We start from the raw sequence: 70,375 nt of genomic DNA on the forward strand, positions 1-70,375 counted from the left end.
AACCACTGCTGTAGATGCCTGCGACGTATTCCAGCTCCTGCCCGGGTCTCTGGCGGATCCAGAGCATGTCAGAGCTGCCAAAGCTGAACCCGGACCCTCGGCAGAGGAGGCGCAGGGACCCCCTGGGGGGCTGGAGGTGCCCCCCTGCACTCCAGCAGGTTCACGGCCACCTGGAGCCCTGCGGGACAAATGGGAGATGGGGATGGGGCCAAAGCTCAACCCTACACCCAAATCCTGACTCTTGGCCCAAAACTGGGACCCTTGGAGTTCATCATCCTCCTCTAAGGTGGGTCCCACCACTTTTTGAAGCATGCCAGGCCAACTAGGGCTCTCTTCACCAATCAGGTTTCTCATCCCCATCTCCCCTTTGTCCCGCAGGGCTCCGGGCGGCCGTGACCCTGCTGGAGTGTGGGAGGGACCTCCAGTCCCCCGGGGGGTCCCTGCGCCTCCTCTGCCGAGGGTCTGAGTTCAATTTTGGGGGTTTTGAAATTGAATGGGCTTGACAGTGTCCCGGGCAGGGGCTGGAGTGGGTCGTGGGGGTCAGGTACGATGGTGCTGACACCTACTACGTGCCCTCAGTCAAGGGCTGGTTCACTATCTCCAGGGACAATGGGCAGAGCTCGGTGGCGCTGACCATGAACAACCTCAAGGACGAGGATTCCGCCACCTATTTCTGTGCCAAACGTGCTTATGGTGATAATTAGGCTTATGCTGAAACTTATAATTTTGTCCCAGTCTCCGTGCCCTTGCTCCCCTCCTGTCCCCATTCCCCAGGCCCTTCCCACAAACCCCAAGCCCTGACCCCGTTCCTGCCCCTTTGTCCCAACCCTGATAAGACCCAGATATCTGATTTGGGCTGATCCCCGTGCCATGCTGGCCGATCTGGATAACTCTGGGCGACAGAGTTCCCGAACAGCCAATCAGCTCAGAGATGCCACCATCTCAGCAAGCTCAGTGACTTCAGCTCTTTAGTGATTCTCAGCTCTCAGGATTACAGCTCTTTTATTGATTATCAGCTCTCTCAGGATTCCAGCTCTTTTATTGATTATCAGCTCTCAGGATTTCAGCTCGTTAGGGATTCTCAGCTCTCAGGATCTCAGCTCTTTGCTCACTCTCTGGGGCACCTTTGGCTGGGTCAGAAACAGACGGACAGAGAGGACAAGGAGAGGTCCTGGCGGCTCCACAGCCATGGTTCATTGAGGGATCTGTGAGGGGTTCCAGCGACAGCTCTTCTCCTGTCAGATGGGCTAAACCAGCCCCTTTTATAGGGTAGAGGGGGATCCAAACCTGTCCAACAGTGAGGGTCAGGGAGAAGACACAAATGGGGTTACAGAGAGAAGATGTGGGGCAGTGGGCAAAAGACAGGAGATTATTTTGCTGTTCCGTCATGACTGACCAGTTCCTGCTGTTACGTCTCAATCCTCCCTGGAGCTCGCGCAATCTCTGTGGATTCTGCTAAAGGACATGGGGTCAACACGATAGGCAACAGTCTCACAGCCACTACCATCATCAACAGATTTGGCACACAAATCACATCCGGAATCCTCGTCCCTGAGGTTGTTCATGGTCAGCGTCACTGAGTTCTGCCCGTTGTCCCTGGAGATCGTGACCCGGCCCTTGACAGCCGACGTGTAGGCGGTGGTGCCACCACTGGTGATCCCCGCCAGCCACTCCAGCCCATGCCGGGGTCTCTGGCGGATCCAGTACATGGTGGAACTGCCAAAACTCAACCCGGACCCTCGGCAGAGGAGGCGCAGGGACCCCCCGGGGGTGTGGAGTTTCCCCCCGCACTCCAGCAGGGTCAGGGCCGCGCCCCCATCCCCAAACCTTCAGTGGTTTTGCCACCAATTCCCTTTGTTTGTCCCCAGACATCCAACAGAGGTATCCTGAATGGTAAAGTGCCTTCACCCCTGCAATTAGCCCCAATCCATCCATTAATTATTCTGACAGCTCTTCTGACTTTTGCATCTACTCAGCCCCATCTCCCCTTTGTCCCGCAGGGCTCCGGGCGGCCGTGACCCTGCTGGAGTGCGGGGGGGGACCTCCAGCCCCCCGGGGGCTCCCTGCCCCTCCTCTGCCAAGGGTCCGGGTTCAGTTTCGGGGCTCACTCCATCACCTGGACCCGCCAGAGGCCCGGGCAGGAGCTGGAATTGCTGGCGCTGATCGACGCTAGCGGTGCCCACGCCTGGTACAAGACGTCGGTGCAGGGACGGTTCAGGATCTCCAGGAACAACGGGCAGAGCTCGGTGACGCTGACCTTGAACAACCTCAAGGACGAGGATTCCGAATCCTATTTCTGTGCCAGGGGTGCTGATGATGACGCCGATGATATTGAGGCCTGTGGGATTGGCACCACCACCATGGCTGTGTCCGCAAATGTCACCATTCCCCAGACCCTCCCCCAGATCCCAGCCCTCGTCTCCGCTCTAGGGGACTGAATTTGTGTCCCCAGCCCCGGGCCCAGCGCTGAACTTTGCGGCAGAGTTTGGGGGAAGATCAATGGCCAAGGGTTGGGGTTTTGGGTACGGAGAGGGGAAAGGAAAAGGCAGAAATGGTCACGGGCGGGGTCCGGGGCTGGGAGCTAGGGAAGAGTCTGACGAACGGGGAAAAGTTGGGGTGCTGTGTTTGGTGTGGGGCAATCACTGGGAAGGTCCCCATGAGCAACAGCAACAGGAGCACCAGTATTGACAGATTTCCCACAGAAATAGATGGCGGAATCTTCGACTTTGAGGTTGTTCACAGTCAGCACCACCGAGCTCTGCCCGTTGTCCCTGGAGATCCTGAACCGGCCCGTGACCGATGGTGCGTACCAGGTGCTGCCAACATTACTGTTATCTGCAATGTCCTCCATCCCCTGCCCGGGTCTCTGGCGATACCAGCCCATCCCAAAACTACCAAAACTGACCCCAGACCCTCGGCAGAGGAGGCGCAGGGACCCCCCCGGGGTGCTGGAGGTCCCCCCCGCACTCCAGGTGCGTCACGGCCGCCCGGAGCCCTGCGGGACAAAGGCCAGATGGGCATCAGGCCAAAGCTCAAACACTGACCCAAATCCTGACCCTTGGCCCCAAACTCGGACCCTGGAGGTTCATCATCCTCCTCCCAGGTTTGTCTCGATACTTTATCAAGCTTGACCCTCCAGTTTGCGGCCCTGAACGATCAGGTTTCTCATCCCCATCTCCTCTTTTTCCCGCAGGGCTCCGGGCGGCCGTGACCCTGTTGGAGTCCGGAGGAGACCTCCAGCCCCCCGGGTGGTCCCTGACGTTGCTGTGCCAAGGATCCCGGTTCAGTTTTGGTGGTTTTGCCCTACAATGGGTCTGCCAGAGACCCGGGCAGGGGCTGGAATGGGTCGCCTATATCAGCAACACTGGTGGCACCATCTACTACGCGCCGTCAGTCCAGAGTCGGTTCAAGATCTCCAGGGACAACGGGCAGAGCTCGGTGACGCTGACCACGAACAACCACAAGGACGAGGATTCCGCCACCTATATCTGTGCCAAAAGCTGGGATGGTTGTTGTGGTCCTGCTGCTGGTAAATTCATTGATAGTGATGTTGGTCACGGTGGTTTTTTCTGAGTCCTCAATTTTGAGTTCCCTCCTCTCCCAAAACCAGACCTTTCCCCCAAACCTCAGACCTTGACCCTTTGTCCCAAATCTCCCCAATTTGCCCCAAGGGTCAGCACTGACCCCAAACCCTCCTCTGCTCCTGCCCCAAAACTCAACCATTGGCCCCAAACCTTCACCCCTGGCCTCCAGGTCAGGCCTTTTCCGATCAGGGCCTGGGGAGCTTGGTGAGATTTTGGTGAAATGGGCAAAACTGGGGAGACAATCGAGACTAGGGGAAGGATGGGGCAAAGTTTGGGGGAAAATGGTGAAGATTTGACACAAACGGCTGGGATGCCGGGGAAGGATGGCTGGGCATTGGAGACATTTTTTGACCAACATGGGGGTGGCCCGCTGACAGAATTTTCGCCAATAAGACCAGGACCAGAAAAACCATAATCATTATTGCTACGTTTGGCGCAGAAATAAATGGCGCAATACTCGTCCTTGAGGTTGTTCATGATCAGCATCACCGAGCTCTGCCCGTTGTCCCTGGAGATCGTGAACCGACCATTGATTGATGGCGCGTGGTGGGTGGTGCCAACCCCATTGATACTTGCGAGGTATTCCAGGACCTTCCCAGATTTCTGGCGAATCCAGAACATTCCATAATTTCTGAAATCGAACCCGGCCCCTCGGCAGAGGAGGCGCAGGGACCCCCCGGGGGGCTGGAGTTCCCCCCCGCACTCCAGCAGGGTCACGGCCGCCCGGAGCCCTGCAGGAAAAAGGGGAAATGGGGATGAGGCCAAAGCTGAACATTGACCCAAATCCTGACTCTTGGCCCCAAACTGGGACCTTTGGACCACCCCATCCTAGTTGTCCTTCTCCTGCTGCCCCTCAGATGGGTCCCGCCCCATTTTCCAGTTTGACAAACCCACTTTGAGGCCTACAGCCAATCAGGTTTCTCATCCCCATCTCCCCTTTGTCCCGCAGGGCTCCGGGCAGCCGTGACCCAGCTGGAGTGCGGGGGGGACCTCCAGCCCCCCGGGGGTTCCCTGCGCCTCCTCTGCCTAGGGTCCGGGTTTGATTTTGGGAATTACGGAATGTACTGGATCCGCCAGAGACCCGGGCAGGCGCTGGAATTCGTTGCTGGGATCAATGCTGATGGTGTCAACACCTTCTACGCACCGTCGGTCAAGGGCCGGTTCAGGATCTCCAGGGACAACGGGCAGAGCTCGGTGACGCTGACCATGAACAACCTCAAGGACGAGGATTCCAGATCGTATTTCTGTGCCAAGCGAATTTCTGGTGGCAATGCTGGCACTGCCGGTGCTTTTGGCCCTGTCCTCATCACCGTGTCCTCAGCTGTCCCCAGACCTCTCCCCTGTGGTCACACATGGCCAGCGTCACCGAGGTCAGCCCGCTGTCCTTGGCCATGCTGACCCGACCCTTGACCGATGGAACGTTCCAGGTGACTCCACCCTTGCACCCATCTGCTGCTCACAGCATGGAGCCCTTGGCTCGAGATCACTTTCAACAATTTCATCTCTCCAAAATTTCAGGCGTATTTGGGAACAAAAACGGGTTTTTTCTCCATAGCTCCCAGAGAGGATTCCAGCCCAGCCCCAAGGAGCAGCCCCAGACACCGCGGCTGCTGAGGGAGAAGTGAAGCCCCAGGTGGGAGCGAGGGAGGGAGGGAGGGAGAAGAAGATGCCATGATTTTGGGGCTCCGCAGCCTCCCCCCACTTCCTCCCTGGCAGCTGCCGGGGCCCAGCCGGGGCAGGGAAGGAAACAGAAAGTTCCTGGTTTTGGTCATTGTGAACATCTGTGTTTGGCAGAGGGCAGCTCAGCCTCGGGGTGCTGCGGCAGAGCACCGGCTGCACAAAAAGCTTTGTGTGCAAAGGGGCCTGGAGCGATCCCCGTTCCGCACTAGGACGGAGGGGAACTAGGGGAGATTGGAGAGAAATGGGTAAATTGGGGGAAACCAAAAGCTGGGGCAGCAGGGGTGGAGTTTAGGGGGAAATGGTCAAGATTTGAAAAACAGGGGTGGGGATTTTAGGGAAGGATTAGAGAATTCTGAGATCTTTGGGAAGGGAGAGGAGAGGGTTTGGGACCACAACCACCATCAAGACCATAAGCAGCACCACCACTACCACAACCACTGCTGTAAAATTTGGCACAGAAATAAACGGCAGAATCGTCGTCCTTGAGGTTGTTCATGGTCAGCGTCACCGAGCTCTGCCCGTTGTCCCTGCAGATCGTGAACCGGCCCTTGACCGACGGCGTGTAGTCGGTGTAACCTCCAGTGTAGTAGATCCTTGCGACGTATTGCAACCCCTGCCCGGGTCTCTGGCGGATCCAGAACAGGTCAACACTCCCAAAATCAAACCCGGACCCTAGGCAGAGGAGGCGCAGGGACCCCCCGGGGAGTTGGATTTCCCCCCCGCACTCCAGCAGGGTCACGGCCACCCGGAGCCCTGCAGGACAAAGGGGAGATGGGGATGAAGGAAAACATCCACCCAAATGTTGATTCTTGCATGCACATTCTGATGTTGCCCAAAAATTGGGACCCTTGGACCTCACCATCTTCCTCCTGCAACTCCTGCTAGTCATCCCGGGTGGATCCCACACCCTTTTTCTGGAATGGCAGCGCCAACATTGACCGCAAAGCCAATCCATACCCTCATCCCCATCTCCCCTTTATCCCACAGGGCTCCAGCAGCCGTGACCCTGCTGGAGTGCGGGGGGGACCTCCAGCCCCCCGGGGGGTCCCTGCGCCTCCTCTGCCCCGGGTCCGGGTTCAGTTTCAGGAGTTTTGCCATGAACTGGGTGCGCCAGAGCCACGGGCAGGGGCTGGAATTTGTGGCATACATAAACATTGACGGAGCCACTTACTACGCGCCATCGGTCAAGGGCCGGTTCAGGATCTCCAGGGAAAACGGGCAGAGCTCGGTGACGTTAACCATGAACTACCTCATGGACGAGGGTTCCGGATCCCTTTTCTGTGCCAGGGCTGCTGATGGTTATGGTGCTGGTGGTAATGGTGACGATGCCCTTGATGGTCTCACGCTCCTGCCTTTCATCCCACTCCCATCATTGAGTCCCCAGAGTTCAGCTTTTCATCCCAAACCTCACCCATTGACCCAGCCCTTCACCCTTTGTCTCCATTTGCCACAATGGTCAGCACTGACCCAAAACCCTGCCCTGCTCCTGCCCCAAAACTCAACCATTGGCCCCAAACCTTCACCCCTGGGGTCCAGTTCAGGCCTGCTCCAACCAGGTCTTGAGAGCTGGGGGAGATTTGGGTGGAATGGGAAAAACTGGGAGAAATTCAGGGGCTGGGGCAGCAGGGGCGGAGTTTGGGGTTAAATGGCCGAGATTTGATGAAAAGGCCTGAGATTTGGTGGAGAGATCAGAGGAATATGGGATATTTGGGAACAAAGTGGAGGGATTTGGGACCAAGATCAGAACCAGCAATAAATGCCACACCAACAGTACCATCACTATAGGCACAACCACCAACAACGCATTTGGCACAGAAATAGGATCCGGAATCCTCGTCCTTGAGGTTGTTCATGGTCAGCATCACCGAGCTCTGCCCGTTGTCCCTGGAGATCCTGGACCGGCCCTTGACCGATGGCGCGTAGGCGATGCAGCCACCTTTGTCCTTGATCCCTGCCACGAATTCCAGCCCCTGCTAGGCTCTCTGGCGCACCCAGAACATGGAGAAACTCCCGAAATTTAACCCGGACCCTCGGCAGAGGAGGCACAGGGACCCCCCGGGGGGCTGGAGGTGCCCCCCGCACTCCAGCAGGGTCACGGCCGTCCGGAGCCCTGCGGGACAAAGGGGAGATGGCCACCAGGCCCAGCTGTGCCATTCTCATTCCCAGCACAGAGTCAGACACCATTCCCTCTGTCTCTCTGTCTCTCTCTCTCTCTCCCTCTCTCTCTCTGTCTCTCTCTTTCTGTCACAGGATTTTTCCTGGAGCAGCACAGAGAGAAGATGAAGAGGAAACAATTCCCATCTCTCCTCGCTGCTCCTGCTGTTTCTGCGTGTGTGGAAAGTGTCAGGGGGATTGTTCCCCTCCAGGGATTCATCATTTGGGTTCTGCTGCAGATTGTTTTGTTTCCTTGGCCAATGGGCTCCACGCCGTGACCTGGCTCTGTCAAACTCTCACGGGGATTCTTTAGGATTTTTCCGTCTCTTTTATACGGAATATTTTAGTATATCTTTAGTATAGATGTAATATAGCATTAATGAGATATAATATAGTATTAATGAGATATACTATAGTATTAATGAGATGAAATATTCCTTTAACGAGATGTAATATAGCATTAAAGAGATGTAATATAGTATTAATGAGATATAATATAGTATTAATAAGTTATAATATAGAATTAATGAGACATAATGTAGTATTAATGAGATATAATATATTATAAATGAGATGTAATATAGTAATAATGAGATATAATATTGTATCAATGTAATAAAATACAATATTAATGTAATATAGTAGAGATTTAATAGAGCAATTGTTCAACATTCTGCATAATGGAGTCAGATGCTGTGACCCAGCTGGAGTGCGGGGGGGACCTCCAGCCCCCTGGGGGGTCCCTGCGCCTCCTCTGCCGAGGGTCCGGGTTCAGTTTTGGGAGTTTTGGAATGTTCTGGATCCATCAGAGAGCCGGGCAGGGGCTGGAGTGGCTCGCAGGGATCAGCAGTGGTGGTTACACGGAGTACGCGGGTTTGGTCAAGGGCCGGTTTAGGGTCTCCAGGGACAACGGGCAGAGCTCGGTGACGCTGACCATGAACAACCTCAAGGACGAGGATTCCGGATCCTATTTCTGCGCCAAGGCTGCTGGTGCCAGTTGGGGTAATGATGTCTCTGCTCTTTGCCCCTTCCCCTTGACTGGGTCCCCTCCTGCCCCCAGGCCCCAGACCCTTCCACCAAATCTCAGCCCTTGACCCCATTCTTCACCCTTGGTCCCAGATCTCCCCCAGTTCCACCAACGCCAACCACGGAGGCAAAACCCCCAATCGGGTTCTGCCCCAAACCCAATAAAGTTTGCACGAAAATCACCCAATTCTGCCCAAAAACCCCACTTTGTTCTCCCAGCCACAGCTGCTGACACGAATCCCCAATTCTGACCAAAATCAGGACCCTGGGCCTCAAACCCCGACCTTCAGGGCAAAGTTTTAGGGCACAAAGGGGAGATTTGGGGTCGGGAGTTGTGGTTTGGGGTCAGCGGGTGAGAATTGGGACCGAGGCAGAGCAAGGTTGGGATCGATGGTCAAGGGCTGGGTGTGGGCTGGGGGTTTGGGGGAAGGGTCTGGGCAACGGGGACGGGGGGGACACGGGCATAGGGACAGCTTGGGCATTGTCAATAAAACCACCACCACCACCATCACCATCATCAGATTTGGCACAGAAATACGTGGCGGAATCCTCGAAATTGAGGTTGTTCATGGTCAGCGTCACCGAGCTCTGCCCATTGTCCCTGGAGATCGTGAACCGACCCTGGACTGACGGCGCGTACCCGGTGTAAGAACCACGGTGTCTGATGCCCGTGACCCATTCCAGCCCCTGCCCGGGTCTCTTGCGGACCCAGTTCATGGCAAAACTCCCAAAATCAAACCCGGACCCTCACCAGAGGGGGCGCAGGGACCCCCCGGGGGGCTGGAGGTCCCCCCCAGACTCCAGCAGGGTCACGGCCGCCCGGAGCCCTGCGGAACAAAGGGGAGATTATGGTAACAAGAAATCGGATTGGTCCAGAAGGGGAAAAGGGGCATGGCTTGCAGAAAAAGGGGCAGGACCCACTTGAGAGGGCAGCCAGGAAGAGGATATGGCGGCAGAAGTGTCAAAATTTTGGGCCAAAAGTCGGGGTTTGGGTCAAGGGTTTAGCTTTGGCCTCATCCCCATCTCCCCTTTGTCCCCCAGGGCTCCGGGCGGCCGTGACCCTGCTGGAGTGCGGGGGGGACCTCCAGCCCCCTGAGGGTTCCCTGCGCCTCCTCTGCCGAGGGTCCGGGTTCAATGACGGCAGTTTTGTCATGTGCTGGATCCGCCAGAGACCCGGGCAGGTGCTGGAATGGGTTGGAAGTATCAGCAGTGGTGGTCGCAGCACCTTCTATGCGCCATCCGTCAAGGGCCGGTTCAGGATCTCCAGGGACAACGGGCAGAGCTCGGTGACGCTGACCATGAACAACCTCAAGGACGAGGATTCCGGATCCTATTTCTGTGCCAGGGCTGCCTATAATAATTGGGTGCTGCTGCTGGTGTGGATGGTGTTAACCTCATCCCCATCCCCGTGTCCCCACCTGTCCCCATTCCCCAGCCCCTTCCCCACACCCCAGCCCCGGACCCCATTCCTTTCCCCGTGTCCCAGCTCTGAGCTGGCTCGGCCCCAAATCTCAGCTCTTCGCCCCAAACCTCAGCTCTTGGCTCCAACGCTCAGCCAAGGTTCCCAAACCTGGGTGCAAATGGTCGAGATTTGGGAAAATGGGCCAGATTTGGTCTGTGTCTGTGACTCAGATCCACCACTGAAATTCTGGGCCAAAACAGGTCCAGTGTGGGGCAATGTGGGATTTGAGGGCCGAGACTGAGCTCAGGGTGAAACCAGCTCTGATTTGGGGCCAGGAGCTGAGATTTGGGGCCAGAGCAGGGCAAGGTTGGGACAAAGGGTCAGGAGTGGAGGGAAGGGTTGCGGCACGGGGACAGGGAGAAAATCATAAACAATATTTGCAGCACCCCAACCAGCACCATAACCATCAGCACCCCTGGTGCAGAAATAGGATCCGAAATCCTCGTCCTTGAGGGTGTTCATGGTCAGCGTCACCGAGCTCTGCCCATTGTCCCTGGAGATTGTGAACCGAACCGTGACAGACGGCACATAGCGGGTGTCTCCACCATTGCCCCAGATCCCTGCGAGCCACTCCAGCCCCTGCCCGGGTCTCTGACGGACCCACTGCATGGCAACACTCCCAAAATCAAACCCGGACCCTCGGCAGAGGAGGCGCAGGGACCCCCCGGGGAGTTGGATTTCCCCCCCGCACTCCACCAGGGTCACGGCCGCCCGGAGTCCTGCGGGAAAAAAGGGAGATAGGGATGGGAAACCTGATTGGTTGAGGGCCTCAAAGCAGGTGTGGTCTGCTGGAAAACGGGACTGGACCAACCTGGGAGGAGGATGATGAACTCCAAGGGACCCAATGTGGGGCCAGGAGTCAGGATGTGGGTCAACGGTTGAGCTTTTCCATCCCCTTTGTCCCGCAGGGCTCTGGGCGGCGGTGACCCTGCTGGAGTGCGGGGGGGACCTCCAGCCCCCCGGGGGGTCCCTGATCCTTCTCTGCCGAGGGTCCAGGTTCGATTTCGGCAGTTTTGGGATGGGCTGGGTCCGCCAGAGACCCGGACAGGCGCTGGCGTTCGTAGCACAGATCAACACTGTTGGCAAAACCCACTATGGAGATTCGGTCCAGGGTCGGTTCACGATCTCCAGGAATAACGGGCAGAGCTCGGTGGTGCTGACCATGAACAACCTCACGGACGAGGATTCCGGGTCCTATTTCTGTGCCAAGGATTCCTATGGTGGCTGGAATGCCACCCATGCCATTGGTTTCACTCCCGATGGTTGGGTTGGTGCTTGGGGTTTCAGCCCCGTCCCTGTCCCTAGCTGTCTCCAGACCCTTCCCTAAACCCCCCTGACCCACCCCTGACCCTTCGTCCCAGCCCTGCCCCCTTTGCCCCAACGCTGCCCATTGGCCCAAAACACCCCTGGTTCTGGCCCCAAACTCAACTCTCAGCCCCAAATCTCCCCCTCGTGCCCCAAAAGTGCCCCAAGGGTAGAGATTTGGGGACAGTGGGTGAGGTTTGGGTCAGCGGCTGTGGCTGGGAGCCCAAAGTGGGGATTTGGGGCAGAATCGGGCGAGTTTTGGGGCCAAAGTAGGAGGGCTTGGGGCAGAACCAGTTTGTGGGTTTGGGGTCTTGGGTCACCATTGGTGGAAATAGGGGAGATCTGGGAAAAGGGGTCAAGAATGAGGTCAAGGGCTCAGATTTGGGTAAAGGCTCTGAGATTTGGGGACAAGAGGGGCTCAGGCAAGGGCGCTGCCACCACGGGAAAGGTCAATAAAAACAGCACCAGCAGCCCAAGCAGCACCAGCAACTTTGGCACAGAAATAGGATCCGGAATCCTCACCCTTGAGGTTGCTTATGGTCAGCGTCACCGAGCTCTGCCCGTTGTCCTTGGAGATCGTGAACCGGCCCTTGACCAACGGCGCGTAGATGGTGCTGGAACCATCGCTCCTGATCCACGCGATGAATTCCAGCCCCTGCCCGGGTCTCTGGCGGATCCATGACATGTCAAAATTCCCAAAACTGAACTCGGACCCTCGGTAGAGGAGGTGCAGGGACCCCCCGCGGGGCTGGAGGTCCCCCCCGCACTCCAGCAGGGTCACGGCCGCCCGGAGCCCTGCGGGACAAAGCGGAGATGATTAAAAATGAGAAATGTGATTGCTCCAGAAGGGGAAAAGGTGCTTGTGTTCCAGAAAAAAGGGGCGGGACCCACCTGGGAGGGGCAGCAGGGGCAGCAGGGCCAGGAGCAGGAGGGACCTCAAGGCCAAGGCCGGGATGTGCTGGGGCTGGGGTCCTGGGGGGTTTTGGGTGTTGTTAACGCGGTATTGCGTTGGAAATCAATGTGGAACCCTGAGGAGAAGGTGTCCAATTAATTAATGACAATATTGAGTTTAATTCCAGCTTTTGAGTAACTTCATGATACCCAAAAATTCTGGTGGAGGTTTGGGACCAAACCAGTGCAGTTATGAGTGAAATTGGTGAGGATTTGGGGATGGGCTCCGGGCGGCTGTGACCCTGCTGGAGTGCGGGGGGCACCTCCAGCACCCCAGGGGGTCCCTGCGGGTCCTATGCCGAGGGTCCGGGTTCGATTTTAGCAGTTTTGGGATGGGCTGGTATCGACCGAGGCCTGGATGAGGGCTGGAGTACGTCGCAAGGATCAGTGACACTGGAGGTTACACCGAGTACGCGCCATTGGTCAAGGGCCGGGTCACAATCTCCAGGGACAACGGGCAGAGCTCGGTGATGCTGACCATGAACAACCTCAAGGACGAGGATTCCGCAACCTATTTCTGTGTCAAAGCTCCTTGTGGTCGTGGTGCTGCTCCTGCTGATTATATTGACGGTGCTCGTGATGTGCCCATCTCCGTGTCCCCGTACCCATTCCCCAGACCCTTCCCCCAAACCCCCAGCCCACACCCAGCTCTTGACCACTGATCCCAACCTTGCTCTGCCTAGGCCCCAATTCTCACCCGCTGACCCCAAACCACAACTCCTGACCCCAAATCTCCAATTTGTGCCCCAAAACTTGATTCTGAAAGTGGATACTTCTGGTCATGGGTTAAGATTTCGGTCAATTTTGCGGCCAAGAGTGGAGAATTTGGGGCAGAGCCAGAGAAGGGTTGGGAGATAGGGTCAGAAATGGGGTCAGGGGCAGAGTTTGGGAGAAGGGTCTGGGGAACCTGGACAGGGCGGGGACAGAGCCATGGGGATGGGGTCAGAACCATCCGCAGCAGAACCCCAAGTATCAAAGGCAGCTTTCCCGCAGAAATAGGAACCGGAATCCTCGTCCTTGAGGTTGTTCATGGTCAGCGTCACCGAGCTCTGCCCGTTGTCCCTGGAGATCCTGAACCAGCCCTGCACTGATAATGCGTAGGTATAGCTGGATCCATCATTCTTGATCACTGCGACGTCTTCCAGCCCCCGCCCGGGTATCTGGCACATCCAGAACCTTCTGAAACTCCTGAAATTGAACCCGGACCCTCTGCAGAGGAGGCGCGGGGAGCCCGGGGGGGTTGGAGGGCCCCCCCGCACTCCAGCAGGAACACGGCCAGCCAGAGCCCTGCGGGACAAAGGGGAGATGGGGATGAGGGAACAAATCCACCCAAATGTTGATTCTTGCCTGCAGACCCTGATGTTGGCCCCAAATTGGGACCCTGGGACCTCCCCATCCTCCTCCTGCAGCTCCTGCTGGCCCTCCCAGGTGGATCCCACACCCTTTTTCTGGCATGGCGGTGCCCACTTTGGGTCCATAACCAATCCAGCTCCTCCTCCCCATCTCCTCTTTGTCCTGCAGGGCTCCGGGCAGCCGTGAACCGACTGGAATGTGGGGGGGACCTCCAGCCCCCCGGGGGTTCCCTGCGCCTCCTCTGCCGAGGGTCCGGGTTTGATTTCGGGAGTTACCCCATGAGCTGGGTCCGCCAGAGACCCGGGCAGGGGCTGGAGTGGCTCGCAGGCATCTACAGTGATGGTTCCTACATCTACTACGCGCCATCGGTCCAGGGCTGGTGCAGGATCTCCAGGGACAACGGGCAGAGCTCGGTGACGCTGACCATGAACAACCTCAAGGACGAGGATTCCGGATCCTATTTCTGCACCAAGGGTTTTGCTGGTTATGCTGGTGATAACAATGCCTGCTGTATTGACCCCTTCCCTATCACTGTGTCCCCCCCTGTCCCCATTCCCCAGACCCTTCCCCAGCTCCCAGCCCCTGACCCAGCCCGTGACCATTTCCCCATTTCCCTTCCCCCTCTCCGGCCCCAAACCCCAACCCTTGGCCGTTGATCTTCCCCCAAACTCTGCCCCAAAGGTCAGCGCTGGGCCCGGGGCTGGGGACACGAATTCAGTCACCGAGAGCGGGGACGAGGGCTGGGATTTGGGGGGAGGGTCTGGGGTATGGCGACAATTATGGACGCAACAAAGGGGGGGGGCTACATGCTCCATAACCAGCACCAGCAGCGTCACTACGATAAGCAAGAACAGCATTACAACCCTCAGGAGTTTTGGCACAGAAATAGAATCCGGAATCCTCGTCCTTGAGGTTGTTCAGGGTCAGCGTCACCGAGCTCTGCCCGTTGTCCCTGGAGATCGTGACCCGGCCCTTGACCGATGGCGCGTAGCTGGTGCTGGAACCGTCTTACTTGATCGCTCCAATGTATCCCAGCCCCTGCCTGGGTCTCTGGCGCACCCAGTACAGGGTGGAATCCCCGAAATCGAAGCCAGACCCTCGGCAGAAGAGGTGCAGGGAACCCCCGGGGGCCTGGAGGTCCCCCCCGCACTCCAGCAGGGTCACGGCCGCCCGGAGCCCTGCGGGACAAAGGGGAGATGGGGATGAGGTGATGCAAAAGTCAGGCGAAGGTGCCCAATTATTGAATGGGTGGATTGGGACTAATTGCACGGTTTAAGGCACTTTACCATTCAGGATACATCTGTTGGAGATTTGGGGACAAAGAAAGGGAATTGGGGGCAAAACCGGTGAAGGTTTAGGGATGGGGGAGCGGCAGTGACCCTGCTTGAGTGCGGGGGGGACCTCCAGTCCCCTGGGGGGTCCCTGCGCCTCCTCTGCCGAGGGTCCGGGTTCAGTTTTGGGAGTTTTGGAATGTTCTGGATCCATCAGAGAGCCGGGCAGGGGCTGGAGTGGCTCGCAGGGATCAGCAGTGGTGGTTACACGGAGTACGCGGGTTTGGTCAAGGGCCGGTTTAGGGTCTCCAGGGACAACGGGCAGAGCTCGGTGACGCTGACCATGAACAACCTCAAGGACGAGGATTCCGGATCCTATTTCTGCGCCAAGGCTGCTGGTGCCAGTTGGGGTAATGATGTCTCTGCTCTTTGCCCCTTCCCCTTGACTGGGTCCCCTCCTGCCCCCAGGCCCCAGACCCTTCCACCAAATCTCAGCCCTTGACCCCATTCTTCACCCTTGGTCCCAGATCTCCCCCAGTTCCACCAACGCCAACCACGGAGGCAAAACCCCCAATCGGGTTCTGCCCCAAACCCAATAAAGTTTGCACGAAAATCACCCAATTCTGCCCAAAAACCCCACTTTGTTCTCCCAGCCACAGCTGCTGACACGAATCCCCAATTCTGACCAAAATCAGGACCCTGGGCCTCAAACCCCGACCTTCAGGGCAAAGTTTTAGGGCACAAAGGGGAGATTTGGGGTCGGGAGTTGTGGTTTGGGGTCAGCGGGTGAGAATTGGGACCGAGGCAGAGCAAGGTTGGGATCGATGGTCAAGGGCTGGGTGTGGGCTGGGGGTTTGGGGGAAGGGTCTGGGCAACGGGGACGGGGGGGACACGGGCATAGGGACAGCTTGGGCATTGTCAATAAAACCACCACCACCACCATCACCATCATCAGATTTGGCACAGAAATACGTGGCGGAATCCTCGAAATTGAGGTTGTTCATGGTCAGCGTCACCGAGCTCTGCCCATTGTCCCTGGAGATCGTGAACCGACCCTGGACTGACGGCGCGTACCCGGTGTAAGAACCACGGTGTCTGATGCCCGTGACCCATTCCAGCCCCTGCCCGGGTCTCTTGCGGACCCAGTTCATGGCAAAACTCCCAAAATCAAACCCGGACCCTCACCAGAGGGGGCGCAGGGACCCCCCGGGGGGCTGGAGGTCCCCCCCAGACTCCAGCAGGGTCACGGCCGCCCGGAGCCCTGCGGAACAAAGGGGAGATTATGGTAACAAGAAATCGGATTGGTCCAGAAGGGGAAAAGGGGCATGGCTTGCAGAAAAAGGGGCAGGACCCACTTGAGAGGGCAGCCAGGAAGAGGATATGGCGGCAGAAGTGTCAAAATTTTGGGCCAAAAGTCGGGGTTTGGGTCAAGGGTTTAGCTTTGGCCTCATCCCCATCTCCCCTTTGTCCCCCAGGGCTCCGGGCGGCCGTGACCCTGCTGGAGTGCGGGGGGGACCTCCAGCCCCCTGAGGGTTCCCTGCGCCTCCTCTGCCGAGGGTCCGGGTTCAATGACGGCAGTTTTGTCATGTGCTGGATCCGCCAGAGACCCGGGCAGGTGCTGGAATGGGTTGGAAGTATCAGCAGTGGTGGTCGCAGCACCTTCTATGCGCCATCCGTCAAGGGCCGGTTCAGGATCTCCAGGGACAACGGGCAGAGCTCGGTGACGCTGACCATGAACAACCTCAAGGACGAGGATTCCGGATCCTATTTCTGTGCCAGGGCTGCCTATAATAATTGGGTGCTGCTGCTGGTGTGGATGGTGTTAACCTCATCCCCATCCCCGTGTCCCCACCTGTCCCCATTCCCCAGCCCCTTCCCCACACCCCAGCCCCGGACCCCATTCCTTTCCCCGTGTCCCAGCTCTGAGCTGGCTCGGCCCCAAATCTCAGCTCTTCGCCCCAAACCTCAGCTCTTGGCTCCAACGCTCAGCCAAGGTTCCCAAACCTGGGTGCAAATGGTCGAGATTTGGGAAAATGGGCCAGATTTGGTCTGTGTCTGTGACTCAGATCCACCACTGAAATTCTGGGCCAAAACAGGTCCAGTGTGGGGCAATGTGGGATTTGAGGGCCGAGACTGAGCTCAGGGTGAAACCAGCTCTGATTTGGGGCCAGGAGCTGAGATTTGGGGCCAGAGCAGGGCAAGGTTGGGACAAAGGGTCAGGAGTGGAGGGAAGGGTTGCGGCACGGGGACAGGGAGAAAATCATAAACAATATTTGCAGCACCCCAACCAGCACCATAACCATCAGCACCCCTGGTGCAGAAATAGGATCCGAAATCCTCGTCCTTGAGGGTGTTCATGGTCAGCGTCACCGAGCTCTGCCCATTGTCCCTGGAGATTGTGAACCGAACCGTGACAGACGGCGCATAGCGGGTGTCTCCACCATTGCCCCAGATCCCTGCGAGCCACTCCAGCCCCTGCCCGGGTCTCTGACGGACCCACTGCATGGCAACACTCCCAAAATCAAACCCGGACCCTCGGCAGAGGAGGCGCAGGGACCCCCCGGGGAGTTGGATTTCCCCCCCGCACTCCACCAGGGTCACGGCCGCCCGGAGTCCTGCGGGAAAAAAGGGAGATAGGGATGGGAAACCTGATTGGTTGAGGGCCTCAAAGCAGGTGTGGTCTGCTGGAAAACGGGACTGGACCAACCTGGGAGGAGGATGATGAACTCCAAGGGACCCAATGTGGGGCCAGGAGTCAGGATGTGGGTCAACGGTTGAGCTTTTCCATCCCCTTTGTCCCGCAGGGCTCTGGGCGGCGGTGACCCTGCTGGAGTGCGGGGGGGACCTCCAGCCCCCCGGGGGGTCCCTGATCCTTCTCTGCCGAGGGTCCAGGTTCGATTTCGGCAGTTTTGGGATGGGCTGGGTCCGCCAGAGACCCGGGCAGGCGCTGGCGTTCGTAGCACAGATCAACACTGTTGGCAAAACCCACTATGGAGATTCGGTCCAGGGTCGGTTCACGATCTCCAGGAATAACGGGCAGAGCTCGGTGGTGCTGACCATGAACAACCTCACGGACGAGGATTCCGGGTCCTATTTCTGTGCCAAGGATTCCTATGGTGGCTGGAATGCCACCCATGCCATTGGTTTCACTCCCGATGGTTGGGTTGGTGCTTGGGGTTTCAGCCCCGTCCCTGTCCCTAGCTGTCTCCAGACCCTTCCCTAAACCCCCCTGACCCACCCCTGACCCTTCGTCCCAGCCCTGCCCCCTTTGCCCCAACGCTGCCCATTGGCCCAAAACACCCCTGGTTCTGGCCCCAAACTCAACTCTCAGCCCCAAATCTCCCCCTCGTGCCCCAAAAGTGCCCCAAGGGTAGAGATTTGGGGACAGTGGGTGAGGTTTGGGTCAGCGGCTGTGGCTGGGAGCCCAAAGTGGGGATTTGGGGCAGAATCGGGCGAGTTTTGGGGCCAAAGTAGGAGGGCTTGGGGCAGAACCAGTTTGTGGGTTTGGGGTCTTGGGTCACCATTGGTGGAAATAGGGGAGATCTGGGAAAAGGGGTCAAGAATGAGGTCAAGGGCTCAGATTTGGGTAAAGGCTCTGAGATTTGGGGACAAGAGGGGCTCAGGCAAGGGCGCTGCCACCACGGGAAAGGTCAATAAAAACAGCACCAGCAGCCCAAGCAGCACCAGCAACTTTGGCACAGAAATAGGATCCGGAATCCTCACCCTTGAGGTTGCTTATGGTCAGCGTCACCGAGCTCTGCCCGTTGTCCTTGGAGATCGTGAACCGGCCCTTGACCAACGGCGCGTAGATGGTGCTGGAACCATCGCTCCTGATCCACGCGACGAATTCCAGCCCCTGCCCGGGTCTCTGGCGGATCCATGACATGTCAAAATTCCCAAAACTGAACTCGGACCCTCGGTAGAGGAGGTGCAGGGACCCCCCGCGGGGCTGGAGGTCCCCCCCGCACTCCAGCAGGGTCACGGCCGCCCGGAGCCCTGCGGGACAAAGCGGAGATGATTAAAAATGAGAAATGTGATTGCTCCAGAAGGGGAAAAGGTGCTTGTGTTCCAGAAAAAAGGGGCGGGACCCACCTGGGAGGGGCAGCAGGGGCAGCAGGGCCAGGAGCAGGAGGGACCTCAAGGCCAAGGCCGGGATGTGCTGGGGCTGGGGTCCTGGGGGGTTTTGGGTGTTGTTAACGCGGTATTGCGTTGGAAATCAATGTGGAACCCTGAGGAGAAGGTGTCCAATTAATTAATGACAATATTGAGTTTAATTCCAGCTTTTGAGTAACTTCATGATACCCAAAAATTCTGGTGGAGGTTTGGGACCAAACCAGTGCAGTTATGAGTGAAATTGGTGAGGATTTGGGGATGGGCTCCGGGCGGCTGTGACCCTGCTGGAGTGCGGGGGGCACCTCCAGCACCCCAGGGGGTCCCTGCGGGTCCTATGCCGAGGGTCCGGGTTCGATTTTAGCAGTTTTGGGATGGGCTGGTATCGACCGAGGCCTGGATGAGGGCTGGAGTACGTCGCAAGGATCAGTGACACTGGAGGTTACACCGAGTACGCGCCATTGGTCAAGGGCCGGGTCACAATCTCCAGGGACAACGGGCAGAGCTCGGTGATGCTGACCATGAACAACCTCAAGGACGAGGATTCCGCAACCTATTTCTGTGTCAAAGCTCCTTGTGGTCGTGGTGCTGCTCCTGCTGATTATATTGACGGTGCTCGTGATGTGCCCATCTCCGTGTCCCCGTACCCATTCCCCAGACCCTTCCCCCAAACCCCCAGCCCACACCCAGCTCTTGACCACTGATCCCAACCTTGCTCTGCCTAGGCCCCAATTCTCACCCGCTGACCCCAAACCACAACTCCTGACCCCAAATCTCCAATTTGTGCCCCAAAACTTGATTCTGAAAGTGGATACTTCTGGTCATGGGTTAAGATTTCGGTCAATTTTGCGGCCAAGAGTGGAGAATTTGGGGCAGAGCCAGAGAAGGGTTGGGAGATAGGGTCAGAAATGGGGTCAGGGGCAGAGTTTGGGAGAAGGGTCTGGGGAACCTGGACAGGGCGGGGACAGAGCCATGGGGATGGGGTCAGAACCATCCGCAGCAGAACCCCAAGTATCAAAGGCAGCTTTCCCGCAGAAATAGGAACCGGAATCCTCGTCCTTGAGGTTGTTCATGGTCAGCGTCACCGAGCTCTGCCCGTTGTCCCTGGAGATCCTGAACCAGCCCTGCACTGATAATGCGTAGGTATAGCTGGATCCATCATTCTTGATCACTGCGACGTCTTCCAGCCCCCGCCCGGGTATCTGGCACATCCAGAACCTTCTGAAACTCCTGAAATTGAACCCGGACCCTCTGCAGAGGAGGCGCGGGGAGCCCGGGGGGGTTGGAGGGCCCCCCCGCACTCCAGCAGGAACACGGCCAGCCAGAGCCCTGCGGGACAAAGGGGAGATGGGGATGAGGGAACAAATCCACCCAAATGTTGATTCTTGCCTGCAGACCCTGATGTTGGCCCCAAATTGGGACCCTGGGACCTCCCCATCCTCCTCCTGCAGCTCCTGCTGGCCCTCCCAGGTGGATCCCACACCCTTTTTCTGGCATGGCGGTGCCCACTTTGGGTCCATAACCAATCCAGCTCCTCCTCCCCATCTCCTCTTTGTCCTGCAGGGCTCCGGGCAGCCGTGAACCGACTGGAATGTGGGGGGGACCTCCAGCCCCCCGGGGGTTCCCTGCGCCTCCTCTGCCGAGGGTCCGGGTTTGATTTCGGGAGTTACCCCATGAGCTGGGTCCGCCAGAGACCCGGGCAGGGGCTGGAGTGGCTCGCAGGCATCTACAGTGATGGTTCCTACATCTACTACGCGCCATCGGTCCAGGGCTGGTGCAGGATCTCCAGGGACAACGGGCAGAGCTCGGTGACGCTGACCATGAACAACCTCAAGGACGAGGATTCCGGATCCTATTTCTGCACCAAGGGTTTTGCTGGTTATGCTGGTGATAACAATGCCTGCTGTATTGACCCCTTCCCTATCACTGTGTCCCCCCCTGTCCCCATTCCCCAGACCCTTCCCCAGCTCCCAGCCCCTGACCCAGCCCGTGACCATTTCCCCATTTCCCTTCCCCCTCTCCGGCCCCAAACCCCAACCCTTGGCCGTTGATCTTCCCCCAAACTCTGCCCCAAAGGTCAGCGCTGGGCCCGGGGCTGGGGACACGAATTCAGTCACCGAGAGCGGGGACGAGGGCTGGGATTTGGGGGGAGGGTCTGGGGTATGGCGACAATTATGGACGCAACAAAGGGGGGGGGCTACATGCTCCATAACCAGCACCAGCAGCGTCACTACGATAAGCAAGAACAGCATTACAACCCTCAGGAGTTTTGGCACAGAAATAGAATCCGGAATCCTCGTCCTTGAGGTTGTTCAGGGTCAGCGTCACCGAGCTCTGCCCGTTGTCCCTGGAGATCGTGACCCGGCCCTTGACCGATGGCGCGTAGCTGGTGCTGGAACCGTCTTACTTGATCGCTCCAATGTATCCCAGCCCCTGCCTGGGTCTCTGGCGCACCCAGTACAGGGTGGAATCCCCGAAATCGAAGCCAGACCCTCGGCAGAAGAGGTGCAGGGAACCCCCGGGGGCCTGGAGGTCCCCCCCGCACTCCAGCAGGGTCACGGCCGCCCGGAGCCCTGCGGGACAAAGGGGAGATGGGGATGAGGTGATGCAAAAGTCAGGCGAAGGTGCCCAATTATTGAATGGGTGGATTGGGACTAATTGCACGGTTTAAGGCACTTTACCATTCAGGATACATCTGTTGGAGATTTGGGGACAAAGAAAGGGAATTGGGGGCAAAACCGGTGAAGGTTTAGGGATGGGGGAGCGGCAGTGACCCTGCTTGAGTGCGGGGGGGACCTCCAGTCCCCTGGGGGGTCCCTGCGCCTCCTCTGCCGAGGGTCCGGGTTCAGTTTTGGGAGTTTTGGAATGTTCTGGATCCATCAGAGAGCCGGGCAGGGGCTGGAGTGGCTCGCAGGGATCAGCAGTGGTGGTTACACGGAGTACGCGGGTTTGGTCAAGGGCCGGTTTAGGGTCTCCAGGGACAACGGGCAGAGCTCGGTGACGCTGACCATGAACAACCTCAAGGACGAGGATTCCGGATCCTATTTCTGCGCCAAGGCTGCTGGTGCCAGTTGGGGTAATGATGTCTCTGCTCTTTGCCCCTTCCCCTTGACTGGGTCCCCTCCTGCCCCCAGGCCCCAGACCCTTCCACCAAATCTCAGCCCTTGACCCCATTCTTCACCCTTGGTCCCAGATCTCCCCCAGTTCCACCAACGCCAACCACGGAGGCAAAACCCCCAATCGGGTTCTGCCCCAAACCCAATAAAGTTTGCACGAAAATCACCCAATTCTGCCCAAAAACCCCACTTTGTTCTCCCAGCCACAGCTGCTGACACGAATCCCCAATTCTGACCAAAATCAGGACCCTGGGCCTCAAACCCCGACCTTCAGGGCAAAGTTTTAGGGCACAAAGGGGAGATTTGGGGTCGGGAGTTGTGGTTTGGGGTCAGCGGGTGAGAATTGGGACCGAGGCAGAGCAAGGTTGGGATCGATGGTCAAGGGCTGGGTGTGGGCTGGGGGTTTGGGGGAAGGGTCTGGGCAACGGGGACGGGGGGGACACGGGCATAGGGACAGCTTGGGCATTGTCAATAAAACCACCACCACCACCATCACCATCATCAGATTTGGCACAGAAATACGTGGCGGAATCCTCGAAATTGAGGTTGTTCATGGTCAGCGTCACCGAGCTCTGCCCATTGTCCCTGGAGATCGTGAACCGACCCTGGACTGACGGCGCGTACCCGGTGTAAGAACCACGGTGTCTGATGCCCGTGACCCATTCCAGCCCCTGCCCGGGTCTCTTGCGGACCCAGTTCATGGCAAAACTCCCAAAATCAAACCCGGACCCTCACCAGAGGGGGCGCAGGGACCCCCCGGGGGGCTGGAGGTCCCCCCCAGACTCCAGCAGGGTCACGGCCGCCCGGAGCCCTGCGGAACAAAGGGGAGATTATGGTAACAAGAAATCGGATTGGTCCAGAAGGGGAAAAGGGGCATGGCTTGCAGAAAAAGGGGCAGGACCCACTTGAGAGGGCAGCCAGGAAGAGGATATGGCGGCAGAAGTGTCAAAATTTTGGGCCAAAAGTCGGGGTTTGGGTCAAGGGTTTAGCTTTGGCCTCATCCCCATCTCCCCTTTGTCCCCCAGGGCTCCGGGCGGCCGTGACCCTGCTGGAGTGCGGGGGGGACCTCCAGCCCCCTGAGGGTTCCCTGCGCCTCCTCTGCCGAGGGTCCGGGTTCAATGACGGCAGTTTTGTCATGTGCTGGATCCGCCAGAGACCCGGGCAGGTGCTGGAATGGGTTGGAAGTATCAGCAGTGGTGGTCGCAGCACCTTCTATGCGCCATCCGTCAAGGGCCGGTTCAGGATCTCCAGGGACAACGGGCAGAGCTCGGTGACGCTGACCATGAACAACCTCAAGGACGAGGATTCCGGATCCTATTTCTGTGCCAGGGCTGCCTATAATAATTGGGTGCTGCTGCTGGTGTGGATGGTGTTAACCTCATCCCCATCCCCGTGTCCCCACCTGTCCCCATTCCCCAGCCCCTTCCCCACACCCCAGCCCCGGACCCCATTCCTTTCCCCGTGTCCCAGCTCTGAGCTGGCTCGGCCCCAAATCTCAGCTCTTCGCCCCAAACCTCAGCTCTTGGCTCCAACGCTCAGCCAAGGTTCCCAAACCTGGGTGCAAATGGTCGAGATTTGGGAAAATGGGCCAGATTTGGTCTGTGTCTGTGACTCAGATCCACCACTGAAATTCTGGGCCAAAACAGGTCCAGTGTGGGGCAATGTGGGATTTGAGGGCCGAGACTGAGCTCAGGGTGAAACCAGCTCTGATTTGGGGCCAGGAGCTGAGATTTGGGGCCAGAGCAGGGCAAGGTTGGGACAAAGGGTCAGGAGTGGAGGGAAGGGTTGCGGCACGGGGACAGGGAGAAAATCATAAACAATATTTGCAGCACCCCAACCAGCACCATAACCATCAGCACCCCTGGTGCAGAAATAGGATCCGAAATCCTCGTCCTTGAGGGTGTTCATGGTCAGCGTCACCGAGCTCTGCCCATTGTCCCTGGAGATTGTGAACCGAACCGTGACAGACGGCACATAGCGGGTGTCTCCACCATTGCCCCAGATCCCTGCGAGCCACTCCAGCCCCTGCCCGGGTCTCTGACGGACCCACTGCATGGCAACACTCCCAAAATCAAACCCGGACCCTCGGCAGAGGAGGCGCAGGGACCCCCCGGGGAGTTGGATTTCCCCCCCGCACTCCACCAGGGTCACGGCCGCCCGGAGTCCTGCGGGAAAAAAGGGAGATAGGGATGGGAAACCTGATTGGTTGAGGGCCTCAAAGCAGGTGTGGTCTGCTGGAAAACGGGACTGGACCAACCTGGGAGGAGGATGATGAACTCCAAGGGACCCAATGTGGGGCCAGGAGTCAGGATGTGGGTCAACGGTTGAGCTTTTCCATCCCCTTTGTCCCGCAGGGCTCTGGGCGGCGGTGACCCTGCTGGAGTGCGGGGGGGACCTCCAGCCCCCCGGGGGGTCCCTGATCCTTCTCTGCCGAGGGTCCAGGTTCGATTTCGGCAGTTTTGGGATGGGCTGGGTCCGCCAGAGACCCGGGCAGGCGCTGGCGTTCGTAGCACAGATCAACACTGTTGGCAAAACCCACTATGGAGATTCGGTCCAGGGTCGGTTCACGATCTCCAGGAATAACGGGCAGAGCTCGGTGGTGCTGACCATGAACAACCTCACGGACGAGGATTCCGGGTCCTATTTCTGTGCCAAGGATTCCTATGGTGGCTGGAATGCCACCCATGCCATTGGTTTCACTCCCGATGGTTGGGTTGGTGCTTGGGGTTTCAGCCCCGTCCCTGTCCCTAGCTGTCTCCAGACCCTTCCCTAAACCCCCCTGACCCACCCCTGACCCTTCGTCCCAGCCCTGCCCCCTTTGCCCCAACGCTGCCCATTGGCCCAAAACACCCCTGGTTCTGGCCCCAAACTCAACTCTCAGCCCCAAATCTCCCCCTCGTGCCCCAAAAGTGCCCCAAGGGTAGAGATTTGGGGACAGTGGGTGAGGTTTGGGTCAGCGGCTGTGGCTGGGAGCCCAAAGTGGGGATTTGGGGCAGAATCGGGCGAGTTTTGGGGCCAAAGTAGGAGGGCTTGGGGCAGAACCAGTTTGTGGGTTTGGGGTCTTGGGTCACCATTGGTGGAAATAGGGGAGATCTGGGAAAAGGGGTCAAGAATGAGGTCAAGGGCTCAGATTTGGGTAAAGGCTCTGAGATTTGGGGACAAGAGGGGCTCAGGCAAGGGCGCTGCCACCACGGGAAAGGTCAATAAAAACAGCACCAGCAGCCCAAGCAGCACCAGCAACTTTGGCACAGAAATAGGATCCGGAATCCTCACCCTTGAGGTTGCTTATGGTCAGCGTCACCGAGCTCTGCCCGTTGTCCTTGGAGATCGTGAACCGGCCCTTGACCAACGGCGCGTAGATGGTGCTGGAACCATCGCTCCTGATCCACGCGACGAATTCCAGCCCCTGCCCGGGTCTCTGGCGGATCCATGACATGTCAAAATTCCCAAAACTGAACTCGGACCCTCGGTAGAGGAGGTGCAGGGACCCCCCGCGGGGCTGGAGGTCCCCCCCGCACTCCAGCAGGGTCACGGCCGCCCGGAGCCCTGCAGGACAAAGCGGAGATGATTAAAAATGAGAAATGTGATTGCTCCAGAAGGGGAAAAGGTGCTTGTGTTCCAGAAAAAAGGGGCGGGACCCACCTGGGAGGGGCAGCAGGGGCAGCAGGGCCAGGAGCAGGAGGGACCTCAAGGCCAAGGCCGGGATGTGCTGGGGCTGGGGTCCTGGGGGGTTTTGGGTGTTGTTAACGCGGTATTGCGTTGGAAATCAATGTGGAACCCTGAGGAGAAGGTGTCCAATTAATTAATGACAATATTGAGTTTAATTCCAGCTTTTGAGTAACTTCATGATACCCAAAAATTCTGGTGGAGGTTTGGGACCAAACCAGTGCAGTTATGAGTGAAATTGGTGAGGATTTGGGGATGGGCTCCGGGCGGCTGTGACCCTGCTGGAGTGCGGGGGGCACCTCCAGCACCCCAGGGGGTCCCTGCGGGTCCTATGCCGAGGGTCCGGGTTCGATTTTAGCAGTTTTGGGATGGGCTGGTATCGACCGAGGCCTGGATGAGGGCTGGAGTACGTCGCAAGGATCAGTGACACTGGAGGTTACACCGAGTACGCGCCATTGGTCAAGGGCCGGGTCACAATCTCCAGGGACAACGGGCAGAGCTCGGTGATGCTGACCATGAACAACCTCAAGGACGAGGATTCCGCAACCTATTTCTGTGTCAAAGCTCCTTGTGGTCGTGGTGCTGCTCCTGCTGATTATATTGACGGTGCTCGTGATGTGCCCATCTCCGTGTCCCCGTACCCATTCCCCAGACCCTTCCCCCAAACCCCCAGCCCACACCCAGCTCTTGACCACTGATCCCAACCTTGCTCTGCCTAGGCCCCAATTCTCACCCGCTGACCCCAAACCACAACTCCTGACCCCAAATCTCCAATTTGTGCCCCAAAACTTGATTCTGAAAGTGGATACTTCTGGTCATGGGTTAAGATTTCGGTCAATTTTGCGGCCAAGAGTGGAGAATTTGGGGCAGAGCCAGAGAAGGGTTGGGAGATAGGGTCAGAAATGGGGTCAGGGGCAGAGTTTGGGAGAAGGGTCTGGGGAACCTGGACAGGGCGGGGACAGAGCCATGGGGATGGGGTCAGAACCATCCGCAGCAGAACCCCAAGTATCAGAGGCAGCTTTCCCGCAGAAATAGGAACCGGAATCCTCGTCCTTGAGGTTGTTCATGGTCAGCGTCACCGAGCTCTGCCCGTTGTCCCTGGAGATCCTGAACCAGCCCTGCACTGATAATGCGTAGGTATAGCTGGATCCATCATTCTTGATCACTGCGACGTCTTCCAGCCCCCGCCCGGGTCTCTGGCACATCCAGAACCTTCTGAAACTCCTGAAATTGAACCCGGACCCTCTGCAGAGGAGGCGCGGGGAGCCCGGGGGGGTTGGAGGGCCCCCCCGCACTCCAGCAGGAACACGGCCAGCCAGAGCCCTGCGGGACAAAGGGGAGATGGGGATGAGGGAACAAATCCACCCAAATGTTGATTCTTGCCTGCAGACCCTGATGTTGGCCCCAAATTGGGACCCTGGGACCTCCCCATCCTCCTCCTGCAGCTCCTGCTGGCCCTCCCAGGTGGATCCCACACCCTTTTTCTGGCATGGCGGTGCCCACTTTGGGTCCATAACCAATCCAGCTCCTCCTCCCCATCTCCTCTTTGTCCTGCAGGGCTCCGGGCAGCCGTGAACCGACTGGAATGTGGGGGGGACCTCCAGCCCCCCGGGGGTTCCCTGCGCCTCCTCTGCCGAGGGTCCGGGTTTGATTTCGGGAGTTACCCCATGAGCTGGGTCCGCCAGAGACCCGGGCAGGGGCTGGAGTGGCTCGCAGGCATCTACAGTGATGGTTCCTACATCTACTACGCGCCATCGGTCCAGGGCCGGTGCAGGATCTCCAGGGACAACGGGCAGAGCTCGGTGACGCTGACCATGAACAACCTCAAGGACGAGGATTCCGGATCCTATTTCTGCACCAAGGGTTTTGCTGGTTATGCTGGTGATAACAATGCCTGCTGTATTGACCCCTTCCCTATCACTGTGTCCCCCCCTGTCCCCATTCCCCAGACCCTTCCCCAGCTCCCAGCCCCTGACCCAGCCCGTGACCATTTCCCCATTTCCCTTCCCCCTCTCCGGCCCCAAACCCCAACCCTTGGCCGTTGATCTTCCCCCAAACTCTGCCCCAAAGGTCAGCGCTGGGCCCGGGGCTGGGGACACGAATTCAGTCACCGAGAGCGGGGACGAGGGCTGGGATTTGGGGGGAGGGTCTGGGGTATGGCGACAATTATGGACGCAACAAAGGGGGGGGGCTACATGCTCCATAACCAGCACCAGCAGCGTCACTACGATAAGCAAGAACAGCATTACAACCCTCAGGAGTTTTGGCACAGAAATAGAATCCGGAATCCTCGTCCTTGAGGTTGTTCATGTTCAGCTCACCGAGCTCTGCCCGTTGTCCCTGGAGATGCTGACTCGACTGCTGAACAATGACGGGTATCTGGTGTCTCCATCATAATCAATCTCTGCAATGTATTCCAGGCCCTGCCCAGGCCGCTAGTGGATCCACATCAGACTGGCTTGTCCAAAACTGAACCCGGACCCTCGGCAGAGGAGGCACAGGGAACCCACGGGGGGCTGGAGGTCCCACCCGCACTCCAGCAAGGTCACGGCCGCCCGGAGCCCTGCGGGACAAAGGGGAGATGGGGGTGAGGCCAAAGCTCAACCCTTAACCCAAATCCTGACTCTGGGCCCCAAACTGGGACACTTGGAGTTCATCATCCTCCCTCCTCCTCCCAGCGGGTCCCATCACGTTTCCCAGCAGACCACATGCACTATGAGACATTCAAGGGATCAGGTTTTTCATTTCCATCACCTCCCCTTTGTCCCGCAGGGCTCCGGGCGGCCGTGACACTGCTGAAGTGCGGGGGGGACCTCCAGCCCCCCGGGGGGTCCCCGCGCCTACTCTGCCGAGGGTCCGGGTTCAGTTTTGGCAGTTTCACCATGTACTGGGTGTGCCAGAGACCCGGGCAGGGGCTGGAATAGCTCGCAGGAATCTACAGGGATGGTTCCAGCACCCACTACGCACCATCGGTCAAGGGCCGGGTCACGATCTCCAGGGACAACGGGCAGAGCTCGGTGATGCTGACCATGAGCAACCTCAAGGACGAGGATTCCGGATCCTATTTCTGTGCCAAGGGTGCTGATATTGGTTACCATAATCAGGCTGCTGCTTATCGTTGGATCCTCTCCATGTCCCAATGTCCTCACCCGTCCCGGTTCCCCAGACCCTTCCCCACACCCCAGCCACTGACCCCATTCCTGTCCCTGTGTCCCAGCCCTGAACTGGCCCTTCCCCAAATCTCCCCCCTTTTCCCCCAAATTCCCAACTCTCGGCCCCACCCCTTCACCCTTGGTGCCAATTTTTGTGCCAAAACCTCAGGATTGGGTGCCCCCAGCGCGGGTTTGGGGCCAGGGGTTCAGATTCAGGGCTGCCCCAGAGGGATTTTCAGGTCAATGGTCGCAATGGAAGGGAGTGGAAACCTGGGGTGAAAGGCCGAGACTTGGGGGATGGTTCTGGGCAAAGGGCCCCAGGGTGAGGGGAAGGGCGAGATTTGGGGGAAATGGGAAAAATTGGGGGAAAAGTCCAGAGTTGGGGAAGCAGGGGTGGAGTTTGGGGGAAAAGGGTGAAGTTTTGAGGAGAAGGGCTGGGATTTGGGGGAAGGATCGCCGGGATTGGGGAAATTTGGTGACCGTCATGGTCACTACCAGGATTGATGCCAATAGCAGCTGCATTAGCATTGCCAGCATAATCATTGGTACGATTGGCGCAGAAATAAACAGCGGAATCCTCGTCCTTGAGGTTGTTCATGGTCAGCGCCACCGAGCTCTGCCCCTTGTCCCTGGAGATCGTGAACCGGCCCTTGACCGACTGCGAGTAGAAGGTGGTGCCACCACTGTTGATGTATGCCACGAATTGTAGCGCCTGCCAGGGTCTCTGATGGATCCAGAACATTCCAAAACTCCCAAAACTGAACCCGGACCCTCTGCACAGCAACGTCAGGGACCCCCTGGGGGGTTGGAGGTCCCCCCCGCACTCCAGCAGGGTCACGGCCGCCCGGAGCCCTGCGGGACAAAGGGGAGATGGGGGTGAGGCCAAAGCTCAACCCTTGACCCAAATCCTGACTCTTGGCCACAAATTGGGACCCTTGGATTTCATCACTGTCCTCCCTGGCGGTGTCCCGCCCCTTTTTACAGCAAGCCACACCTACTTTGACCCCACGGCCAATCAGGTTTCCCATCCCCATCTCCCCTTTGTCCCGCAGGGCTCCGGGCGGCCGTGACCCTGCTGCAGTGCGGGGGGGAACTCCAGCCCCCTTGGTGGTCCCTGACGTTGCTCTGCATCGGCTCTGGGTTCACTCTCGCCAATCACGACATGTTCTGGATCCGCCAGAGACCCGGGCAGGGGCTGCAGTTGGTCGCCCACATCACCTACAATGGAGGCTACACCATCTACAGTCCATTGGTGCAGGGTCGGTTCAGGATCTCCTGGGACAACGGGAAGAGCTCGGTGACGCTGACCATGAACAACCTCAAGGACGACGATTCTGGATCCTATTTCTGTGCCAAGCGTATTTCTGGTGGCAGTGCTGATTTTGCCAGTGCTTTTGGCCCTGTCCCCATCTCTGTGTCCTCAGCTGACCCCAGACCTTTCCCCTGTGGTCACACATGGCCAGCGTCACCGAGGTCAGCCCGCTGTCCCTGGCCGTGCAGACTCGGCCCTTGACCGATGGAAAGTTCCAGGTGACTCCACCCTTGCACCCATCTGCTTCTCTCAGCATGGAGCCCTTGGCTCGAGATCAATTTAAACAGTTTCATCTCACGAAAATTTCAGGTGTTTTTGGGTAAAAATGTGGGTTTATTCTCCAGAGCTCCCAGAGAGGATTCCAGCCATGCCCCAAGGAGCAGCCCCAGACACCGCGGCAGCAGAGGGAGAAGTGAAGCCCCAGGTGGGAGCGAGGGAGGGAGAGAGGAGAAGACGCCGTGATTTTGGGGTCCCCAGCCTCCCCCCACTTCCTCCGTGGCAGCTGCCAGGGCCCGGCCGGGGCAGGAAAGGAAACAGAAAGTTCCTGGTTTTGGTCATTGTGAAGATCTGTGTTTGGCAGAGGGCAGCTCAGCCTCGGGGCGCTGCGGCAGAGTGCCGGCTGCACAAAAAGCTTTGTGTGCAAAGGGCCCTGGAGCGATCCCCGTTTTGCACTGAGATGGAGGGGAAGGGCCAGACTGGAGAGAAATGGGGAAAATTGGGGCAAAACTGGGAATGGGGGAAGTTATGGTGTAGTTTGGGGGAAAATATCTGAGATTTGGGAAACTGGGGTGGGGATTTGGAGGAAGGATCAGAGAATTTTGTGATGCTTGGGAACATTGAGGAGAGGGCTTGGGACAACAACCACCATCAACATCATAAGCATAAGAACAATGACCATAACCACTGGTGTAACATCTGGCGCTGAAATAGGATCCGGAATCCTCGTCCTTGAGGTTGTTCATGGTCAGCGTCACCGAGCTCTGCCCGTTGTCCCTGGAGATCGTGAACCGGCCCTTGACCGACGGCACGTAGTTGGTGTAAGCAGCAGTGTTGTAGATCCTTGCGACGAATTCCAGCCCCTGCCCGGGTCTCTGGCACACCCACTACATGGCAAAACTGCCGAAACTGAACCCAGGCCCTCTGCAGAGGAGGCGCAGGGAACCCCCGGGGGGCTGGAGGTCCCCCCCGCACTCCAGCAGGGTCACGGCCAGCCGGAGCCCTGTGGGACAAAGGGGAGATGGGGATGAGGGAACAAATCGACCCAAATGTTGATTCTTGCCTGCAGACCCTGATGTTGGCCCCAAATTGGGACCCTGGGACCTCCCCATCCTCCTCCTGCAGCTCCTGCTGGCCCTCCCAGGTGGATCCCACACCCTTTTTCTGGCATGGCGGTGCCCACTTTGGGTCCATAACCAATCCAGCTCCTCCTCCCCATCTCCCCTTTGTCCTGCAGGGCTCCGGGCGGCCGTGACACTACTGGAGTGTGGGGGGGACCTCCAGCCCCCCGGGGGTTCCCTGCGCCTCCTCTGCCGAGGGTCCGGGTTTGATTTCGGGAGTTACCCCATGAGCTGGGTCCGCCAGAGACCCGGGCAGGGGCTGGAGTGGCTCGCAGGCATCTACAGTGATGGTTCCTACATCTACTACGCGCCATCGGTCCAGGGCCGGTGCAGGATCTCCAGGGACAACGGGCAGAGCTCGGTGACGCTGACCATGAACAACCTCAAGGACGAGGATTCCGGATCCTATTTCTGCACCAAGGGTTTTGCTGGTTATGCTGGTGATAACAATGCCTGCTGTATTGACCCCTTCCCTATCACTGTGTCCCCCCCTGTCCCCATTCCCCAGACCCTTCCCCAGCTCCCAGCCCCTGACCCAGCCCGTGACCATTTCCCCATTTCCCTTCCCCCTCTCCGGCCCCAAACCCCAACCCTTGGCCGTTGATCTTCCCCCAAACTCTGCCCCAAAGGTCAGCGCTGGGCCCGGGGCTGGGGACACGAATTCAGTCACCGAGAGCGGGGACGAGGGCTGGGATTTGGGGGGAGGGTCTGGGGTATGGCGACAATTATGGACGCAACAAAGGGGGGGGGCTACATGCTCCATAACCAGCACCAGCAGCGTCACTACGATAAGCAAGAACAGCATTACAACCCTCAGGAGTTTTGGCACAGAAATAGAATCCGGAATCCTCGTCCTAGAGGTTGATCATGTTCAGCTCACCGAGCTCTGCCCGTTGTCCCTGGAGATGCTGACTCGACTGCTGAACAATGACGGGTATCTGGTGTCTCCATCATAATCAATCTCTGCAATGTATTCCAGGCCCTGCCCAGGCCGCTGGCGGATCCACATCAGACTGGCTCGTCCAAAACTGAACCCGGGCCCTCGGCAGAGGAGGCACAGGGACCCCCCGGGGGGCTGGAGTTCCCCCCCGCACTCCAGCACGGTCACGGCCGCCCGGAGCCCTGCGGGACAAAGGGGAGATGGGGGTGAGGCCAAAGCTCAACCCTTAACCCAAATCCTGACTCTGGGCCCCAAACTGGGACCCTTGGAGTTCATCACCCTCCCTCCTCCTTCCCCCAGCGGGTCCCATCACGTTTTCCAGCTGACCACATGCACTATGAGACATTCATGGGATCAGGTTTTTCATTTCCATCACCTCCCCTTTGTCCCGCAGGGCTCCGGGCGGCCGTGACCCTGCTGGAGTGAGGGGGGGAACCTCCAGCCTCCTGGGGGGTCCCCGCGCCTCCTCTGCCGAGGGTCCGGGTTCACTTTCGGGAATGTGAACATGCACTGGGTTCGCAAGAGACCTGGACAGGGACTGGAGTTCGTGGCAGAGATCAGCTATGATCTTTCCAGAACCTACTACGCGCCGTCGGTCCAGGGCCGGTTCACGATCTCCAAGGACAGCGGGCAGAGCTCGGTGACGCTGACCATGAACAACGTCAAGGACGAGGATTCCGGATCATATTTCTGTGCCAAGGATTCCTATGGTGGCTGGAATGCCGCCCATGCCATTGGTTTCACTCCTGGTGGTTGGGTTGGTGTTTGGGGTTTCAGCCCTGTCCCTGTCCCCAGCTGTCCCCAGACCCTTCCCCAAATCCCCCTGTCCCACCCCTTACCCTTTGTCCCAGCCCCGCCCCCTTTGCCCCAACCCTGCCCATTGGCCCCAAACCCTCACCTGGGTCTGGCCCCAAACTCAACTCTCGGCCCCAAATCGCCCCTTCGTGCCCCAAAAGTGCCCCAAGGGCCGAGATTTTTGGACAGCGGGTGAGGTTTGGGTCAGCGGCTGCGGCTGGGAGCCCAAAGTGGGGATTTTGGGCAGAATCGGGTGAGTTTTGGGGCCAAAGCATGAGAGTTTGGGGCAGAACCAGTTTGGGGGTTTGGGGCAGAACCAGTTTGGAGGTTTGGGGACTTTGGTAACCATTGGTTGAAATGGGGGAGATCTGGGCAAAGGGTCAAGAATGAGGTCAAGGGCTGAGATTTGGGTAAAGGTTCTGAGATCTGGGGACAAGAGGGGCTCAGGCAAGGGCGCTGCCATCATCAGCACAGTCAATATAAGCAGCAGCATCCCAAGCAGCACCAGCAACTTTGGCGCAGAAATAGGATCCGGAATCTTCCTCCTTGAGGCTGTTCATGGTCAGGGTCACCGAGCTCTGCCCGTTGTCCCCGGAGATCGTGACCCGGCCCTTGACCGACAGAGTGTAGATGGTGCCGGAACCATCGCTCCTGATCCACGTGACGAATTCCAGCGCCTGCCCGGGTCTCTGGTGGATCCAGTTCAGGGCAAAACTGCCGAAACTGAACCCGGACCCTCGACAGAGGAGGCGCAGGGAACCCCCGGGGGGCTGGAGATCCCTCCCACACTCCAGCAGGGTCACGGCGGCCCAGAGCCTTGCAGGACAAACGGGAGATGGGAATGTGGCAATGCAAAACTCCGGCAGAGCTGCCCAATTAATTAATGTTTGAATTGGGGTCAATTGGAGGCTTGAAGGCACTGTATAATACTGGGCATCTCTCTTGGAGATTTGGGACCAGACAAAGGGAATTTGGGGCAAAACTCCAGGGAAGGTTTGGGGATGGGGGAGCGGCCATGACCCTGCTGTAGTGCGGGGGGGACCTCCAGCCCCACGGGGGGTCCCTGCGCCTCCTCTGCCGAGGGGCCGGGTTCAGTTTCGGGAGTTTTGCCATTAACTGGGTTCGTCAAAGACCCGGGCAGGGGCTGGAATGGGTCGCCTACATCAGCAACACTGGTGGCAGCACCAATTATGCGCCCTCGGTCAAGGGCCAGTTCCCAATCTCCAGGGACAACGGGCAGAGCTCAGTGCCGCTGACCATGAACAACCTCACGGACGAGAATTCCGGATCCTATTTCTGTGCCAAAAGTTGGGCTGGTTGTTATGGTCCTGCTGCTGGTAAAGACATTCATTGTGATGATGTTGGTCATGATGGTTCTTTTCTGAGTCTTCATTTTTTAGTCCCTTCTGTCCCCAAACTCAGACCATTCCCCCGAACTTCAGCCCTTTACCCTTTGTCCCAAATCTCCACCATTTGCCCCAATGGTCAGCACTGACCCTGAACCCTCCCCTGCTCCTGCCCCAAATCTCAACCATTGGCCCCAAACCAGCACCCCTGGCCTCCAGTTCAGGCCTCCTCCAATCAGGGCCCGGGGAGCTGGGGGAGATTTGGGTGAAATGGGCAAAATTGTGGGGAAGTCGAGAGTTGGGGCAATGATGGTGGACACTGGGGGAGAAGGTCAAGAATGGGGTCAAGGGTTGGGATTTGGGGCAGGATTTGGGGATTTTGGGACGTTTGGGGAGCCAGGGATGGGGGTTTGGTGCCACCACCAGCATCATCACCACGTCCAGAGCTCCCAGAGAGGATTCCAGCCATGCCCCAAGGAGCAGCCCCAGACACCGTAGGCCGCTGAGGGAGAAGTGAAGCCCCAGGTGGGAGCGAGGGAGGGAGGGAGGGCGGAGAAGACGCCGCAATTTTGGGGCTCCGCAGCCTCCCCCCACTTCCTCCCCGGCAGCTGCCGGGGCCCAGCCGGGGCGGGAAAGGAAACAGAAAGTTCCTGGTTTTGGTCATTGTGAACATCTGTGTTTGGCAGAGGGCAGCTCAGCCTCGGGTCGCTGCGGCAGAGCGCCGGCTGCACAAAAAGCTTTGTGTGAAAAGGGCCCTGCAGCGATCCCTGTTCCACACTGGGACGGAGGGGAGATGGGGATGGGGCGATGCAAAAGTCAGACAGAGCTGTCGAAATATTTAATGGGTGGATTGGGGCTCATTGCAGGGTTGACGGCACTTTACAATTCTGGAAATCGCTCTTGGAGATTTGGGGCCAGACAAAGGGAATTTGGGGTAAAACCAGCGAAGGTTTGGGGATGGGGGAGCGGCCGTGACCCTGCTGGAGTGCAGGGGGGACCTCCAGCCCCCCGGGGGTCCCTACGCCTCCTCTGCCGAGGGTCCGGGATCAGTTTCAGCAGTTTCTCCATGCTGTGGATCCGCCAGAGACCCGGGCAGGGGCTGGAATGGCTCGCGGGGATCAGCAACGATGGTGGCAGCACCTATTACGCGCCGTCGGTCAAGGGCCGCTTCACAATCTCCAGGGACAACGGGCAGAGCTCGGTGACGCTGACCATAAACAACCTCAAGGACGAGGATTCCGGATCCTATTGCTGTGCCAAATGCACTGGTGCTGGTGCTGCTCCTTATGCTGCTGATGTTTGACATTTCGGCCCCATCCCCGTGTCCCTCCTGGCCCCATTCCCCAGACTCTTCCCCCACACTCCCACTCCTGACCCCACTCCTGACCCTTTGTCCCAACCTTGCCCTGCTCTGGCCCCAAATCTCAGCTCCTGGCCCCAAATCAGAGCTGGTTTCACCGTGAGCTCAGCCTCAGCCCTCCAATCCCAACCATTGCCCCCAGACTGGACCCATTCTGGCCCAGAATTTCAGTGGTGGATCTGAGTCACAGCCACGGACCAAATCTGGCCCCTTTTTCCCAAATCTCAACCATCTGCACCCAGGTTTGGAGACCTTGGTTGAACGTTTGAGCCCAGAGCTGAGGTTTGGGGCCAAGAGCTGAGATTGGGGCAGAGCCTGCTCAGAGCTGGGACACGGGGACAGCAATGGGGTCAGGGGCTGGGGACTGGGGAAAGGGCTGGGAAACGGGGACGGGAGGGGGCAGAGCCATGGAGATGGGGTCAACATCATAAGCATTATTCCCCGAATAATTTTCAGCAGATTTGGCACAGAAATAGGATCCGGAATCCTCGTCCTTGAGGTTGTTCATGGTCAGCGTCACCAAGCTCTGCCCGTTGTCCCTGGAGATCCTCACGTGCTCCTTGAATGACGTCCCGTAGCTGGCACTGGAACCGTCCCTGCTGATCCCCACGAGCCACTCCAGCGCCTGCCTGGGTCTCTGGCACATCCAGAACATTCCATTGCTCCTGAAATCGAACCCGGACACTCGGCAGAGGAGGCACAGGGACCCCCCGGGGGGCTGGAGGTCCCCCCCGCACTCCAGCAGGGTAACGGCCGCCCGGAGCCCTGCGGGACAAAGGGGAGATGGGGATGAGGGAAAAAAATCCATCCAAATGTTGATTCCTGCATGCAGATCCTGATGTTGGCCCCAAATTGTGGCACTTTCTCCTCCTCCCCATCCTGCTGGCCCTCCCAGGGGGCTCGAGGCCCCTTTTTGGATCTGGTCACCCCCAGCTGGACCCACACCTGGATCGCAGGCCTCCTCCCCATCTCCTCTTTGTCCTGCAGGGCTCCGGGCGGCCGTGACCCTGCTGGAGTGCGGGGGGGACCTCCAGCCCCCCGGGGGGTCCCTGACGTTGCTGTGCCGCGCACCTGGGTTTGATTTCGGGAATTTTGTAATGATCTGGATCCGTCAGAGACCCGGGCGGACACTGAAATATATCGCCAGCATCAGCAGCAGTGGTGGCGGCATCGGCTACGCGCCGTCGGTCAAGGGCCGGTTCACGATCTCCAGGGACAACGGCCAGAGCTCGGTGATGCTGACCATGAACAACCTCAAGGACAAGGATTCCGCCGTTTATTTCTGCACAAAACGTGCCAGTAGTAGTTACGGCTCTCACAGTGCAGCTGCTATTGGGAGCGGCAACGTCAGTGTTCCCACCACCGTGATGGTCACCAACTTTCTCCACAGTGACCCTTCCCCCAATCCCCAGCCCCTGACCCCATTCCTGTCCCCGTGCCCCAACCCTGCTCCGTCCCTGCCCCACATTCTAAGCTCCTGGCCCCACACCTCAGCTCATGGCCCACTCAGGGCCATTTTGGCTCCTGGGCTGGCCCCGGCCCCTCTGCCAGGATCCCTGGGCTGAACTCGCCCAGCTCTGCCCAAATCTGCGCTGCTGGCCCCGATCAGCCACCACTGACGCAAATCCCCAATTCTGACCCAAATCAGGATCCCGGGCCTCAAACCCCAACCTTCAGAGCAAAGTTTAGGGCAGAAAGAGGAGATTTGGGGTCAGGAGTTGTGGTTTGGGGTGAGAAATTGGGGCTGAGGCCGAGCAAGTTTGGGATCAATGGTGAAGGGCTGGGTGTGGGCTGGGGGTTTGGGGGAAGGGTCTGGGAAACGGGGATGGGGGGGGACACGGGGATGGGGGTGGGAAACCTTGGACATCGTCACTACGAGCAGCGTGTTCAGAGTAATTATTAGGAGGACACTTGGCGCAGAAATAAACGGCGGAATCCTCGTCCTTGAGGTTGTTCATGGTCAGTGTCACCGAGCTCTTCCCGTTGTCCCTGGAGATCCTGAACCGGCCCTGCACCGATGGGGCGTAGATGGTGTGGCCATTGTAGTGGATCCCTGCGACGTATTCCAAACCCTGCCCGGGTCTCTGGCGGATCCAGTACATTCCATAACTCCCGAAACTGAACCCGGCCCCTCGGCAGAGGAGGCGCAGGGACCCCCCGGGGGGCTGGACTCCCCCCCGCACTCCAGCAGGGTCACGGCTGCCCGGAGCCCTGCGGGACAAAGGGGAGATGGGGATGGGGCCAAAGCTCAACCCTTGACCCAAATCCTGACTCTGGGCTGCAAATTGAGACCCTTGGAGTTCATCACCCTCCCCCCAGGCGGGTCCTGCCCCTTTTTCCAGCTGGCCACACCAGCTTTAAGTCCCTCGACCAATAAGGTTTCTCATCCCCATCTCCCCTCAACAACGTAGTTGTTACGTTCTACGGTTAGTCAGTTTGCAGTAAAAAGTGAACCTGTTAGGCAAATATTAGATTGCCTTTTTAATACTCAGGTTTTATGCCCAAATGATTTAAGAGGAATAGTTCGGTTGATATTTACTCAGCATCAGCAGTTACACAAAGAGTGTTAGCTACTTTAGGAGTAAATTGGACTATTGAGGAAGCTTTAGAGCGAATGGCATTAATGCCAACAGCTTCACAGGCATTTATAGCAGAAACTTTAAAGGAATTAGGATTAGGGTGGCAAAAGCAAGCAGAGTCTACTCAAAATCAGGTGTTAGCTGCTCAGAATCAGGTGTTAGCTGTTCTTGCTCCTCTCCGAAGCGGCTCACTGGCGGTTACGTAAGGAGGCTTGAGACCGTTCATCAAGTGTTACCGATGCGGCAAAGAGGGACATACGCGCCCAGACACAAGTAGCCGCCGTGACATCGGAGACATCAGCTGCTGCCGTAACATCACTGTCACCTCCTGTCTGCAACCAGCCACAGCAGGGAGCCTCGGCTTGGACTTATCAGCAGCAGTAGACGTCACACTAATGACAAACCGGCCTGAGAGGATACCAAGTTGAGTAAAGGGTCCTCTTATGTTAAATGGACAAAGATGTGGAGCATTATTACTAGGACGTTCTTCAATAACTATGCTGGGATTCATTGTATTGCCTGGTGTTATCGATGCGGATTATACAGGGGAAATACAAATTATGGTTTACACCCTTTATCCTCCTATTAAAATAACAAAAGGACAACGCATCGCGCAATTGGTACCACTGTCACAAATGACATCTGGTATACCATCATTTACTGGGCAAACACGGAATGAAAAAGGTTTTGGCTCTACTGGTGTTACACTTTTAACTGTGGATTTACAAAATAGACCAAAACAAAAGGTGGAAATTACCCATGGGCATCAAAGCATAACCCTTTATGGATTATTGGATACAGGAGCTATTACTGCTTTTACGGATGCAGGAAAGAAATCAAGGCATGCTGCTGTCACCTGGCAAGAAAAAGGACAATGGAAGCATCAACTCCTTACAGCAGACCCTGCAGATAGCTTACAAATTTTGGAATTGTTAGCAGTAGTATGGGCAATGTCTAACTTACAGGAGCCTTTAAATGTGGTCACAGATTCTATGTATGTTGCAGGAGTAGTCAGACGAATACAGCAATTAAGGAAGCGAATAATAAACGATTGTATGAGTTATTGATACAAGTAAGGAAAGCTTTACGGGAGAGAAATGCAGCGTATTCTGTGATTCATATTAGGAGTCATAAATGGTCTGAAGGTTTAGGAGAAGGGAATGAACGTGCAGATAAATTGGTTACCCTACCCATTGATAACTCTTGTCCTATTGAAAAGCATACATTGGCCAGAGAAGCACATAGTAAATATCATCAAAATGCAAAAGGATTAGCAAGGAACTTTGAGCTGAGTTTGTCAGAAGCTAAGGCTATTGTTAGAGCATGTCCAACATGTAATTATCATAATGGTGGAATAGGTTTAGGCATGGGAGTTAATCCTCGAGGTTTGGAAATAAATGAGAAATGGCAAATGGATGTTACACATATAGCTAGATTTGGTAAAGTTAAGTGTGTGCATGTCACAATAGATACATATAGTCACTACATATGGGCTACAGCTCAGGCAGGACAGAAAGCTATACATGTTATTAGGCACCTGTTAAGTTGTTTCGCTGTCATGGGAGTTCCAAAGAGTATTAAAACAGATAATGGTCCAGTTTATGTAAATGCTGAGGTCCAGAAATTTTTGAATCAGTGGTCTGTTAAGCATGTGACAGGTATTCCACACTCTCCTACTGGACAGGCAATAGTGGAAAGAGCAAATGGTACCCTTAAACAGTATATTGAAAAGCATCAAGATTTGAGAGATCCACAATCATGCTTGGCTAAGGTTCTGTATGTGATCAATCATTTATGTATTTTTGAGGAAGACGATACCCCTCCTGCGATTAAACATCATCCAAGGTCAGGTCAGAAAAATACTGAGGAGACAGAGGTCTGGGTTAAGTATAAGAACCCGAGTACAGGATTATGGGAAAAACCTGCAAAAGTATTATACTGGGGTCGGGGATATCTTTGTGTTTCCTCACCTACAGGACCTTTGTGGGTGCCTGCTAAGTGGACTAAACCTGTTTTTGATGCAGCCTCTGGTGGACTGTCTCACAGAGGAGGACATGGAGCTACTGGGGAAGAAACTGTTTCCAGTCCTACGACCACTACTGTTGCAGTTGAAGGGACACTTGAAAGTGTTGGACAAAGCACTGACACGTCACTATCAGACGGCCCAGGAGTTGATTGGTTTTATTGACTCATTATCAGCTTTTCGTTTAACAAATCCAGCAAAGGAACATTGCCTTGACTGTCACGATCCACATTGTGCTGCCTGGATAGCCCTACGTTGTGGGGATTGTGATAGAACTTTTTGGATAGAACAATCATTATTACGGGATTTATGGTGTCACACTGTTGAGCACAAGCACACGTGGGGTAAAAACTGGGAAGATGAATTAAGGAGACAGACGGGGATAAATGCATATGTAGCTTTAAATCTTTATGTCTTTATGAGTCTCCTGAACAGAAAATTCTTGCTTATTATCAATGGGAAGTACAATGTGTTGTAAATAGAATTGAGGTTCAAAGTAAATCACATATAATTTCTGTAAGGTGTAGAAAATTAGTACCTTTAACGCAACGTTCGATTGTAGGACCCTTCAGAGGGAATCATGAAAGAGCACTAGACTGCTGCATTGTAAAGTTGCAAAAATTAAGTTTGCAAGTAACAGGACCAGTAAAGTTAGGAGCAGCAAAACTGAAAACAGATAAGAAAAAGAAGGTAGGATGGGGAACAACCTCATCTAAATAAGGCTATTAGTGATTGCTAATTAGTTTTCTATGATTAGGGCAATTTCACATCTATGGGACCCTGCCTTGTGGGATGCTGTAGCTCCATGGGACCCTGCTTCGTGGCATGCTATAGGTGTTGAAGAACAAGAACAGCGATTACGAGATAAGATACATTTTGTATTAAGGAAGGAGCTTGAATTGGTAGCTGTATATAGTAAGAAAGCTGAAGAGGCTTTGCAATCACCACCATTGAACTGGTTGGATTGGATCACACAGACAAATTTTAATACTGATCCTTTCCTATATACACTTCCTTGTTATGTTTACAAAAAGGATAATGATAAGTGCTATGCTTGGGTAGCTTTGCATTGTGCTGATTGCAATAAGGTTTATTGGTATTCACAGAGGACAGAAGGAATTTTATGGTGTCACCCTTGTTTTGGGAAGTGGATTCGATATTCTTCCTGGTATAGAGCTCTTGAGCAAAGTACTGGTCTACCAGGAAGGTCAGGATTACAACTTTATGAGAGTACAGAACAAGTGGCCATAGCATATATAAGGTGGAAATTACAGCAAGTACTTAGGGAGCTTGAAATTACTACATCCTCACGCATCATAGCAGCTCGCTGTAAAGCTGATTTGCTTTTGAACCTACCTGATGCTATCTATATCTGTAAGCAAGGATGCTGATTTGGAATTAGACGAGTGTATTCAGAAATTGACTCAGCCTCACAATAGACATTCTAACAAACCAGGGAAAAGACAACGAAGAAAGGAAAAACAGAGAAAGCAGAAAGAAGAATGAGGTTTGTTTTTATACTGCTCAATGCTGCAGTAAGTGAAGCAATAGGAATAACACATTTCAGTCAGCCAAGAGAAAATCTATGTGTAACACTTGCTAATCAAATTAATCAATCATCGCTTTGTCTTAGTCTTGGAGAGCTACTAACCCATTTCGAACATGCCGGGTGGGACTTCCGGTGTGGTCTCCAGGAGAATTTTGCGGTTTGATAAATAATCAAACCTTATGTATGTCTAACATGTCAAACATCACATTGCCAGTGCAACAAGGGTATACTGCAGGTCAGTGATGGCTATCGCCAATGCTTACTAATCCAATCACTTAACACCTCTTTGCATTCTCCTCCTGAGGAATTGGATCTTTTTGGAAGTGCAAATGCCAGTATGCCTAACACTACAGCTGGAGGATAGTTTAGTTTCAAACCCTTGGATGTTCAAAATTTAAATCAACCTAAAGAAACATGGGCCACCTTAGATTCATCCCTGAATTTGAGTGAATTCTCTCCACAGTATTACAGTCAATGTAACAGTACAAAAATCACGGCACCAATGAAATTACCTACAGGAATATTTTTAATTTGTGGAGACAGGGCGTGGAATGGTGTACCAGCTAAGCCACAGGGTAGACCCTGTTATTTGGGAAAATTGTCCTTGTTTCACCCTAATGTATCCTTGCTAGTGCAGCTCAGTCAAACATCAAACAGGAAAAAGTGTAGTATACATGACTTGGACTGCAGCCAGATTGGAGATCCAAAGTTTTGGGGTACATTCAGGCAAGTAGTAGTTTCAACTATTTTACCAGGAGGATCTGCCAATAAGGCTATAAATTCAGCAAAGCAATTAGGGTGCTGGACAAGAAATGAGCTAAACAAGACATCCCAAATTCTAGACATGTTAACTGCAGATGTGCAGAGTGTTAACCATGCTGTTTTACAAAATAGAGCTGCTGTAGACTTTTTGCTCTTAGCACAAGGGCATGGATGTGAAGAATTTGAGGGAATGTGTTGTATGAATTTGTCTGATCATTCGGTGTCCATTCATACTAAGATAAAAGAACTACTGTCGGAGGAAGGAGACCCCGACACCAATTGGTTCATCCAAGTCCTATTTATTGATCGAATACGGCGGGTTAAATATGGTTCCTAATAAGCTTCATACATATTGCAAAAGTTGAGCTCAGGATTGGTTAGTTACATATCAGCAACTACACCTACTTCTACATTCTTGTGCTTATTCTTCTGTTACATTCTGCAGATATTCAGGACTAATCTCACCTCCCTTTCCTCATGTTGCAGCAAGGCCATCCGGCATTCTTGCCTGTCAGCAGTCACTGAATCAGAGACTGCTGACCTCCCTTTCAAGCTTAACCAGCGGCATTAAGTCAGTATGGCCTTTCTCAGCTAACCAACTCTTAATAAAATCCTCCACAAACTACAACAGGGACTTCACCATCTCAAGGAAGAAGAAGGTTTAGGAATTGACGAATGGCTTAAAGGCTTAGGGCTTGGACCATGGCTAAGGAACATTGTGACATATGCTATCGGCTTACTGGGTGTGATCTTAAGGTTTTTGCTTATTTTGCCTTGTATTTTTAATTGTATTCTAAACATGGTCAGTCGTATGATAGCAAAAATGCAGACTAGTCTTCTTGCTAAAGAAGAAAACGTGGAGGATTTCATTAAGAGTTGGTTAGCTGAGAAAGGCCATACTGACATAATGCCACTGGTTAAGCTGAAAGAGGGAGGTCAGCAGTCTCTGATTCAGTGACTGCTGACAGGCAAGAATGCCGGATGGCCTTGCTGCAACATGAGGAAAGGGAGGTGAGATTAGTCCTGAATATCTGCAGAATGTAACAGAAGAATAAGCACAAGAATGTAGAAGTAGGTGTAGTTGTTGATACGTAACTAACCAATCCTGAGCTCAACTTTTGCAATATGTATGAAGCTTATTAAGAACTATATTTAACCCACCGTATTGGATCAATAAATTGGACTTGGATGAACCAACTGGTGTCGGGGTCTCCTTCCTCCGACACCGTAACTTACTACCAGTACCATGTTTGGCACAGAAATAGGATCCGGAATCCTCGTCCTTGAGGTTGTTCATGGTCAGGGACATGGAGCTCTGCCCGTTGTCCCTGGAGATCGTGACCCGGCCCTTGACCGACGGCGCTTAGTCGCTGTAAGCACCACTGCTGATACTCACAATAGATTCCAGCGTCTTCCCAGATTTCTGTCGGATCCAGATCATTCCAAAATCCTAAAAATCGAACCCGGACCCTCGGCAGAGGAGGCGCAGGGACCTCCCGGGGGGCTGGAGGTCCCCCCCGCACTCCAGCAGGGTCATGGCCGCCTGGAGACCTGCGGGACAAAGGGGAGAGGGGACGAGGCCCCGGATCCGGGTGTGGGCTGGGCTGGGGGTGACCAGATACAAAAAGGGACCTCGACCAACCTGGGAGGGGCAGCAGGATCGGGAGGAGGAGATAGTTCCACAATTTGGGGTCAAGATCAGGATCTGCATGCAGGAATCAACATTTGGGTGGATTTGTTCCCTCATCCCCATCTCCCCTTTGTCCCGCAGGGCTCCGGGCGGCCGTGACCCTGCTGGAGTGCAGGGAGGGACCTCCAGCCCCCCGGGGGGTCCCTGCGCCTCCTCTGCCGAGGGTCCGGGTTCAGTTTCGGAAAATTTGGAATGGTCTGGGTGCGCCGGAGACCCGGGCAGGGGCTGGAATACATCGCCAGTATCAGCAGCAGTGGCAGCACCTGCTACGCGCCGTCGGTCAAGGGCCGGGTCACGATCTCCAGGGACAACGGGCAGAGCTCAGTGACGCTGACCATGAACAACCTCAAGGACGAGGATTCCGGATCCTATTTCTGCATGAAATCTTCTTGTACCGGTTGTTGGCCTACTGGTACTTATAGTGACAGTGCTGGCCATGGCCTGGAGCTCTGGTATTTGATCCGCACTCATTGTGTCCCCAAACTCTCGAGTTTTGCCCCAAAGCTTGGCCTTTGGTCCAGTTGTTGACTCCTTGTTGTCCTAGGGTGTCATTAGGTTGCTTGTGTCCCGAGTAATTTTTCTTTTTATGCTGGATATTATGGTCTGTGACTTCAAGAATGGCTCTAAGAGAGAATATTTTGTTTTGATTTGTTTTGTTTCTGTTTCCTTTTATTTTGTTATCAGCTTTTCACTCCCCCAGCAGTCGGTGGCACAGAGAGACGGGGCAGTACGCAGGGCATATTTTGCTCTTGCTTTTTGCTCCTGCTCTTTAGTTAGTTCAACCTGGCAATCAGAATTTTCCCTGGACTGTTTCTCCTTTCCCTTTTTTTGACCTGCTCTGTACTAGGACCTGGGAAACACCGAGAGTTTGCACCTTGTGGCTGCAGCAGCTGCCCCAGCACCGGAGGGACTGATAACAGAGCGACAAACCCTGAGGGAGACTTTCTGAATTTGTCATCTTTTTCAGAGCAATGAAGGAGTGGCGTCATCTGGTGTTGTTTATTTTCTGTGCTGGGGGGTGCTGTGCCTGTAAAATAAACAGGTGCTTACTACTCATTTCTGAGGAATCCCTCCCGAACCGGTTTGGAGGAGCAGGTGTGTGCTCCTGCCCCTGCTGGCCCTCCGAGGTGGGTCCCACACCTTTTTCTATATGGCCATGCCTGCTTTTAGGTCCTCGACCAATCAGGTTTCTCATCCCCATCTCCCGTTTGTCCCGCAGGGCTCCGGGCGGCCGTGACCCTGCTGGAGTGCGGGGGGGACCTCCAGCCCCCTGGGGGGTCCCTGCGCCTCCTCTGCCGAGGGTCTGGGTTCAATTTCGGGAGTGTTGCCTTGCAATGGGTCCGCCAGAGACCCGCGCAGGGGCTGGAATGGGTCGGGAGCATCAGGAGCGATGGTTCCGGCACCAACCTCGCACCATCGTTCAAGGATCGCGTCAGGATCTCGAGGGACAACGGGCAGAGCTCGGTGACGCTGACCATGAACAACCTCAAGGACGAGGATTCTGCCACCTATTTCTGTGCCAAAGAACCTGGCACTGGTCGTTGGAATGCTGCTGCTGGTTGTCCTTCCAGCTCCGTCCCAGTCCACATTCGCCAGACCCTTCCCTCCAACCCCTGACCCCATTCCTGACCCTTTGTCTGAAGCCTGCCCTGCTCTGGCCCCAGATCTCAGCTCTGTCCCCAAATCAGGGCCGGTTTCACCCTGACTTCAGCCTCGTCCTCGAAATCCCAATCATCGCCCCCAGACTGAACCCATTGTGTGCCAAAATCCCAGTGGTGGAACTGAGTCCTAGCCACGGACCAAATCTTGCCCATTTTCCCCAAATCTCGACCATTTGCACCCAGATTTGGAGACCTTGGTTGAGCCTTGGAGCCCAGAGCTGAGGTGTGGGGCCAGGAGCTGAGATTGGGGCAGAGCCAGCTCAGAGCTGGGACAGGGGGACAGGAATGGGGTCAGGGGCTGGGGATTGGGGGAAGGGTCTGGGGAACAGGGACGGGAGGGGGCAGAGCCATGGGGATGGGGTCAACATTATAAGCATTATTCCCCGAATGATTATCAGCAGATTTGGCACAGAAATAGGATCCGGAATCCTCGTCCTTGAGGTTGTTCATGGTCAGGATCACCGAGGTCTGCCCATTGTCCCTGGAGATCCTCACGCGCTCCATGAATGACGTCCCGTAGTGGGCGCTGGAACCGTCCCTGCTGATCCCCGCGAGCCACTCCAGCCCCTGCCCGGGTCTCTGGCGCACCCAGAACATTCCATTGCTCCCGAAATTGAACCCGGCCCCTCGGCAGAGGAGGCGCAGGGACCCCCTGGGGGGCTGGAGGTCCCCCCCGCACTCCAGCAGGGTCACGGCCCCTCCCCCATCCTCAAACCTTCATTGGAGTTTTTCCCCAAATTCCCTTTGTCTGGCCCCAAATCTCCAAGAGAGATGCCCACTATTATACAGTGCCTTCAAGCCTCCAACTGACCCCAATTCACCCATTGATTAATTGGACAGCTCTGCCAGAGTTTTGCGTTGCCTCATCCCCATCTCCCCTTGGTCTTGCAGGGCTCCGGGCGGCCGTGACCCTGCTGGAGTGCGGGGGGGACCTCCAGCCCCCCGGGGGATCCCTGCGCCTCCTCTGCCAAGGGTCCGGGTTCAGTTTCGGGAATTTTGGGCTGGGATGGATGCGCCAGAGACCCAGGCAGGGGCTGGAATGGCTCGCAGGGATTCATAACAATGGAGACACCTACTACACGCCATCGGTCAAGGGCCGGTTCAGGATGTCCAGGGACAATGGGCAGAACTCGGTGACGCTGACCATGAACTGCCTCAAGAACGAGGATTCCGGATCCTATTTCTGCACCAAGGGTGCTTACAGTTGTTGTGCTCTTTCTGATGCTGATGTTTGTGATGTTTTTCATGGCCCTTTTCCTGTCCCCGCGCCCCAGATCATTCCTCAGACCCCAGACCCCACTCCTTACCCTGCGTCCCAACCCTGCCCTGCTCTGGCCCCAAATCTCAGCTCCTGGCCCCAAATCTCAGCTCCTGGCTCCTCCGGATCCTGTTCCTGTGGGAAATCTCATGGTACCCATGGCACTTATGCTGCTGGTTATATTGAGAGTGCCGACCACGGCCCCATCCCCAACCAGCATTAGGAGCAGCACCGTAACCATCAGCATCCTTGGCACAGAAATAGGATCCGGAATCCTCGTCCTTGAGGTTGTTCATGGTCAGCGTCACCGAGCTCTGCCCGTTGTCCCTGGAGATCGTGAACCGACCCTTGACCGATGGCGCGTACCCCTTTTACTAAAATCTTCAACATTTCCCCCCAAACTCCACTGTCACTTCCCCAATTCCTAGTTTTCCTCCAGCTTTTCCCATTTCTCCCCAGTCTGGCCCTTCCCCTCCATCCCAGAGTGGCACGGGGATCATTCCAGGACCCTTTGCACACAAAGCTTTTTGTGCAGCCGGCGCTCTGCTGCAGCGGCCCGAGGCTGAGCAGCCCTCTGCCAAACACAGATGTTCACAGTGACCAAAACCAGGAACTTTCTGTTTCCTTTCCTGCCCCGTCCGGGCCCCGGCAGCTGCCACGGAGGAAGTGGGGGGAGGCTGCGGAGCCCCAAAATTGCGGCGTCTTCTGCTCCCTCTCTCCCTCCCTTTGTCCCTCCTGGGGCTTCACTTCTTCCTCAGCGGCCTCGGTGTCTGGGGCTGCTCCTTGGGGCTGGGCTGGAATCCTCTCTGGGAGCTCTGGACATGGTAACGATGCTGGTGGTGGCCCCAATTCCCCATCCCTGGCTCCCCAAATGTCCCAAAATCCCCAAATCCTGCCCCAAATCACAAACCTTGACCCCATTCTTTACCTTCTCCCCCAGTGTCCACCATCTTTGCCCCAACTTTCGACTTTATCCAAGTTTTTCCCATTTCACCCAAATCTGCCCCAGCTCCCCGGGCCCTGATTGGAGGAGGCCTGAACTGGAGCCCAGGGGTGAAGGTTTGGGGCAAATGGTTGAGATTTGGGGCAGGAGCAGGGGAGGGTTTGGGGTCAGTGCTGACCATTGGGGCAAATGGGGGAGATTTGGGACAAAGGGTCAAGGGCTGAGGTTCGGGGAGAGGGTCTGGGTTTGGGGACTGGGGGGTTCAAAAAAAAGGACTCAGAAAAAAACCACCATGACCAACATCATCCCAATCAATGTCTTTATCAGCAGCAGGACCACAACAGCCATCCCAACTTTTGGCACAGAAATAGGATCCGGAATCCTCGTCCATGAGGTTGTTCATGGTAAGCGTCATGGAGCTCTGCCCGTTGTCCCTGGAGATCGTGAACTGGCCCTTGACGGATGGCGTGTAGTAGATATAAGCACACGTGTTGCTGATGTAGGCGACCCATTTCAGCCCCTGCCCAGGTCTCTGTCGAACCCAGTTCATGGAAAAATTCCCAAAATCATACCCGGACCCTCGGCAGAGGAGGCGCAAGGCCCCCCCCCGGGTGGCTGGAGGTCCCCCAACACTCCAGCAGGGTCACGGCCGCCCGGAGCCCTGCGGGACAAAGGGGAGATGGGGATCAGAAGCCTGATTGGTTCAGAAGGGGAAAAGGGTTGGGGCCACCTGGGAGGAGCAGCAGGAGCAGCAGGGCCAGGAGCCGGAGGGAGCTTGAGGCCATGGCCGTGATGTGACGAGTTTGGGGATGGTTAATGCTGGTTTTAGTTTTGAAATCAATGTGGAACACTCAGGTCAAGGTGTGCAATTAATTAATGAGAATATTGAGTTAACTTGTAGGGTTAGAGGGACCTCAGGATTCCAGAAAAATCTGATGGAGATTTGGGACCAAACCAGCGGAGTTATGAGGGAAATTGTTAAAGATTTGGGGATGGGCTCCGGGCGGCCGTGACCCTGCTGGAGTGCAGGGGGGACCTCCAGCCCCCCGCGGGGTCCCTGCGCCTCCTCCGCCGAGGGTCTGGGTTCAGTTTTGGACAATTTGGGATGGGCTGGGTGCGCCAGAGACCCGGGCAGGGGCTGGAATTTGTCGCAGGCATTGACAGCAATGGATACACCAGATACCCGTCTACGTTCAAGGGCCGGGTCACGATCTCCAGGGACAACGAGCCGAGCTCGGTGAAGCTGACCATGAACAACCTCAAGGACAAGGATTCCGGATCCTATTTCTGTGCCAAATGTGCTTCTGCTGGTTGGGGTGCTTATGCTGCTGCTGCTGCTGTTGCTGCTGCTGTTGGACCCCATCCCCGTCCCTGTGTGCCCCCCTACCCTCTTCCCCCGATCCTTCCCTCCAGTCCTTGACCCCATTGGTGACTACCAGAGACCCAAATCTGGCCCATTTTCCCCAAATCTCGGCCATTTGCACCCAGGTTTGGAGACCTAGACTGAGACGTGGAGCCCAGAGCTGAGGTTTGGGGCCAAGAGCTGAGAATGTGGGGCAGAGCCAGCTCAGAGCTGGGAAACAGGGACAGGAATGGGGTCAGGGGCTAGGGATTCGGGAAGGGTCTGGGGAATGGGGACAGGTGGGGACACGGCCATTGCGAGGCATCAATGCCATAGGCATCATAAACAGCACCATTATCATCAGCACCCCTGGCACAGAAATTCGATCCGGAATCCTCGTCCTTGAGGTTGTTCATGGTCAGCAACACAAAGCTCTGCCCTTTGTCCTGGGAGATCGTGAACCGGCCCTTGACCAATGGACTGTAGCAGATGTAACCACCACTGCTCCAGATCCCTGCAATGTATTCCAGCCCCTGCCCGGGTCTCGGACGGATCCATTGCATGGGAAAACTGCTGAAACTGAACCCGGACCCTCGGCAGAGGAGGCGCAGGGACCCCCCGGGGGGCTGGAGGTCCCCCCCGCACTCCAGCAGGGTCACGGCCGCCTGGAGCCCTGCAGGACAAAGGGGAGATGGGGATGGGGTGATGCAAAGGTCCAGCAGAGCTGTCCAATTAATTAATGGATGGATTGGGTCTAATTGCAGGGTTTAGGGAACTTTTCCATACAGGAAATTTCTGTTAGATATTTGGGCCCCGACAAAAGGAAATTTGGGGCAAAATCAGTGAAGGTTAGGGGACGAGGAAGAGGCCATGACCCTGCTGGAGTCCGGGGGGGACCTCCAGCCCCCTTGGGGGTCCCTGCGCCTCCTCTGCCGAGGGTCCGGGTTCAGTTTTGGGGTTTATGGAATGTTCTGGATCCATCAGAGATCCGGGCAGGGGCTGCAGTGGCTCGCAGGGATCAGCAGTGGTGGTAACACCGAGTACGCGCCATCGGTCAAGGGCTGGTTCAGGATCTCCAGGGACAACGGGCAGAGCTCGGTGACGCTGAACATGAACAACCTCAAGGATGAGGATTCCGGATCCTATTTCTTTGCCAAAGCTGCTGGTGCCAGGTGGGGTAATGATGTCTCTGCTCTTGGCCTCTTGCCCTTGACTGGATCCCCTCCTCTCCCCAATCCCCAGACCCTTCCCCCAAATCTCAGTCCGTGACCCCATTCCTGACCCTTTGTCCCAGATCTCCCCTATTTCCCACACCACCAACCATGGATCCAAAACCCCCAAAGTGGTCGTGCCCCAAACCCAACTGCTTTGGCCCCAAAACTCACCCAATTCTACCCCAAATCCCCACCTAGCGCTCCCAGCCACAGCCGCTGACACAACTTCTCAACCTTTGTCCCCAAATCGGGACCCTGGGCTTCAAACCCCGACGTTCAGAGCCAAGTTATGGGGCACAAAGAGGAGATTTGGGGTAAGGAGTTGTGGTTTGGTGTTGGGAAATTTAGCAGACTAGAGAATGGAAAAGTACAAAGCCGTGGCTAATTCCAAATCTTGCACCTGTGAGATAGTGTGTCCTTGGGCCTAGCTGTAGTAGGATAACAAATAGTGAAAGAGACATGAGAAAAGAGAGATGTAACCCCTAAGGAATGAGGAAGAGTTCATGGTATAGTTTAACCAATAGATTGCTTGGCTTACAGAATATTCATAAGCTTATTATTTGCTGTATAAGTGTTTGATGCTTTCTTCAATAAACAGGACCAGTGATGAAACAGCTGGTGTCCGGGTCCCCTTCCTACGACACACTCAGGTCTCTCATCCCCATTCCCCCTTTGTCCCACAGGGCTCCTGGCAGCCCTGACCCTGCTGGAGTGCGGAGGGCACCTCCAGCCCCCCGGGGGGCCCTGCGCCTCCTCTGCCGAGGGTCCGGGTTCAATTTCGGGGATTTTTATATGCACTGGATCCGCCAGAGACCCGGGCAGGGGCTGGAATTCGTCGCAGGGATCAGCAGCCCTTCTGGTTCCAGCACCTACTACACGCCATCAGTCAAGGGCCAGGTCACGATCTCCAGGGACAATGGCAGAGCTCGGTGACGCTGACCATGAACAACCTCAAGGATGAGGATTCCGGATCCTATTTCTGTGCCAAAGACATGGGTGCTGGTAGTGGTGCTGCTGCTGCTTATATTGACCGTGTCGGTGGTGGCACCACCCCTGTCTGAGCCCCCCCTGTCCCCAATCCCAGACCCTCTCCCCGAACCTCACCCATTGTCCCTTGGTCCCTAATCTCCCCCATTTGCCCCAATGGTCAGCACTGACCCCAAACCCTCCCCTGCTCCTGCCCCAAAACTCAACCATTGGCCCCAAACCTTCACCCCTGGCCTGCAGTTCAGGCCTCCTCCAACCAGGGCCCAGGGAGCTGGGGCAGATTTGGGAGAAATGGGTAAAATTAGGGAGACAACAGGAATTCGGGCAACAATAATGGAGACTGGGGAGTAAGGTCAAGAATGGGGTCAAGGGTTGGAAATTGGGAGAAGGATTTTGGGGAAATTTGGGAACTCGGACTGCGGCCTTGGGGCGATGCTGAGGATTGTCACCTTAAGAAAGAGCGGCCCAATTCCAACCACCATCTCTGCATCTGGCACAGAAATAGGATCCGGAATCCTCGTCCTTGAGGTTGTTCATGGTCAGCGTCACCGAGCTCTGCCCGTTGTCCCTGGAGATCGTGACCTGGCCCGTGAACGATGGATCGTAGTAGGTGCTGCCATCGCTTTGGATCCCTCCAATGTGTTCCAGTCCCTGCCCGGGTCTCTGGTGCATCCAGCCCATCCCAAATTGACCAAAATCGAACCCGGCCCCCCGGCAGAGGAGGCGCAGGGACCCCCCGGGGGCTGGAGGTCCCCCCCGCACTTCAGCAGGGTCACGGCCGCCCGGAGCCCTGTGGGAACAATTGGTCCCAATTTGGGACCAAGAGTCAGGATTTGGGTCAAGGGTTGAGCTTTGGCCTCATCCCCATCTCCCCTTGGTCCCCACAGGGCTCCGGCCGGCCGTGACCCTGCTGGAGTGCGGGGGGCACCTCCAGCCCCCCGGGGGGGTCCCTGCGCCTCCTCTGCCGAGGGTCTGGGTTCAGTTTCGGGAATTTTGCAATGGGATGGGTGCGCCAGAGACCCGGGCCGGGGCTGGAATTCATCGCCAGCATCAACAGCGACGATTCCAGCACCAGGTACACAGATTTGGTCCAGGGCCAGTTCACGATCTCCAGGGACAACGGGCAGAGCTCTGTGATGCTGACCATGAACAACATCATGGACGAGGATTCCGGATGTTATTTCTGCGCCAAATGTTACAGCATTTTTTGTGGTCCTTATATTGCTGCTGGTTATGATGACGATGCCAGTGGTGGCCCCCTCCTCGATGCTGTGGCCACAAACATCCCAAAACCCCATATTCTACCCCCAAATCTTTAGTGTGGGCCACAAATCTTGACCATTTTCCCCAATCTCCCCAATCATTGTCTCACCTCACACATTTCCATGAGGCTTTCAGAATTTGAAATAATTCTCAAAGGTTCATCCCCTCAACTCTGCCCTGTGTGCCCCAGATCTCAGTGGGGCTCACTTGTGACCATTGGCCCCAAACTCAGCTGGTTTTGCCCCAAACCTCAGCTCTTGGCACCAATCCTCAGCTCTTGGCTCCAAGTCTCAACCAAGGTCCCCAAACATGGGTGCAAACGGTCGAGATTGGGGAAAAACGGTCAGATTTGGGTCCATGGGGGTCAACAATGGGGTCAAGGGTTGGAGGGAAGGACCAGGGGAACAGGGACAGGTGGGGATGCGGTGATGGGGACGGGACCAAAATTAGAACCAGCAGCATGAGCCTCCAAACCCCAACCATCATAGGCATTTTTGGCACAGAAATAGGATCCGGAATCCTCGTCCTTGAGGTTGTTCATGGTCAGCGTCACCGAGCTCTGCCCGTTGTCCCTGGAGATCCTGAAACGGCCCTTGACGGAATCCGCGTAACTGGTGCTGCCACCACTGCTGGTGATGGTTCCGACCCGCTGCAGCCCCTGCCCGGGTCTCTGGCGGATCCAGGCCATCCCAAAAATTGCCAAAACTGAACCCGGACCCTCGGCAGAGGAGGCGCAGGGACCCCCCGGGGGGCTGGAGGTGCCCCCGCACTGCAGCAGGGTCACGGCCGCTCCCCCATCCCCAAACCTTCACTGGTTTTGCCCCAGAATCCTTTTTTCTTTCCTCAAATGTCCAGGAGAGGTTTCCTGTATTGAAAAGTTCCATAAATCCTGCAATGTGCCCCAATCCACCCATTAATTAATTGGACACCTCAGCCTGACTTTTGCATCGCCCCATCCCCATCTCCCCGTTTTTCCCGCAGGGCTCTGGGCGGCTGTGACCCTGCTGGAGTTCGGGGGGGACCTCCAGCCCCCGGGGGGTCCCTGCGCCTCCTCTGCCGAGGGTCCGGGTTCAGTTTTGTCAGTTTTGCCATGAACTGGGTCCGACAGAGGCCCGGGCAGGGATTGGAATGGGTCGCCTACATCAGGAGTGACGGTTGCAACATTTACTTGGCGCCATCGGTCAGGGGCCGGTTCAGGATCTCCAGGGAAAACGGGCAGAGCTCGGTGACGCTGACCATGAACAACCTCAAGGATGAGGATTCCGGATCCTATTTCTGTGCCAAACATTTTGGTGCTTGGGTTGGTTTTGGGGCTGATGGTTTTGGCCTCCATCCCACCCCCATGGCTGGGACCCCACCTTTGCTCCTCCCCAGGTCGTCCCTTCAAAGCCCCACCCCTTACTCAATTCTTCAGGGTTTGTTCTCATTCTCCAAAACTGTGTGTCCAAATTCACAGAATTCACACAATTCACAGAATGCACAGAATTCACAGGTTGGAAGACACCTTCAAGACCCTTGAGTCCAACCCAGCCCCAACTCCTCATCCCTGGGACCCAGTGCCACCTCCAGGATTTGTTGAGCTCACCCAGGGTTGGTGACTCCACCCCCTCCCCGGGGCAAACCAATCCAATTCTTTTGAGTCTTTTAATGAAAAACTTTTTCCTGATTTCCAACCTAAATTTCCCCCAGGTCCTGCCCAACCTGAGGGGCCGGAGCTGGGCAAAGCCCTGGAGGTGTCGCCTCACCTGTGCCAGGTAAGGGGGCAGAATGACCTTCCGGTCAATGCAACTCCTTGGGGCCAAGATTTGGGGCCAGGAGCTGAGATTTGGGGCCAGACCAGGACAAGGTTGGGACAAAGGGTCAGGAGTGGGGTCTGGGGTTAGGGTTTGGGGAGATGGGGGTCCGCAATAGCTGCTCAATAGCATCAACACTATAACCACCACCACGAGCATCAGGACGTTTGGAGCAGAAATAGGATCCGGAATCCTCGTCCTTGAGGTTTTTCATTGTCAGCGTCACCGAGCTCTGCCCGTTGTCCCTGGAGATCGTGACCCAGCCCTTGACCGATGGTGCGTACCAGGTGCTGCCACTACGGTCGATCACTCCAATGTATTCCAGCCCCTGCCCAGGTCTCTGGCGGATCCAGAAGAGGGTGACACTGCCGAAACTGAACCCAGACCCTCGGCAGAGGAGGCGCAGGGACCCCTCGGGGGGCTGGAGGTCCCCCCCACACTCCAGCAGGGTCACGGCCGCCCGGAGCACTGCCGGAAATAGGGGAGATGGGGATGAGGCCCCGGATCCGGGCGTGGGCTTGGCTGGGGGTGACCAGATCCAAAAAGGGGCCTCAACCAACCTGGGAGGGGCAGCAGGATCGGGACGAGGAGAAAGTGCCACAATTTGGGGTCAACATCAGGATCTGCATGCAGGAATCAACATTTGGGTGGATTTGTTCCCTCATCCCTATCTCCCCTTTGTCCCGCAGGGCTCCGGGCGGCCGTGACCCTGCTGGACTGCGGGGGGGAACTCCAGCCCCCCGGGGGATCCCTGCGCCTCCTCTGCCAGGGGGCCCGGGTTCGATTTTAAAAGTTTTTACATGTGCTGGATGCGCCAGAGACCCGGGCATGGGCTGGAATGGGTGGCATGGATCACCAGCAATGGTGTCTACACCGGCTGCGCGCCATCGGTCAAGGGGCGGTTCACGATCTCCAAGGACAACGGGCAGAGCTTGGTGACACTGACCATGAACAACCTCAAGGACGAGGATTCCGGATCCTATTTCTGTGCCAAATCTGGTTATGCTGGTGCTTGGGATCCTGCTGCTAATGGTAAAGACCCCAGTGGTGGATCCACGCACCCATCTCAGTGTCCCCAGCTGTCTCCAAACCCCCAACAATTCCCCCAAACCTCAGCCCTGGGCCCATCCCTGCCCGGGGGTCTCTGTCCCAATCCCCACTGGGACGGGGCTGTGGGGACCCCTCTGGAGCCGTTTGGTTTCCCACCATCGCTCTCCTCACCGGGCTGTGGCAATGGGGAGGTGCCGGCAGCTCACGGCCGCGGCAGCACATGCAGAACTCAATGGTGCAGCTCACCACGAGATGTTTGTGGCCAATCACACAAAGCAAACGCAGACTGACATGGTGGGGCCAGATCTAGGACATCCTCGTCAGTTTTGGGGAATGTGGTTTGGACGTGGAGCCCAGAGCTGAGGTCTGAGGCCAAGAGCTGAGATTGGGGCAGTGCCAGTTTAGAGCTGGGACAGGGGACAGGAATGGGGTCAGGGCTGGGGTTTGGGGAAGGGTCTGGGGAACGGGGACACGGGGGACAGAGGGACAGTGATGGCGTCAATACCACAGGCGTCATTAGCAGCAGCATTGTTATAATAACCCCTGGCACAGAAATAGGATCCAGAATCCTTGTCCTTGAGGTTGTTCATGATCAGCATCACCGAGCTCTGCCGGTTGTCCCTGGAGATCGTGAACCGGCCCTTGAATGACGGTGCGGACGCGGTGTAGGAACCATCGCTGTAGATGCCCGCGACCCATTCCAAACCCTGCCCGGGTCTCTGACGGACCCAGCTCATGGAGTGACCCCCGAAAATGAACCCAGACCCTCGGCACAGAAACGTTAGGGACCCCACGGGGGGCTGGTGGTCCCCCCCGCACTCCAGCAGGGTCACAGCCGCCCGGAGCCCTGCGGGACAAAGGGGAGATGGGGATGAAGCCAAAGCTAAACCCTTGACCCCAAATCCTAACCCTTGGCCCCAAATTCTGACCCTTGGAGTTCATCACGCTCCTCCCATCCCGTTTTCCAGATTGCCATGCCTGCTTTGAGGCCCTGGACCAATCAGGTTTTTTCATCCCCATCTCCCCTTTGTCCCCCAGGGCTCCGGGTGGCCGTGACCCTGCTGAAGTGCGGGGGGGACCTCCAGCCCCCCGCGGGGTCCCTGCACCTCCTCTGCCGAGGGTCCGGGTTCAGTTTCGGGAGTGTTGCCATGCAATGGGTGCGCCCGAGACCCGCGCAAGGGCTGGAGTGCGTCGGGAGCATCAGAAGCGATGGTTCCGGCACCAACCTCACGCCATCGTTCAAGGAAGGCGTCAGGATCTCCAGGGACAATGGGCAGAGCTCGTGACGCTGACCATGAACAACTTCAAGGACGAGGATTCCGCCGTTTATTTCTGTGCCAAAGAACCACCCACTGGTGATTGGAATGCTGCTGCTGGTTGTCCTTTCAGCCTCGTCCCTGTCCCCATTCCTCAGACCCTTCCCTCCAACCCCTGACCCCATTCCTGACCCTTTGTCCCAACCCTGCCCTGCTCTGGCCCCAAATCTCAGCTCTGGCCCCAAAAAGGGCCTGTTTCATCCTGAGCAGGGCCTTGTCCATTAAATCCCAATCATCGCCCCCAGACTGGACCCATTCTGCCCCAAAATCTCAGTGGGGGAACTGAGTCACAGCCACAGACCCAAATCTGACCCATTTCTCCAAATCTCGACCATTTGCACCCAGGTTTGGGGACCTTGGTTTAGCCTTGGAGCCCAGAGCTGAGTTTTGGGTGCAGGAGCTGAGATTTGGGGCAGAACCAGTTCAGAGCTGGGACAGGGGGACAGGAATGGGGTCAGGGCCTGGGGACTGGGAGAAGGGTCTGGGGAATGGGGATGGGAGGGGGCAGAGCCATGGGGATGGGGTCAATATTATAAGCATTATTGCCTGAATAATTATCAGCAGATTTGGGTCAGAAACAGGATCCGGAATCCTCGTCCGTGAGGTTGTTCATGGTCAGTGTCACCGAGCTCTGCCTGTTGTCCCTGCAGATGCTGACCCTGTCCTTGAATGACGCCCCGTAGCTGGCGCTGGAACCGTCCCTGCTGATCCCCATGAGCCACTCCAGCCCCTGCCCGGGTCTCTGGCGCATCCAGAACTTTCCGTTGCTCCCGAAATCGAACCCGGATCCTCGGCAGAGGAGGCACAATGACCCCCTGGGGGGCTGGAGGTGCCCCCCGCACTCCAGCAGGGTCACGGCCGCTCTCCCATCCCCAAACCTTCACTGGTTTTGCCCCAAATTCCCTTTTTCTGGCTCGAAATATCCAACAGAGATTTCCTGTATGGAAAAATCCCTTAAACCCTGCAATTAACCCCAATCCACCCATTAATTAATTGGACAGCTCTGCCTGACTTTTGCATCACCTCATCCCAATCTCCCCTTTGTCCCGCAAGGCTCCGGGCTGCTGTGACCCTGCTGGACTGCGGGGGGGACCTACAGTCCCCGGGGATCCCTGACATTTCCGTGCCGAGGGTCCGGGTTCGATTTTGGCAGTTTTGGCATGCAGTGGTTGCGCCAGACACCCGGGCAGGGGCTGGAGCCAGTTGCAAGTATCAGCAAAAGTGGCAGCGCCAACTACGCGCTGTCGGTCAAGGGTCGGTTCACGATTTCCAGGGACAAGGGACAGAGCTCGGTGACGCTGACCATGAACAACCTCAAGGACGAGGATTCCGGATCCTATTTCTGTGCCAAACATACTACTAGCGGTTGTTGTAGTCCTGGTGCTTACAGTGAAGATGACAGTTGTGGATCCCCCCCCCTCTCAGTGTCCCCCCCTGTCCCCAATCTGAGACCCGCCCCCCAAACGTCAGATCTTCACCCTTTGTCCCCATTTGTCCCAATGGTCAGCACTGACCCAAAACCCGCCTCTGCTCCTGCCCCAAAACTCAACCATTGGCCCCAAACCTTTACCCCTGTGATCCAGGTCAGGCCTCCTCCAATGAGGGCCTGGGAAACTTGGAGATATTTGCATGATGGGCAAAATTGGGAGAAAACTGAGAGTTGGGGTAGCAGGGGCAAAGTTTGGGGGAAAAAATTGAGCATTTGCAGAGAAAAGCTGGGCTCTGGAAGAAGGATCATTGGGAATGGAGACATCTGGTGACCATAGTGGAGGGCAGGACCACTGCCAGAATTGTCAATAAAAGCAGCAGCACCATAAGTATAACCACTGTAAGCAGGTTTGGCACAGAAATAGGATCCGGAATCCTCGTCCTTGAGGTTGTCCATGGTCAGCGTCACCGAGCTCTGCCCGTTGTCCCTGGAGATCCTGAACCGGCCATTCACCGATGATGCGTATGCGGTCCAACCACCATTGTAGCTGATACTCGAAACCCACTCCAGCCCCTGCCGGGGTCTCTGGCGCACCCAGAGCATGTCGTAGCTCCCAAAAGTGAACCCGGACCCTCGGCAGAGGAGGCGCAGGGACCCCCTGGGGGGCTGGAGGGCCCCCCCGGACTCCAGCAGGGTCACGGCCACCCGGAGCCCTGCGGGACAAAGGGGAGATGGTGAGGAATAAAAAAAAACTACCCAAATTTTATTTCTTGCATGCAGACCCTGATGTTGGCCACAAATTGGGACCCTTGGACCTCCACATCCTCCTCCTGCAGCAACTGCTGGCCCACCCAGGTGGATCCCACACCCTTTTCCTGGCACCGCGGTACCCACTTTGGGTCCAAAAGCAATCCATGCCCTCAGCCCCATCTCCCCTTTGTCCCGCAGGGCTCCGGGCGGCCGTGACCCTGCTGGAGTCCGGGGGGAACCTCCAGCTCCCCGGGGGGTCCCTGACGTTGCTGTGCCAAACATCTGGCTTCAATTTCACAAAATCTGCAATGTTCTGGATGCATTAGAGACCCAGGCTGGGGCTGGAATACGTCACGGGGATAAACGGTGATGGTTCCACCCCCAGATACGTGCCGTCAGTCAAGGGCCGGTTCAGGATCTCCAGATACAACGGGCAGAGCTCGGTGACGCTGACCATGAACAACCTCAAGGACGACGATTCAGGATCCTATTTCCTTGCCAAGCGTATTTCTGGTGGCAATGCTGATATTGCTGGTGCTTTTGGCTCTGTCCCCATTGCTGTGCCCTCAGCTGTCCCCAGACCATTCCCCTGTGGTGACACCTGGCCAGCGTCACCGAGCTCAGCCCGCCGTCCCTGGCCGTGCTGACCCGGCCCTTGACCGATGGAACGTTTCAGGTGACTCCACCCTTGCACCCATCTGCTTCTCTCAGCAAGGACACCTTGGCTCGAGATCAATTTCAAGAATTTCATCTCCCCAAAATTTCAGGGGTATTTGTGGAAAAAAAAGGATTTTTTCTCCATACCTCCCAGAGAGGATTCCAGCCCCCAGCCCCAAGGAGCAGCACCAGACACCAAGGCCACTGAGGGAGAAGTGAAACCCCAGGTGGGAGCGAGGGAGAGAGGGAGGGAGGGAGGAGAAGACGGCGCGATTTTGGGGCTCCGCAGCCTCCCCCCACTTCCTCCCCGGCAGCTGCTGGGGCCCGGCCGGGGCAGGAAAGGAAACAGAAAGTACCTGGTTTTGGTCATTGTGAACATCTGTGTTTGGCAGAGGGCAGTTCAGCCTCGGGCCGCTGCGGCAGAGCGCCGGCTGCACAAAAAGCTTTGTGTGCAAAGGGCCCTGGAGTGATCCCCGTTCCACACTGGGACGGAGGGGAAGGGCCAGAATGGGGAGAAATGGGAGAAACTGGGGGGAAATTGGGAGTTGGGGTATTGATGGTGGAGTTTGGGGGAAAATATCTGAGATGTGAGAAAAAGAGCCAGGATTTTGGGGAAGGATCTCTGGGACTGGAGTCATTTGGTGACCATCATCATCACTACCAGGATTGATGCCAAAACCGGCGTCAATAGCATTGCCAGCATAACCATTGCAAAGTTTGACACAGAAATAAACGACGGAATCCTCGTCCGTGCGGTTGTTCATGGGCAGCCTCACTGAGATCTGCACGTTGTCCCTGGAGATCCTGGACCGGCCCTTGACTGATGGCGCGTATCTGGAAGTGGCGCCATCACTGGTGACACTCTCCACAAACTCCAAACCCTGCCGGGGTCTCTGGCAGATCCAGCCCATCCCAAAATCCCCGAAACTGAACCCGGGCGCTCGGCAGAGGAGGCGCAGGGACATCCCGGGGGGCTGGAGGTCCACCCCCGCACTCCAGCAGGGACACGGCCGCCCGGAGCCCTGCGGGACAAAGGGGAGATGGGGATGAGGTGCTGGATTGTTGAAGAGTGCCCAAGTTGGCATGCCATGCCAGAAACAGTGGTGGGACGCACGTGAGAGGAGGATTGTGAACTCCAAGGGCCCCAGTTTGGGGTCAAGAGTCAGGATTAGGGCCAATGTTGAGCTTTGCCTTCATCCCCATCTCCCCTTTGTCCCGCAGGGCTCCGGGCAGCCGTGACCCTGCTGAAATGCGGGTGGCACCTCCAGCCCCCCGGGGGGTCCCTGAGCCTCCTCTGCCGAGGGGCCGCGTCCAATCTTGGGGGTGTTGCAATGGGATGGATGCGCCAGAGACCCGGGCAGGGGCTGGAATTCATCGCCAGTATCAGCTACAATGGTCGTAGCACCGGCTATGCGCCATCAGTCAAGGGCCGGTTCAGGATCTCCAGGGACAACGGGCAGAGCTCGTTGACGCTGACCATGAACAACCTGAAGGACGAGGATTCTGGATCCTATTTCTGCGCCAAGCGTGCTTATGCTGATAATTGGGGCCCTCCTGCTATTTGTAAATGCACCATTGGTGGATCCCTTCCCATCGCTGTGTCCCCACCTGTCCCCAAAACCCCAGACCCTTCCCTCACACCCCAGCCCCAGGTCTTGCCCCTTTGTCCCAGATCTGCCCCATTTCCACCCATAGTGATCAAAGACGCCAAACCCCGTCTGGTGTTGCCCCAAACCCAACAGAGTTGGTCACAGAATTTTCCAAATTTCACCCAAAATCTCAGCCCTTTGGGCACATTTGGGGGACCAGGGTGAGGTTTGGGGCCGAGAGTTGACTTTGGGGCCAGGCCCAGGGGAGGGTTAGGGGCCAATGGGCAGCATTGGGGCAATGGGGGCAGGGCTGGGACAAAGGGTCAGGGTGAAGGTTTAGGGCCAATGGTTGAGTTTTGGGGCAGAAACAGGCGAGGGTTTGGTGTCAGTGCTGACCATTGATGCAAATGGGGACAAAGGGTCAAGATCTGAGACAGGAGGTGAGGTTTGGGATGAAAATCGAAAATTTGGAGATCCAATGATTGGACAGGAGCAAAATCTAGAAGTTTGACGCTATCAACAGCATTGTCACCATGATTAGCAACAGCCCAACAACCGGCACAAAAAGCCCTGGCACAGAAATAGGATCCGGAATCCTCATCCTTGAGGTTGTTCATGGTCAGCGTCACCGAGCTCTGCCCGTTGTCCCTGGAGATCCTGAACCGGCCCTTGACAGATGGTGCATAGTCGATGTTTCCACCAGTGTTAGTGATCCCCGCAAGCCATTCCAGCCCCTACCTGGGTCTCTGGCAGATCCAGCCCATCCCAAATTGTCCAAAACTGAACCTGGACCCTCGGCAGAGGAGGCACAGGGACCCCCCGGGGGGCTGGGGGTCCCCCCCGCACTCCAGCAGGGTCAAGGCCGCCCGGAGCCCATCCCCAAACCTTCACCAATTTCTCTCATAACTCCCCTGGTTTAGCCCCAAAACCCCACCAGACTTTTCCATATCTAAACATGCCTCAACCCTGCAATTAACCCAAATCAATTCTTTAATTACTTAGACACCTCATCCTGAGCATTCTGCATTGATTACACAGTTAATACACTGTTAACGACACCCAATTCCCCCCGGGACCCCAACCCGTGCACATCCCGGCCACGGACTCGAGCTCCCTTCGGCTCCTGGCCCTGCTGCTCCTGCTGCCCCTCCCATGTGGCACCGCCCCTTTTTCCTGGAAGTCACGCCCCTTTTCCTCTTCTGGACCAATCAGATTTCTCATCCCCATCTCCCCTCTGTCCCGCAGGGCTCCGGGCGGCCATGACTGTGCTGGAGTGCGGGGGGGACCTCCAGCCCCCCGGGGGGTCCCTGACGTTGCTGTGCCGAGGGTCTGGGTTCAGTGTCAGGAGTTTTGAAATGGATTGGGTTCGACAGAGACCTGGGAAGGGGCTGGAGTGCGTCGGAAGTGTCAGCAGCAGAGGTGGCACCTGGTACGCGCCGTCGGTCAAGGGCCGAGTCACGATCTCCAGGGACAACGGGCAGAGCTCGGTGACGCTGACCATGAACAACCTCAAGGACGAGGATTCCGCCACCTATTTCTGTGCCAAAACCACTGCTTCTGGAAATGTTAATCCTGGTTATGCTATTGGCCCCGTCCCCATCTCTGCATCCCTACCTGTCCCCATTCCCCAGACCCGTCCCCATACCCCAACCCCTTACCTCACCCCCATAACCAAACCCCTTACCCCATTTCCTCACCCTCTCCCAGCCCTGCTCTGGCTCTGCACCAAATGTCCGCTCTGGGCCGCACTCAGTGCCCTCGTTCCTCAAATTACATTTAATTTTTCAAAATTTGGGGCCAAAGATAAGGTCAGGAGTCAAAAATTCAAATTTTAGCCTGAAATTCCCGATGTGTGGCTAATGGGCCAGATTTGGGTCGGTGGCTATCACTGGGTGCCCCCAGGGGAGATTCGGGGTAAAACTGGACAAGTCTGGGGGCAGTGATTGGGATTGGAGGGACGAGGCTGAGCTCAGGGTCGAAACCGGCCCTGATTTGGGGCCAGGAACTGAGATTTGGGGCCAGGAGCTGAGATTTGGGGGCCGGAGCTGAGACTTGGGGCCCGGAGCTATGTGGGTTCAGAGCCGGGCAAAGTTGAGACAAAGGGCAGGAGTGGGGTCAGGGTTTGGTGGGAAGGGTCTGGGGAACGGGGACAGGCGCGTCCCAATACCTGGCCAATAGCACCAACATTATAACCACCAACAGCAGCAGCAGCAGATTTGGCACAGAAATAGGATCCGGAATCCTCGTCCTTGAGGTTGTTCATGGTCAGCGTCACCGAGCTCTGCCCGTTGTCCCCGGAGATCGTGACCCGGTCCTGCACCGACGGCACGAACATGGAGCTCCAGCCCTCCTTCCTGATGCTCCCGACCCACTCCAGCCCCTGCCCGGGTCTCTGGCAGACCCAGAACATGGTGATGCAACTGACATCGAACCCGGACCCTCGGCACAGCAACGTCAGGGACACCCCCGGGGGCTGGAGGTCTGCCCCGCACTCCAGCAGGGTCACGGGCACCCGGAGCCCTGCGGGACAAAGGGGAGATGGGGATGGGAAACCTGATTGGTGAAGAGTGCCCATGTAGGCCTGGCATGCTTGAAAAAGGGGTGGGACCCACCTGGGAGCAGGATGATGAACTCCAAGGGTCCCAATTTGGGGCCAATAGTCAAGATTTGGGTCAAGGCTTGAGCTTTGGCCTCATCCCCATCTCCCCTTTGTCTCGCAGGGCTCCGGGCAGCCGTGACCCTGCTGGAGTGCGGGGGGGACCTCCAGCCCCCCAGGGGGTCCCTGCGCCTCCTCTGCCGAGGGTGCGGGTTCGATTTCGGGAGTTATGGAACGTTTCGGATGCATCAGAAACCCGGGCAGGGGCTGCAGTGTGTCGCAGGGATCCACAACAATGGTGCTTACACCAACTACGCGCCGTCGGTCAAGGGCCGGTTCAGGATCTCCAGGGATAACGGGCAGAGCTTGGTGACGCTGACCATGAACAACATCAAGGACAAAGATTCCGCTGTTTATTTCTGTGCCAAATATTATGCCAGTAGTTGTGCTGATGCTAGTGCTGGTTATGGTGTTGATGGTGGTTGTGGTCCAAAGCCCTGTCCTCTCTGTTCCCAAATAACTCAGAATTCTCTAATCCGTCCCCAAAATCCTCACCCCTATTTCTCACATCTTGACAATTTTCCCCCAAACTCCACCGTCACTTCCCCAGTTCCCAATTTCCCCCAATTTATCCTATTTCTACCCAGTCTGGCCCTTCACCTCCGTCCCAGTGCGGAACGGGGATCGCTCCAGGGCCCTTTGCACCCAAAGCTTTTTGTGCAGCTGGCGCTCTGCCGCAGCGCCCAGAGGCTGAGCTGCCCTCTGCCAAACACAGATGTTCACAATGACAAAAACCAGCAACTTTCTGTTTCCTTTCCTGCCCCGGCCGGGCCCTGGCAGCTGCCAGGGAGGAAGTGGGGGGAGGCGGCGGAGCCCCAAAATCGCGGTGTCTTCTCCTCCCTCCCACCCTCGCTCCCACCCTCGCTCCCACCTGGGGCTTCACTTCTCCCTCAGTCGCCTCGGTTTCTGGTGCTGCTCCTTGGGGCTGGGGGTGGAATCCTCTCTCTGGAGAAAACCCCCCTTTTTTACCTCAAAAAACACAAGAAATTTTGGGGAAATTAAATTTTTCAAATTGATCTCGAGTCGAGGGCTCCATGCTGAGAGAAGCAGATGGGTGCAAGGGTGGAGTCACCTGGAGAGTTCCATTGGTGAAGGGCAGGGTCAGGATGGCCAAGGAGAGCTCAGTAGCCAAAATGGCCCCGAGTGGGCCCCGAGCTGAGGTGTGGGGCCAGGAGCTGAGAATGTGGGGCAGAGCCATGGCAGGGTTGGGGCACAGGGACAGGAATTGGGTCATGGGCTGGGATTTTGGGGAGGGTCTGGGGAATGGGGACATTTGGGGACACAACAAGAGGGGTGGAGTCTATAGCATTGGCATCATGGTCATCTCAATCAGCCCAGTGGCTTTGGCACAGAAAGAGGATCCGGAATCCTCGTCCTGCAGGTTGATCATGGTCAGTGCTGTGAAGATCTGCCCGTTGTCCCTGGAGATCCTGACCCGGCCCTTGACCTACGGGGAGCAGTCGGTGAAACCCCCGGGGCTGTGGATCCCCGTGACCCATTCCAGCCCCTGCCCGGGGCACTGGCGGATCCATTGCATGGACTGACCCCCGAAACTGAACCCGGACCCTCGGAACAGCAGCATCAGTGACCCCCCGGGGGACTGGAGGTCCCCCCCGCACTCCAGCAGGGTCACGGCGGGCCAGAGGCCTGCGGGACAAAGGGCAGATAGGGATGTGGGAAAAAATCCACCCAGATGTTGATTCCTGCATGCAGATTCTGATGTTGGCCTCAAATTGTGGCACTTTCTCCTCCTCCCAATCCTGCCGGCCCTCCCAGGTGGGTCCAGGTCCCTTTTTGGATCTGGTCAACCCCAGCAGGGCTCACGCCCGGGTCCGGCTCCTCATCCCCCATCTCCCCGTCATCCCGCAAGGCTCCGGGCGGCCGCGACCCTGCTGGAGTGCGGGGGGGAACTCCAGCCCCCCGGGGGGTCCCACCGCCTCGTCTTCCGAGCGCCCGGGATCGATTTTGGGATTATTGTGATGGCCTGGATCCGCCAGAGACCCGGGCAGGCACTGGAGTTCATTGCAGATATCAGCACCACTGACAGCACCAGCTACGCGCATTCGGTCAAGGGCCGGTTCAGGATCTCCAGGGAAAACGGGCAGAGCTCGGTGACGCTGACCATGAACAACCTCAAAGACTGGATTCTGGATCCTATTTCTGTGCCAAAGCTGCTGGTGCCAGGTGGGTTAATGATGTCTCTGCTCTTGGCCTCTTGCCCTTGACTGGATCCCCTCCTGTCCCCAATCCCCAGAAACTTCCCCCAAATCTCAGTCCGTGTCCCCATTCCTGACCCTTTGTCCCAGATCTTCCCCATTTCCCACACCACCAACCATGGATCCAAAACCCCCAAAGTGGTCGTGCCCCAAACCCAACTGCTTTGGCCCCAAAACTCACCCAATTCTGCCCCAAATCCTCACTTAGTGCTCCCAGCCACAGCCGCTGACACGAATCCACAACCTTTGTCCCCAAATCGGGACCCTGGGCCTCAAACCCCGACGTTCAGAACCAAGTTATGGGGCACAAAGAGGAGATTTGGGGTCGGGAGTTGTGGTTTGTTGTTGGGAAATTTAGCAGACTAGAGAATGGAAAAGTACAAAGCCGTGGCTAATTCCAAATCTTGCACCTGTGAGATAGTGTGTCCTTGGGCCTAGCTTCAGTAGGATAAAAAACAGTGAAAGAGACATGAGAAAAGAGAGATGTAACCCCTAAGGAATGAGGAAGAGTTCATGGTATAGTTTAACCAATAGATTGCTTGGCTTATAGAATATTCATAAACTTATTATTTGCTGTATAAGTGTTTGATGCTTTCTTCAATAAACTGGACCTGTGATGAACCAGCTGGTCTCCTGGTCCCCATCCTATGACACACTCAGGTCTCTCATCTGCATCTCTCCTTTGTCCCACAGGGCTCCGGGCGGCCGTGACCCTGCTGGAGTGCGGAGGGCACCTCCAGCCCCCCGGGGGGACCCTGCGCCTCCTCTGCCGAGGGTCCGGGTTCTGTTCCGGTGGTTTCCACGTGAGCTGGTATCGCCAGAGACCCGGGCAGGGGCTGGAGTGGGTCGCGAGTGTCAGTAACACCGGTGGCACCACCTGGTACGCGGATTCCGTCAAGGGCCGGTTCAGGATCTCCAGGGACAACGGGCAGAGCTCAGTGACTCTGACCATGAACAACCTCAAGGACGAAGATTCCGGATCTTATTTCTGTGGCAGAAGTGTTGTTGGTAGTGCTGGTTGGGGTGCTGCTGCAGGTATTGGTCACTCTCATGTTTTGTTTGCATTTGGCTGTGTTCCTGTTCCCCGGTCACCACGTATCTCCATTCTCTGGACCCTTCCCAAAAACCGCAAGCCTGGACCCCATTCCTGTCCCCATGTGCCAGTCTTGGAGTGGTTCGGCCCGAAATCTGGTCTCTGCACATTACCACAAACTTGACTCAAACCTTAACCCTTGGCTTGAAGTATCCACTTTCAGAATCAAGTTTTGGGGCACCAAGTGGAGATTTTGGGTCAGGAGTTGTGGTTTGGGGTCAGCGGGTGAGAATTGGGGCCGAGGCAGAGCAAGGTTGGGATCAATGGTCAAGGGCTGGGTGTGGGCTGGGGGTTTGGGGGAAGGGTCTGGGCAACGGGGACAGGGGGGACGAGGAGATGGGGACAGCAAGGGCATCGTCCATATAATCAGCAGTAGCAGCACCCCCACCAGCAGGAGCTTTTGCACAGAAATAGGATCCGGAATCCTCATCCTTGAGGTTCTTCATGGTCAGTGTCACCGAGCTCTGCCCGTTGTCCCTGGAGATCGTGAACCGGCCCTCGACTGACGGCGCGTACTTGGTGTAACCTCCACTGTCACTGATCCTTGTGACGTATTTCAGCCCCTGCCGGGTCTCTGGCGGATCCAGACCATCCCAAAACTGCCAAAATCGAACCAGGACCCTCGGCATAGAAGCGCAGGGAACCCCCAGGGGGCTGGAGGTCCCCCCCGCACTCCAGCAGGGTCACAGCCGCCCGGAGCCCAGCGGGAAAAAGGGGGAGATGGGAATGGGGCGATGCAAAAGTCAGGCTGAGGTGTCCAATTAATTAATGGGTGGATTGGGGCTCATTGCAGGTTTTCAGGAACTTTTCAATACAGGAAACCTCTGCTAGACATTTGACGCAAGAAAAAAGGATTCTGGGGCAAAACAAGAGAAGGTTTGTGGATGGTGGAGCAGCCATGACCCTTCTGGAGTGCGGGGGGCAACTCCAGCCCCCCCGGGGGTCCCAGCGCCTCCTCTGCCGAGGGGCCGGGTTCAGTTTTGGCAGTTTTGGGATGGGCTGGATCCGCCAGAGACCCGGGCAGGGGCTGGAGTGGCTCGCGGGTATCAGCAGCCCTGCTGGTTCCAGCACCGCCTACGCGCCGTCGGTCAAGGGCTGGTTCAGGATCTCCAGGGACAACGGGAAGAGCTCGGTGACGCTGACCATGAACAACCTCAAGGACGAGGATTCCGGATCGCATTTCTGTGCCAAAGCTGCTGCTGATGGTTGGGCTGCTCCTGATCGTTTTGACCCCACCCTTATCGCTGTGTCCCCCGTGTCCCCGTTCCCCAGACCCTTCCCCCAAATTCCAGCCCCTGACCCAATTCCAGTCCCCGTGCCCGAACCCTGCCATGGCTCTGCCCCACATTCTCAGCTCCTGGCCCCACACCTCAGCTCGGGGCCCACTCGGGGCCATTTTGGCTCCTGAGCTCTCCTTGGCCATTCTGACCCTGCCCTTGACGCATGGAACGTTCCAGGTGACTCCACCCTTGCACCCATCTCCTTCTCTCAGCATGGAGCCCTTGGCTCGAGATAAATTTCAAAAATTTCATCTCCCCAAAATTTCATGTGTTTTGGTTAAAAAAGGGGGTTTTTTCTCCAGAGCCCCCAGAGAGGATTCCAGCCCAGCCCCAAGGAGCAGCCCCAGACACCACGGCCACTGAGGGAGAGGTGAAGCCCCAGGCGGGAGCGAGCGAGGGAGGGAGGGAAGAGAAGACGGCGCGATTTTGGGGCTCCGCAGTCTCCCCCCACTTCCTCCCCAGAAGCTGCCGGGGCGCGGCCGGGGCGGGAAAGGAAACAGAAAGTTCCTGGTTTTGGTCGTTGTGAACATCTGTGTTTGGCAGAGGACAGCTCAGCCTCGGGGCGCTGCGGCAGAGCGCCGGCTGCACAAAAAGCTTTGTGTGCAAAGGGCCCTGGAGCGATCCCCGTTCCGCACTGGGACGGAGAGGAGATGGGGATGGGGCGTTGCAAAAGTCAGACAGAGCTGTCGAAATATTTAATGGGTGGATTGGGGCTCATTGCAGGGTTGAAGGCACTTTACAATTCTGGAAATCGCTCTTGGAGATTTGGGGCCAGACAAAGGGAATTTGGGGTAAAACCAGCGAAGGTTTGGGGATGGGGGAGCGGCCGTGACCCTGCTGGAGTGCAGGGGGGACCTCCAGCCCCCCGGGGGGTCCCTACGCCTCCTCTGCCGAGGGTCCGGGTTCAGTTTCAGCAGTTTCTCCATGCTGTGGATCCGCCAGAGACCCGGGTAGGGGCTGGAATGGCTCGCGGGGATCAGCAACGATGGTGGCAGCACCTATTACGCGCCGTCGGTCAAGGGCCGGTTCACAATCTCCAGGGACAACGGGCAGAGCTCGGTGACGCTGACCATGAACAACCTCAAGGACGAGGATTCCGGATCCTATTTCTGTGCCAAACGCACTGGTGCTGGTGCTGCTCCTTATGCTGCTGATGTTTGACATTTCGGCCCCATCCCCGTGTCCCTCCTGGCCCCATTCCCCAGACTCTTCCCCCACACTCCCACTCTTGACCCCACTCCTGACCCTTTGTCCCAACCCTGCCCTGCTCTGGCCCCAAATCTCAGCTCCTGGCCCCAAATCAGAGCTGGTTTCACCGTGAGCTCAGCCTCAGCCCTCCAATCCCAACCATTGCC

At 56.6% G+C, this 70,375-nt stretch overlaps 1 protein-coding gene and 2 gene segments (V, D, J or C); all 3 read left to right on the forward strand.

The window, feature by feature from the left end:
- The first annotated feature begins 2,656 nt into the window (after nt 1–2,656).
- LOC128946316 (immunoglobulin alpha-2 heavy chain-like) lies at nt 2,657–27,253 on the forward strand. The gene is made up of 4 exons (XM_054290098.1): nt 2,657–2,802; nt 3,360–3,549; nt 4,563–4,907; nt 27,236–27,253. The coding sequence occupies exons 1-4, from the start codon at nt 2,657–2,659 to the stop codon at nt 27,251–27,253; spliced, it is 699 nt and encodes a 232-aa protein (XP_054146073.1).
- Nucleotides 27,254–29,992: 2,739 nt separating this feature from the next.
- Nucleotides 29,993–38,715, forward strand: LOC128946317 (Ig heavy chain V region 914-like). The segment is given in 3 exon segments: nt 29,993–30,089; nt 36,908–37,309; nt 38,684–38,715. Coding segments are annotated over 3 exon segments (531 nt in total).
- A 27,695-nt stretch (nt 38,716–66,410) lies between these two features.
- Nucleotides 66,411–70,375, forward strand: part of LOC128946318 (Ig heavy chain V region 914-like) — a 10,972-nt gene continuing 7,007 nt past the window's right edge. Inside the window, 1 exon segment of the V gene segment in view lies at nt 66,411–66,504. Coding sequence covers nt 66,411–66,504 — 94 coding nt within the window.

The sequence above is a fragment of the Melozone crissalis genome, unplaced genomic scaffold (assembly GCF_028551555.1).
Source record: "Melozone crissalis strain CALT ecotype California unplaced genomic scaffold, PUWL_Pcris_2 ptg000079l_1, whole genome shotgun sequence".
NCBI lineage: Eukaryota > Metazoa > Chordata > Aves > Passeriformes > Passerellidae > Melozone > Melozone crissalis.

Bases quoted from the DNA above. Each gene is read 5' to 3' on its own strand.
- LOC128946316 (XM_054290098.1), top strand. From the start codon at position 2,657: ATGAGCAACAGCAACAGGAGCACCAGTATTGACAGATTTCCCACAGAA. The intron at 2,803-3,359 runs GTGCGTACCAGG...CGCCTATATCAG, and splicing joins GAACCGGCCCGTGACCGATG to CAACACTGGTGGCACCATCT. The intron at 3,550-4,562 runs GTTGGTCACGGT...ACCCAGCTGGAG, and splicing joins GTAAATTCATTGATAGTGAT to TGCGGGGGGGACCTCCAGCC.